This window comes from Dermacentor silvarum, chromosome 5, assembly GCF_013339745.2.
Source record: "Dermacentor silvarum isolate Dsil-2018 chromosome 5, BIME_Dsil_1.4, whole genome shotgun sequence".
Lineage (NCBI taxonomy): Eukaryota > Metazoa > Arthropoda > Arachnida > Ixodida > Ixodidae > Dermacentor > Dermacentor silvarum.
Window position 1 is genome coordinate 12,247,598 of NC_051158.1, and position 72,089 is coordinate 12,319,686.

Here is a 72,089-nt window from a genome sequence, read left to right on the forward strand (position 1 = left end):
ATTGTCGTTAATTGGCAAATGGATAGAATATTTCCCAAGGAGTCGAACTCGCGGTCTCGTGCGCAGCCCAGGAACACGATGACCGCTAAGACAGAAAGGAAGACAAGGAAAGTCGTTTGATTCGCAACGGATTTATTATTCACACGAACACAGTCTTGGCGGCGCAACGTAATTTGTGCCACGTGTAGTCTTCACAAAAAACAGCCGGTACTTTAATTAGTGCACTTCCAAGCCGCTTACTTTATTGGTTTTTTTTTCTCACCATCATAGCTTAAAACAAAACGTTCTTTCACGCTACCTTCAAATCAACCTTCCCGCAGGTTATGTTGTATCCGCACCATTAAGAGGAAGTTTTTACCTCGAAATTTTCGCAAAGTACATTAGAACGTAGAAATCGATTTGTCCTGCGACCATGCACTGAACCTATTTAGATGAGGTCTGATGAATTTAGGAGAAAGAATTTATGATATACCGACTGCGGGGAGCACTTATTACTTTAGGACATCATTATGTGTTTTTTTGTCTTTTCGCGAAAATTGCCGTAAATTGACAAATGAAAAAAAAAGGAGCTTGCAGCTTACAACTGTGAAAGTAAACAATAAAAAAAAGGTATTACAAATCTGAAAATTGCCATATATCAGGAAATCTGCAGCGAACATTATTAGTATAATATACACCACTCTGAAATATGCCAATCATTTGTGAACGTGACTATATTTCGAAGATTTCATAAATAGTGTAATAGTTTTATTTAAGCTGTATAATAATACATTATAATTACCTGCTTTAGACGATGCGAAGGCACGCGTTACACAATTCTAATACTTGCTCTTGGAGCAGAGTCACGCGTTCGCATATGCATTGTGCATTGATTAAATTTCTTTTTATTTCCTGCAATGTCGTTGAAAAATACTGATGCCTCATATAAAAAGTCTGCTTTCAACAGTCGACAGAACTTATTCATTTCTCTCCAATGCAACAATTTCAATCAACCTGGTTCAGCAGTTGTCTAACAAATTCATTGTACCCTTTCTTGTGTATTTTAACAGTGAAGCCCTAGTTGGCACCAAGCTATAACTTCCTTTTAAAGCACTCTACCGAGTTTTTCCCGAATGGTCATCGCAGACAAACCTTCGAACAAACTTGAAACATATTCCGTCGCACCTGTTAAGGAGAGTTGAGACCCATAAGGAGGGATGTTGCACAACTATTGAAACAACATTTAGATGGTGCACTACGACAAATGTGGTATGATCAATTTAAGGAGGAACTGCTTAACCATGTTATTTGCTTGGTTAATTGTTTTAAAGCCTATAGTCTGTATCCACTTTCCCAATCACCCAATATCATAGGATAGCCGTATATGTCGATATGTAATGTGAACTCGCTGTAGTGACACGTCTTCCTGAAACCCATTGATATGTAGCACACTCACAAAACAGTCGACTGACCAATTACAGTCATATTTGAACGTTTAGTATACGTTTCTGCCTGATATAGCCAGATTTTAATCGAAATACTGGTTCTCGTTGGTATTTTGGGGGACATAAGTTACGCCTGCAGTTGTATCGCGCTGTAAACACGTGGAGCTTTAGGTTTGTTGGCAAGATATGTTTGCTGAACGATCGTGTGTCCCCTTGAGAAAAGTAACAAAGAAAATAGAGATTATATGTTCGTATTTTCAGTCATCACCTCCCAAAAAATGGTGCAGACGGGCAAATACTTGGTAGACAGAGAGCATGGGTGCAGAGTTGAACAAGAACTGCCGCACAAACATTCAGAATGCAAGAAGCTTGCCCTTCTGAGTCTGGTTCGCGCCGTGACGTAAAAACAAGTACAAGCTCATAATTTTTCATCGAGAATTTGTCACAGGATGACATTTGAAAGTTTGCAAGATAGCATGAGTACAATACACATTAACACTTGTAATACTAGTAAGGAATAGGAAACAATACAAAAGCTGCAACGTTCGTCGAACAGAAGGCAAGGCATAACCTGCTTTATAAGATTTCAATGGACACTTGATTTCCACACCCTTGTGTTGTGTAATCCCTTACTCTGTCAAAGACAGGCAGTATTCAATAGAAAATGTATTTAGGTAGTAGAAGCCTTGTACAAGGTTTGCAAGGGAACAGCTGAAGGAAACGCCTTGGTATGGCAGCGGCGTTTAGACGAGACGCTTGTGTTTTGTAAAGGCATTAAGCAACGAGAAATTGCTATGATCAGAAGTCCGAGAGCAGACTGAGGTGTTTCATTCAGAATATATTCTTAATGCACGATTGAGATGCAGAAACGCTCACTGGAAACTCAACAGTAAGCGTGCACATGGTTCAATGCAATAGGTAAGAAATATCGTTTCGAAGTGGCGCAATCATTGCGAAAGAGATGTCTGAGTCGGCCACAGTTTAGAGAGAAAACAAATTCGTACATAAACAACAGCAAAAACAAATATAAAAATAAGGAGCGGTAATAATACACACTACGAACAACATAGTTATACACAACATATTTTTACCATGGGTGCAAATATCGCAAAAAAAATCTAATTTCAAGAGGCTTCTGATGATGTAGACAATTGAGACAAAACTTCTGTTCCTTAGTTTCACGTTCGGAAAGGAATACCGATTACGTCATCGTCTAACGTCAGTAATTTACCTGTAGTTTTACTAACATGTGCACTAATCGCGCTCAAAAAGAAATGTAGAAAAGTTAGAAATGTTAGTTTCGTTTATTTTTCCATTGAATGTGATTTTACTTGAGAAAGAAACATCTAGCTAGCCTACGATTGGTCGCACTGTTTCTGTTGTTGAGTTACCGAATGGTAACTTTTTGTAATTGTAAAAATGATAAATGTTTATTTCATTTTCCGTTATGGGTACTGTGCAACCTTTTAATGGTCTAAACTAAGTTTACCAATATTTACATTTTAATAGCAACAAATGTCAATGAAATTAGTTCAGCACTTGCGTATACTTGGAACATGTCCGTTCTTCAGATACTGTAGCATGAGATGGCCCCAGCCTAGACCTTCCTTTATTACTACCTTTCAGTGTTATTTTAGTGTTATGCCATGCTTTCAGTGTTATGCCATGCTAACCTCCCTGCCTTTCGCATCTCATTTATCTCTCTCTCTTATTGTTTTGCTAAGACGTAGGCAAACTGTGAGGCATGATATCATTTTGAAAGAAAATAAAACAAATAAATGCCTTATAATTGATTTTACAAAGGCCTCAATATTAATCAAATCTATGCGCATTTTCTTCTCAAAACTTTCTACTGCGATGAAAAAGTACTTGAGTAGGTGACTTCAGAACTGGTCGCATGCATTATTAGCTCCGGGAGAAACGCAGCGTCAACCGAAGTGACTACCTATCTTAAAATGTTTGGTCCCGCGTAGCGTCGGATTATGTCAGGTCTGACAAATGCTTCCTGTATGCCTCGGAAGAAAAGAGGAGCCTAATTTATGCATTTTCGCTTTAACAGTGTGTGCAGAAAATGTTGTGCATGGCAAAACAATTGAATTAGGCAATGGAAGGAAGAGCGCAGAGACAATACACCGCCTAGAATGGTGCGTCATTTCAGCTGAGTTATAACGGCGAGATGCTAAGATCCTAAGCCTCGGGTCACTGTACGTCAGTATAATTTATCAGGTTATGACGAAATGAATTCTACCTTGTCTATTTTCTTAAGCAAAACACCTTAGTCACGTCGCAATGTGAGAGTGTCTTAAGACCGTGACTGCCCCTTGGTTGACATTGCTTAAAGATGCCTGCATATTGCAGATTATCTATATAGGCGGTAAAAGTACAAGCAAGTGTTCTTTCCATGTTGACGCATTTATAGCAACCGAGATAGCCAGACACAATAGTGCTGGCTGGTGGAATGTGCTAAGTGCAGTTGAGTTTTGGTGAAATCGGGAACGAAACAATGATTAGAGTGCGCTAATGAGACTACTAGTGCCAGAAATTACTGGCTTAACGCCACTTGTAGAGTGCCGTCACAGCTATCAATAATTATGACTTATGAACCTGGTCACCGCATAACACTGATACTAGCCACGGCGCTGAAGTTGTGATAAAGCTAGTTAATTTAAAAGACGTTCCAAAGATAGGTCACGTTATAGAAAACACTCATTTCAAGTGACGTCACATTGATAAGTTACGTTCCAAACGATCACTATCTTGAAAGGACCTCATAGACGCCGAGACCTAACTGATAAGTGATAACGTTATGCACTGACCTCTGTGTACGCTCAATACTGATCACAAACGCAAAGCTCCTTTGTCAGCGGCCAGATGGCACAGCGTTGCACTAATCTTCGCTAAACCCTTTCCCTCGCTGCGGCTGCTTTTGTGGCACTGCGCTGCGTTTATTAAGAGCAGATTTCCATGTTAACCCAGACTACACGTTTCACGCAAAGCGTGTGTAGTCCGCAACAGGTACACGAGGCGCCATCCAGAACGACGAGACACAGAACGGTGTGACGAACCAGACACCCAGTAAAGTTGGAGATATGCATTGTGTGGGGGGTTCACAAGGACAACCATATGGGGAGTAAACACGAGCAGAAATCACAGTGAAGTAAGTATACGCCAGCCTTATTTGGGTACTGAACACTCTCCTAATTGTCCCGAAGCCATTCTGAAAGGTGAACATCTTTGAGTCCAATACAAGCGCAACACCGGTTGGCGGTGCCATGTACACAGTGAACATTTTAACGCTCTCAACGGCTGTGGTTAACACTCACTGGGTGTTGCTTTATTGCACGCGCGCTTTTTGCACCCTTCAAGCAACGTAATACAGGATAGTTATATGAAACCTATAAGGGTTCATATAACCCTAGAAGGATATGAACCCTCAATCACGTTCACCACCCTTGAGACCCGTCCTTGAAGCAATACGGATGTTCAGGGAACGTTTCAATCATAGCGAATGTATTTTCTTTGATGCTTGAAGCACTGGCATACTTACGCTGACTGATGCAAGATTTCTAACCAAATGAGACACCTTGATGATATAAAAGCTTTTACGAATAATCTATTTGTTTGAAAAATAACAATTTATTCCGCAATATTTTTTCTGACGGGTTCATTTCTATTTGCAGGGCACTTTTTTAAACAACTAGAATAATGTTCCCACACTGCTTTGCTAATGCATTATTACATTAATACCTCGGGTATTAATGAGCAATCTCCGTCCCGCTGCTCCCGCTGAATCTGTGTTGCGTTTCTGCAAATTTTACAACCTTAAGTGCGCTAAAATGCTTGATGCGTACACACGCCTTGAATGCAATGAAGCTACCCGAGACATGCGCGGTAAAAAAAGAAGACACGGCAACACACTACGCGTCGTGACTGCTTCATATCGCCATTTTGTAATGAGTCCACGGCCTAGTGACGCTTGCGTGCATTATACGTATAGTTGATTCACGCTTACTAGGGGGTGCTTTTCTTTGTGTTGACGTATTTATGCAACAGTTCATTCAGCGTCATGTTAGCCAGTTTCTCAAGTTTCCCGTGCCGTCCCTTTACAGTTCCCGAACACATCTTGTCAAAAATACACAAATAAACAGCACTTGAAACTCCGCTATGTCACCTTCGTATCCCGCAAGCACAATCGCAAAAGTACGAAGCGAAAATTGAGTTCGATGTCTTCGTAACAGCCACCAAAACGTTAACGTTCACCGATAGATAGCGCTGTAGCAGCGAACAAGTAGAACAACTTCTATACACACGCACACTACTAGAGAAAATGAGCCAAAGCTACACGACTCAGTGATACATTTTGCTCCTTCGGTATGGTATATATGAGTATTTTTGAAATGTACAAGATATGTTGAGTTGAACAACGTCCATAAAAATCCTGTACATATCGACTATATTACATGAACAAACACGGACATGTCGTACGTCCAGCCCTTCGCAATTTGTCAACACATCAAACCATCCTTTCACGGCGTCGCTTGAACATTCCGCTTGTCAAAAATAGACCTAGTACAGTCAGCAGTTCCCGCATGTGCCGCCTTGTAAGTAGCCCACTCTAGCTAGACGATAAAGCGCAACTCGCTTTGGCCACTGTGAAGCCTATGTAACTATGTTTTTAGGCTACGCTAGTGGTACCGAGCACTTGATATGCATCGGGTATGCTATAACTGTTGATTAATCCACTTTGCTCGTAGATATATTTTCGTTCGCTTGTTTTGTTTGTGTTGGAACAGCTCGCTTCTGAGGTTATTTCGAAATTTGTATTTTATTTAAGTGCGTTTTCATATTCCGTGCCTTCATTGAAGCCATTAGAAATGTAGCAAAATAACCAGTTTGAGGGTGCTGTCCCTGAATATGTTTAGCAGAAAAAATATAAAAACAAAGCCTTCACGTTCCGTTTGTTAGGACAGTATGGCTTTTAAGTTCCTTATAATGAAAACCAGAAGCCTGTAGTTTGTTATAGTGAACGACAGATGCGCCCAAGGCGTTGTGCAGTGTTATCGCTTTCTTTTTCGTGAAATGTAAATGTTGTATGGCTTTTGACGAAAGTTTAGAGGTCATACATCGAGGGATGGAAGCTTACTTAAAGACATGCATTGGTTCTGTCATGCTGAGTCATCGAATGACCAGAGGTTTCAAGGGCGAGAATTCTTGCCCCACTCTACAGCCACTGGTTTGGAGCGCTAGTGTTGCAATCGACCTGCTACACGGCTTGGAACAACACAGCGTCATTATTTGTTTACAAGCCATAGAAGGCTCTAAAAATTTAGCCAGGGGTCAAATCTGCAATGGGCCGAACACTAATAACTTGCAAGTCGTGCCAGAAACCGATAAAAAGTTTATTGGTTATGTTTATCGCCCGACACACGATAAACATAAGTGAGGCAGTTCTGCTTTGCTCACGTTACTCAAGCTATTCCAAACGCCGTGCCTTCGGGGGTGGAACAAGAGAGAGAAAGCAAGGATAATAAAGTCATGAAGGTCAACCAAACGAGCATCCGGTTTACTACCCTACACCGGGGTAAAGAAGAGGGTGAATAGAAAGAATAAAAGAGGGAGAATGGCTGAAAGTATTACTTCATGGAATAAAAAGTTAATGGTTGTGCTTCCCGCAGCATCCGTTTTTTTTTTTTTTGCGTCTCTATTAAGTATTTTTTTGCGACTAGCACATTGTATAAATGACATTGCCCAAAACGGCACCTTTCGTGCCTTTGTTATCTAAGCGTCGTACAATTCGAATAACAATAGCTGGGTGCCATCGATGCGAAGCACGCTATTCGCACGACATGTTTCAATATGGCAATTCCAGGGAAAAAAAACAATTATCGACTTGTTTAAAACGCGGGTTCTGATACTAGCTTTGTGGCAGTTCCAGAGCGGCACATGCGACAGACGCGTCCATTGCACACCTCGTCACGCCAGGACGGTACAACGCGACATTCTGTAGTAGCACGGCAATGCAGTGATCTTACTCTGCTTTAACAAACGTTTCACATTGAAATGACTATAGGAGTGACACCCTGTATCGACATTTTACAAACGCCATTCCGGTTAGACAGTCTCACACGTTTCAGTAGGAATGCACGCAAAAGCCGAACAATAGTTCGCTTCCGCATCTTCAGCTGCGAATGGTTCATTTTACACAACACTCGTCTCCTCCTTTTACCGTAGTAGAGCGCTGATACAGAACGTGATATGCTGGTAGAGTTGCCCCTATTTTCTTACTGCCTAAGCAGCTATGTTCTATGTGCACGCTGGCACCTGTAGGGGTGCCTAGAAAGCGTGAAATAAATTATCGCTTCACTTGGTCCATTTGAAATAACGGGCGCAGAATCCCAAGGTCCTGGTTATTAACACGTCCTCACAATAGAGAACAGAATGTACTCGCTTATCAGTGGAAGGCCAGTCGGTCTTCTGACGAATCGACTGAATTTTTTACGGAATGTGAGCTCAGCGGTTTCCGTCTATTTTCATTATCTGCGAATTTTCAAGCATTGCACGTTCAGTTGCCGTCACTAGAGGCGCCGCATTATAGGTGAGACTAGCGTAATTAACAATTACCAAACAGACATTTGTCATGTGATGTGGTTGGTTGCTTAGTTTCTACCCATGCAGTCTCGTGTTGGGAGATTCCTGGCAGGCATCTACTTCAAGTTCATATGTACTGCAAATTGAAATATTTTTCCAACTTTTAAACGTTACTTAGGCCAATATTCTGGCTATATTGACTTATCTTAGTATTTTAGTCGTATATACGTGTATTTATTTATAATTAGGACATACCAGTAGACTCTCCAGTAACAACACCACCAAGATGAGGTTAATGGGATATATCTTAGTCGTAGTAATGCGAGTTAGGAAAATATTCCTAAGCGGCCTTGCCTTTCCTTGAAGCACTGTCATGCGTATTGAGTCATTTTTAAAGTTAATTAACACTATACACGTGAATCGCGGCACGGGTAATAACAGCTAATTACATAAAAGCAGTGCTGTATACGTGAGACAGGTACGAAATTGACGAGTGGAAGTTTTCAAAACCTCTGTGTTTGAAAGTCGCAAGAAAAGCTATTAAATCAGTCCTGTTCCTTTTTACTGCATCTTTCTGGAACCACGCTCATTGGTACTCGTTTAATCGAAGACGACAGGACATTTCGCCGACGATGTCTTTTTGCTGAAAACATATTCAGCCACTGCTGACATACCATGCGCTCTTGAGGTGCCTCAAGGATTCGTGGATAGAGAAAGACTGGGCCTGACCAGCGATGAACCCTTTGATCTTTTTTTTGTGTGTGTCCGCTGTCTTATTATAAAAGCACAATGCACTCGATGCACTAAAAATGTTCGTAGCACTTAATAAGGAGGTTAGAAAAACCTGTCGCTTAACAGTCTCTTAGTAAATTGTTAGAGAACGCGACCAAATGCCTCGCAACGGAAACTAAGTTATAGAGAGGCCAGAGAGACCTCGTTCTTCTTCCTACTAACTACTCTGCTTACTACCACGAATACAATAAAATTGAGTCGTTTAAGTCAGTTTATCATAATTTTTTGTAATATAGGGCTGAGATATCAGCGTTCACCAAACGCAACAAGTATTTCTTGTTTTCCGTTTATTGTTGTTGAAAATAGTTGAAACCATTCCTTATTTCTCTGCAGGATCTGCCTCTAGATGAATCGATAATAATCAGAATCTCAAATAACTCGGTAAAATTAGTGACACTTTTTTACTATTTTTCTCAGTAAAAGCCACGAATATATTTATACAAGAGTGCACGCTTGATAACGAGCTGACCCCTTTTTTGATGTGTTAATTATCGCGTGAGCTTCCCCTGTCCCCACCGCTCCAGCTCTGTCGCTCTTCTATGCTCATCTACTTCCGGCAACAATCCAAGACCATTAGTGCCAAGTGAAGCCTCCGCTCCCAATTCTGTACACTTCTGCCTGCGTCTCCAACCCTATGGGGCCTATAGGGCCTATAGGCAAGCCTGTTCACCAACGGCGTGAGCAGAGAGAGGTCGGCCGTGGCTTTGGCTTTGTTCGTGGGCGGGACACGTCACGAGACGGTGCAGTCGTCCACGCCGTGTTCCTTCAGCTTGGACGCTTTCTTGCTCGTCCTACGGATAAGCGAGCGGCTTCTGGGCTTGGCTTTGGCTACGGCTTGCACCTCGGGAGACCTGTCCGGGACGGCAGACGAAGGCGACGCCTGCGACAAGAACCAAAGTGGTTTGAGTAAGATAGATAGATATATTTATTTACAGAAAGGCAGAGATCCCGGCCTCAGCTGTAACTTGCTCTGGCCTGCTACTCTACACTGGGGAAAAGGGACGGGGAGAAAAATGGCTCAAGAATGATGATGATATGAGGTGGAGGTGCGTATATACAAGTCCACAACGTTCTGGCATCTCTAAAGCCGTGCGTCCAGCCCAGTGGCTTGTAGAAAGGCTATAACGGCACTGGTTATGAGGGCTGCGCTGTTTGCATGAGGCCAAAGGACCTATCAGAAACTCGTCTGATAGCAGGCTCTTATCGAATTTTGCAATGGAAGAGACCAGTTTCTGTCGTTCTTGCGCGTGCGCGGGACAAACGCAAAATATGTGATCAAGTGTTTCTGGTACCTGGAAGTATTCACAATTGGGGCTAGTGTCACTGCAACCTATCATATGTCTATAACGCTTCGTGCATGAATGCGACACCAAGGCGAATCTGGTGAACCATGCTTGTTTGGCTTCTTTTGAGCTTGTGAGGCATGCGAGGGGGAATTTCATTTTTGGGTCCCATTTACGCGCTCGCGTGTGTCGTCCATCTGGTTGGGTTCAGTGCTCTAACGTACGGTTGCGTATTATGCAACGAAGTAGGGCGTTTGTGTCGGTTCATGAAAACGAGATGCGTATTAAGTAGCATTATTTAAAGCAGTTTTCGCTTCAGCGCCTGCCTGTTCGTTCCCTATCATGCCACAGTGTGAAGTTATCCACTGAGTTTCTTTGTTGACCAAGGAAATGAAGAAAATGACACCCGGAATTCTATACGATACGTAATGCTACGTGTGCGTTTCTTTCTCCCGAACAAACCTCTTAAAGGGCATGAGCTTTATATAGTGCTCGTCAGTTTCTTAAAGTGAATTACTTGAAAAGGTTTACACAATATCTCAATATTCAACCCGCTAATTAGTACACTTATACGAATTTTCTGTTCAATGAAGTGCGTTTGACATCACGTGGCAATAGTGAGATTGAAACAGGACAGTAATGGAGTGGTGTCTCATTAGTAGGAGTTCTGAGGGTAGCAATAGCTTTTTCTCTTGAGATAGCCGTCCCTGAACTGTGCTACGAAATGTGTTGACATTTCGCTTATTATTTTCCCAGAAGCCTCTTTCGTGCATTCTTGGACAAAGCTAACTGAGACACCGATGTACCAGTATAATTTGGCACATTTCGAGCATAGATATATGCTGAATATTCGTGAATTCATTACTTCTCTGCTTCAATTCCACACTAAAACACATGTCTTAAAGTGAACAGAATGCTAGTTTGTGAAACTTAAGTTATATAGCTGTAAATGCATTTCAGCATGCTAGTACATAATGTCCACATCAAGAGGGGTGTTCGTTTGGGACAGTTTTTGAAGCATATTTAATGGCGATGAAGGGCAACACACAGGACCAAAGGTCTCGTTTTCCTTTGGTCACGTGCTTTGCAGTTCATCGCCGTCAAATATAGTGCCCTTCTTCGAGCAATCCGCTTTTATCGCAATACCTCATTCTATCTTTAACTTGCTCCCGCAGTGATCCCTTCACTCTTTGTGATGCATTTTATTTTTTTTTATATATTTGCAGTACCCTAGGGGTGCATATACATTACAGGGGGGCAGGGCATATAGAGCAAAAGGGAACAGAAATAGAATCATATAAAGGAATAGGTTACATATTTCAAATAAAAAAGTTACACAGAAAAACAATAACTGTGGAGTATTCTTACAGCAGGCTCGATGGTATTTGTACGTTGTTTCCTTCATTTGTTATCCATGAGAGAGAGAGAGAGAGAGAGAGAAGGTTTAATGACATCCGAAGATTATATATTAGCGACCGGCTTGATATACAGGCGATATTGTGAGGGATGAAAGAAAGTGAGATAAAAATAAAGCAAGAACACCACACGCGTACACACTAACAGATGCACTAACAGAAATAGACTAACACAAATGTTATCTAGAGAGTCTCCTCGAGGCCTGCATATACATGAGAGAGAGAAAGGAAGGGAAAGAAAGACAAGGAGGTTAGCCAGTGTAAATACCGGCTGGCTACCTTGTACGGGGGAAAGGGTATATGCATGAGCCTGCACACATACCTTCTCTTATTGCGGCAGAAAGTGAAAAATTCACAGGGTCTCTTACGTTATTCCTAAGACGACTTGAAGCCGAAAGCCCAAGTGCCGATGCATTAAAGATGGACATATGACGTACACATCCCCCTTAATTCGCTTAGTCTACGTGGCTTAGTCATCCCTCTGTATTCGCTTACTCATACTCTTAATTCGCTTAGTTAGCGTACTTCGCTTAGTCATCCCTCTTTATTCCAAAGGTCGAGCGGTCGACTCCCACCAAAGGTCGTGGGTTCGGGTGCCTAACTCTATCTTAATTACCTGTGCCTGAATTAACATGGCCTTCATGAACACCAAAGGTCACGCGTTCAACTCCAACAAATGGCCGTGGTTCGACTCCCACCAAGGGTCGATGGCTCGTAGCCTCTTTGAACTTTGCCTGTTGCCGAAGCGTTTTCGCTAAAGGTCGACTGACTAATGAGACATATCAGGCTTTCGCCTCAATAACGCGCAATCGTATACTTTGTTCGGTTCAACGCCTGGCGACCCTGAAGCCCTCACCTGTAGCGACGAAGAGAACGACGCTAGACCCCTGGCGCGAGGACCCGAGACCCTGGCACTGCAGCGGCGCTGCAGGCCCCCCGCCGCCGTGGCCGCGACCGTGGCGTGCGTCAGGTGGTGGGGCGTGGCCTCGGAGCCCGGGTGTTGCGGTATGCGCGCAAGCTGCAGGTATCCCCGGAACAACTCTCGCACGTTGGTGTTCTCCTTGGCCGAGCACTCGACGAACTTTGCGCGCAGCCGGGGCAAGTCGCAGAAGAGCCACTCGGCCACGTCTTCCTTGCTCACTTGGCGACGGTCGGCCGGAAGGTCGATCTTGTTGCCCGCCACGATTATGGGCACCTCCTGGGGGACGAAAAAACACAAAAAGGATTCCGGCAGAAAGCATCTTAGGATGACTGTCGAGGTTAATGCGATTAGCACTCTAGCAATGAATGCATTGACACGCAGTATTACCCCTGTCGACACGTGTCATGCTTGCGGCGTGTGCTTCAGCCAGGCTCCTCTCCCCCACTTCCCTCTAGACACACTGCGCCATCTGGTGCCGCCGCCGTGAAGTTCGCGCTTGGTGCGTGTTTCTTAATATTAGTTTCGTTTTCGCGCTGTTCGCAGTTGTACGTGTCTGAATATTTATGGCGCGGGTTCGATTTTGCCCAGCACCAGGATAAATATTGAAGTACTTTTCTTGTCATAGAAGAGCGGCACATAAACAGTGGCACATACCCAGTGGAACAAGTTGGCGTCAAAAAGTTTAGCTCCAGATAAACATGCACACGGCAAGCTGGGTAAAGTTCCCGAAGAATGTTGTTGACCTTGAAGAGAGGTGCCGTGACGAATCCTCACCAACGCTGTCAGAAAGTACTACATATGATGAAATGGCGCGAGATACAAACACAGAGGGAAGAAATGACAAGATGGAGCGTTCGCTGCAATCTCCCGTCATCTGTCATCTCCAGAAGCGCAATGTAGAGAAATCGTTGCGGAATAACCGATTGATTGATTTGATGATATGGGGAATCTTGGCAACGTTCGATGCCGGCTTTTAAACATCTTATTGCCAAATGAATTACTAACTACAGAAATACTGCCCGAGATCATTGTAGTGGGGCGTGGAATTAAAAACACGTCCACAGCAGGCGCAATATTTTGCGTTCATATTTCCGTAAAGATCGACCAGTCGAGCTTTTGCGCAGCACAGCGCAGTGCGAATGAAATGAGTGAAGTAACATTTGTACACCATGAGAAGCACCGCCGTCCACACTTGAAGTCTACAGAGCGCTCGAGCGCTGCGCTTCTAGGTTTACGATTTTGGAAAAGACACGAAATCAAACCAACTATTACGAGGTTTCCTGCCCACATGCGTCGCATTTTATTTTGTGTTATGATGTGGTAATTTATTATTGTAGCTCAAGGTAATATTTATCTTTAGTGTCCATTAAGGTTACCGGGCTGAATACTATATGGTGCGCCCAACGCTGTGGCTTCCGATGTTCGCAAGCATTGGCTCTCAAATCAGCCAGCAACGCAGATATCGATTTCTTTGCATCGCAGCCCACCGATTATGTAGAAAGAAATAAGCTTGCGTATTGAATGTTCACAGCTCTTACTGTTGCTGAAAGCTAGCCGGGTGTGTTACCGACATTATGAAACATAAATCTAGATTCGGAACCAGTCCTGTGAATTCCGTGTTGGTGTTTCGTCTTGCTTAGCGCTTCAAGTATATGGCCACAATATTCGCAGCTCAAGTGATCGTCCGAGTGGTGATAGCAAGTTTCACAGCATTGCGTGGCTGCAATAAGGCGGAGTTTATAATACAGTGCGGCGTAGGGAAGCACGAAGCGATGAAAAATTCCTCGTTGCTTGGGACCACGCGTGCGGTGACGACGTCGTACCCGTCCCTTGGTGCGGCATCTCACTCCAATCGATATGCTGATTTCCGCTACCTCCCTGTCCTTTTCCCTTTGTCTTTCACGCCCCTCGACTCAGAAATCCTTCCAAAGTCAGCGCGCACTCCCCCCGTCGGAGTGAAGGGATTTCGCGCGTCTAAACTTCGTGCCTCTAAAACCGTGCACCAATGCGGCAGCTACAACTTGCTTCAGCCTGTCAGCAAAGTGCAGCACTGTGTGTTTACAACGCATGTTTTGACTTTGACGTTGTTTGGACGTGTATACAATGCAGTGCAACATTTCAGTGAGGCGTTGCAAAAGCATACATTCAAAGTGTGCATATCCTGACGAGGCCTATACATCGCGGGTCACAGAACAGAGCGCCGTTTGTTTAAAGCACTGTCTGTGTTCATCTTCAATGACGTCGCTGTCTGTTCTCCACTCGAGAACATGATGCAGACGACAGTGCAAGGCCTGCAGAGACGTAGGCTCAAGTGGTTTGATGAATGTTTTGGAGGATAGTGGCTTTAACGGTGGTATATTCCCTTGATAACACTAAGAACATGCAATAAAACCTACATAGGCCCCTGGAAAACTCCGGATTGTAGCTCGACCTCTGATCCTGCTTCTGCTATTTTACTTATACGATACCGGAAAAGTTTAAACAGCACAACTGTGGTAATAAGCACTTGGTGATGGCCCAGAAAAATGTGAGGAATGACATAGGGCAAATCGGAATGAAGTAAAGGAAAGAAAACGCATACATCACAAGAGGCCTAAAGCGATTTCATCAAAAACGTGAGCGGTATGATTCTGTCCTGAGCAATAGTTCGAACTTCAAAGTTTCTCTTGTAGGTGCCCTGATTTGTCATTCTTCAATTATCTAAACTTATTAGGTGCAATCAAAAAGTTTCCTACGTTAGACACGGCCTTATATAAGACAGATCACTCAGCAACAAATTTTGGCCAAAAGATTGTCCAACAGAAGGATGCATATGATCAAGCTGAATTTAGCCCAGTATAGTATTCTACATTGGTGAGGTGTTTATCCTTGCTACCATTTTAATGGTGTCCTATAAAGCTTGACCGTTGCCTGAGCAGCACAAGCCAAGAATGAATAAGAACCCTTGAGGCGCTCGTTATGTGTGTTTAGCGCTGCGCGAGGGGGAGAGATAGTCATTAGTTAGTTCATCTGTTTATGCTAACCACAAAATTCATTTGTGCCCTCCAATAAATGTAATGAAAGGAAAAGAACAAGAAATAACGGATACTGCTGCTCACCACATGCGCGCACTGCTGCATTAAGAACACTAAGCAACTCGTTGTAGGCTCTTCTACACTGCACCGTATTAGCGAGACAGCGCGTTGTTTTCCACACTCGAGGTGCCCACTCCGGGTGACCCCGATCGGACGAGGAAAGTTCGAACTCGGACTCGACGCGGTAGCGAGGACACTCACTCACGCGCTCGCTCAAACTTGGCAGTCCTGACGTCGAGGAGGCCACGCTGGACAGAGCGTATACGAACGGCAATTACGATCGAATTTGCGGAGAGCCTTCGCCTCTGAGACGCCCAATCTCGTTCGGCCTGAGGGTGAAATACGACGCATTAAATGTCGTCGTTCGGCGCAGGGCGCCCTTTCGGAGAATGAGATTATATTGTGGTCGGGTAAAGTTCATCTCTCCGGAGCGAAGTGTGAGACGGGGACGACAGCTGGTTGACGACGCCTGTCCTCGGGCTAGTTATACAGACTTTTAAAAAATAAAGAAAGAAAGAGAACGGTGCTGATATCTCGAAGCTGAGAACGTCCCTCGCTGAACTCGAATAACTTCCTATTTTCTCTTGTTGTGTTTCATAATTCTCGCTGCAATTAGTTTTTGTTTTTAAAGTAGAGCATGGCCGTGATTTCCGATTAGAGTGCCAGCCATCCTATTTTAATCAATATTTTCGTGCAGACTAGATAAGAGCTCCTATATATCTCTTATGCGAAACGTGACTTCCGGGCGCTCGGCATAACGAGGATGTCGCATATGTCTTCCTAGACGCTATCTGAATAATTCATTTTTGATGTCGTGCACTCTTAAAGCAGTTTACACCCTTTGGGGCGTATCTTTGTTCCGCAGCAATGATCATTATCTGTCTTGCTTGCGTTTCCTTTCTTTGACGCTGCGCACCCGATAGTTCCAAGTCAGAGACGGCGTGCGCGTTATCAGCGTGACATAGCATTCCTGACAGGAAACTGGCGAGCGCAGAGTTTTCAAAAAATAAAATGCAAGCAAGGCAGATGACTATTATTGTTTTGGGACAGTGATGCGCCCCAATAGAAGAAGAAGAACGTAAACCTTATTTTCAAATCAATCAGATTCGAGTCCGGTGTCTTTTTAATGGGTCTGCGCACCCGCCGCGGATCGCGGTTCCGAGACCTTGTATCGAAGCGGCTTCCTACTCGCTGGACGGCCCAGAGTTGTGCTGTCAGGTTCGAGCTGAGCAGCCCCAATAAGTGTACACTTTTTTTTAGAGCCTAGGCGCGTGAGTCTTGTACACACATAAGGATTCGTCGTTTGATTTCTCGCTGCAACATATGTGCCACACCTGATGAATGGAATCTGCAAACTGAGGCGACATGCTCGCGGCTCTGTCGGCAGAGCGCAAGGACCAGAATTGATTTGGTTCACGATTCGATTTCATCTGTTTTTTTTTTTCAGTTTAACGTTGTTAACACGAACCCGAAAAGGTCGACTCAAGTTTCCTCCTCGTCTGAGCAACCAGGTTTTCGGGTTCAGACAAAACGCTAGCGGACCCGATGAAACATGAAGAGAAATAGAAAGAAAGGAAAGACAGGGAGGTTAACCAGAGGCGACTTTCCAGGTTGCTACCCTGCACTGGGGTAGGTGATGTAGTGGCTGGAAAGAGGGCAGAGAGAGAGACATAAGTAGAGGCTGATTGGATCAGCATGCCTAGCAACTGTGTTGATTACTATGAGAGAGAGAGATGGTCTTTAATGAAAACTGCAGTGGTTTGCCTAGTGGCGTGCTTATATCATGCTACTCCAGGTAAATTCGATGCTATGTGAAATGATACGCAGGAGACAAACGATAGACACATAACTGACACAAAATGCAAGAGATACAACATACGGAAATAAATAATCTCGTGTTTTTTGGAGACAAGTGCCTCTTAGAAAATTAAAAAGACCGTTTTGGTCACGTCAGGAGCATAGGGGCTTTAGTCTATGGTCGAAGTACCTGCCGCCTCTCAAGGTGCGGTCCCTGAAGTACCTTCAGTGGAAGCATTAGGGTCGGCCATTGCTGTGTGAAAAAATACCATACCATGAGTCGTTCAACTGAATCCATGAAAACAGAGTCGAGTCAGGGAAGTGAGCTCACCAAAAGGGAAAGGGTTACCGGTTCTTCCGTACGCTCTACGGACTTCAAGCTTGGCGAAGCGTTTCGCGAAATCAAAGCCAGTCTCCTGTCACTGACCTGGCTGGGAACATAAAGTGGGATTTGTGGTAATGGTACGATGCAAGGATAGACAAACAAAAAGGTTAGACTGCAATATATGTATACTAAATATATATGATTGTTCTGTATTCTTCCTCGCGTTTAGTTTCTTTTTTTTTGCGCTCCCCAAGAATGGACAGGTGTGAACTCGCCCGCTTTTCAATGCTTCTACAGATATAGTAAAACCTGATTAAGCTTAGGCAGGCTCGTTGACTATTTCTCGCCAGCCCGTTTAAAGGGATGCCGATAAAAATCTACATTATCACAATCATCAAGAGGTAGAGGATGGGCTCACTTGTATTAACATACAACCAGTTACTTGTTTCTATACTGAGGACAAATTAAACAAAGGAGCCATCACCGTTAGCTGGCGAATGCCACACCTGTTAATTTGTCAATAAAGCTAAATAATGTAAAACAAAAAAATTAAAATATAAATTAATTCTTGCATTATATAATACTTAAATAAAACAGACGAAAATGTAACGACACTAAGAGTGGAATTCTGCTGCAAGAAAAGTTTCAGTTTAAACAAAGTCCGTTAGTATGCGTATCTGCAGTGCGCAAGCATATTTCACGACCACGCATGAACAAAACGCAATGACACATCAATATCTCATCAACACTACCATCAATATTTATCGCGTGTACCAGTGTCTGAAAAGAAGCATTGAAATACTCTTGATTGCTTTGTGATACATCGCTTTTGATGGCCACTGTTTCTTGCAAGTGACATTTTGATCCCCTGTGAATTATTTTCTAGTCGCCTGTTTAAAAAGGTCAGAGGCGCCGCGCGAGGCCATCGAAACCCTGCGAGAATCGCGGCGAGAGTACACACTGCTCGACGCGGTCTGCAGAGTCTGGATTCGTTCGGGAGTGCCAGTTGTGTAGCTTCCACAACAGTAAGGACTTTTGTTAGACAGAGTGACAGCTAATACGATGGCCCGGTATCGCCGACACCAAGGAAGGCCAGCAGCGAGTGACTGTGACAGCTAATACGATGGCCCGGTATCGCCGACACCAAGGAAGGCCAGCAGCGAGTGACTGTAAACTGGAACGGTCTTATTGACCGAACGTCACCCAACGAAACTCATTACGCGCTGCCTCGAACGAAGCCGGCAGCCCGCGACCGAAGAATAATCCGGGGGTTTTGCTTTGGACTCGATGCAGTTTTAAACCGGGGATCTGGAGTCTCCTCGTTCGCGGCTTTCTTCTTCCACAATCTCGCGATGGGGTCTATACTGACGTCAACTCATGTGTCGTACGGATGGCTGAAGTAGCGGGAACTTTAGGCTTACGCATGAAGTTTATTCTCAGCGTCAGATGGTAAGTATGAATGATTGGCCGGGGGCCACCGTGAAAACGAAGTGTGTAAGAAACAAACATTGACGAAACGTAAATGAACTACTTGAAATTTCACGTTGGGGAGGAAATCCTGAATTTTTTAATCTGGGAGATAATCCCTCAGAATTCTTGTGAACTATTCCTAATTTACCGGGATTACTGTGCTTCCTTTTTTTTTCTTTTTTTTTTGTCACGACTATCGTGTGTAGTGCTCATGCCCTGTGTGCCTTGCCCCTTCATTTTTCCTCTCTCTTTTTTTTCTTTTGGCTTCTTCGAGAGGGTGGGCATGATGTGTTTTTCCAGGAGATAATCCCTAGCCGGCTAGGTATGTTTGCATGATTCTTGGCTTCGACGAAACCTTTTGCTATTCCGATTTTATGCATTTGCTAGTCGTGTATGCTATTTAGGTCGATACAAGATCGCTCACTTTCTTTTATTGCGATAGCAATTATATGGACACTTCAAAGCGGATTTCTGCCGTCGTCGTCGCCGTCGCCGTGAGGTTCCGTATGACGTCAACGGCGATGAAATCTTCGCCGCGCTCCGGACGCTGTATGTGCGAGTGAAAGGGCGCGAGGGACGCGTGCTTTCACGGGGAGCGAACGCCCGTCGGAGAGCAAGCGCGCGTTCTGCGCCGTGCTCCTTGAAGGGCTGCAGAATTAAGCGTCTCTTTCCTCCTTTCCATACATAGAGAGCAAACGCTACTTTTTCCGTCGCGCGAAAGGATGTGGAGGGACGGGAGAGAGGTAGGGGAGGCGACGTTTAGCTGCGGCACTAAATGCGTATCTATATAAAAACGCCGCGCGCGTTCGGCGCGAACGCGTGCAAAACGCCGACGGCGTCAACAACAGTTCTGCGCGTTGCTGGTGCTGCTGCATGTCGCAAGTTTATACAGCTGATAAAACTACTACCCTTACTCCGGTTAACTGTGTACTAATTTGTTATCGCAATTGATGCTTCGCATTTCGGGTGAAACTGCGACATTTTTTTTATTGCGATAGCAATTATATGGACACTCAAAAGCAGATTTCTGCCGTCGGCGTCGCCGTCGCCGTCGCCGTCGCCGTGAGGTTCCGTATGACGTCATTTGGAGAAGAAATCGTCGCCGCGCGCCGAACGCTGTATGTGCGAGTGAAAGGGCGCGAGGGGCGCGTCTTTCACGGGGAGTGAACGCACGGCGGAGAACAAACGCGCGTTCCGCGCCGTGCTCGCTTAAGGGCTGCAGAAGTAGGCGTCTCTTTTCTCCTTTACAATCACCATATATGTAGAGCAAACGCACCTTCTTCCGACGCGCGAGAAGCCGTGGGGGAGGCGGAGGGAAGGGAGGCGACGTTTAGCTGCGGCACCAAGTGCCTATTTATATCACAGGCTCCGACAACAGTCACCAACGCCGCACGCATTTTGAGCGAACGCGGGCAAAACGCCGATGGCGTCGACAACAGTTCTGCGTGTTGCCGATGCTGCTGCATGTCCAAGTTTATACAGCTGATAAAGCTAATATCATTACTCCGTATAGCTCTCTACAAGTTTGCTATCGCAATTGATGCTTCGCCTTTCAGGTGAAACTGCGACAATTTTTTTCTATATCACATTCACTCTCGCATCTATATCCGGTTGCAAGCCTATGTAGTAATCTCTCTGCCTTTCTCCTTTGTCTTCGTGTATCGAAAAATAATTATGTTTCTTATACAGAAGAGAAGATCCTGGGAGCATGGCTTCGTGCGTTTACGATGTGCAAAGTCATAAAAGTGCTGCTGCGCTTCATGAAATACACCTGCCTATGTGACCGCTTGCGAGGAAATGAACGATGGAATGTCTCAATGCGTGTGTGCGATTATACTTTTAACTTCCCTCCTTCTCAATTTCAGCTCCCTTTCCGTCTTCTCCATCGCCGACTTGCCAAACGGGCTCGCCCTAGCTAACCCCCTGCCTTTCTTTAATAAGGTAGGTATAAATAGGCTTAAATGAGGTCAAACTGGCGAGGGTTGGAAGCAGTACGCCCCTGGCTATAGTTAATTTATTTTCTATGCAAAACAAATATTATATGTTTGCTTTAAAATGAACATAGAAATATTACAATAAAAAGAACGCCTTGGAAAAGCAAGCGCTCTCACCCATACAAGAGCGAAAGAAAGAAAATAACACACAAAACACAACGACGAAGACGAGTCACTGCACAAACTTCTCCCTGGTAGTTATAGCACATGTCGGTACTTCTAAAAAGTATTTCACGGCACTGACAGCTGTTCTTTGAAAGCGACTAATCCATTGACACAACAGTCAATGGATGAATAATCCATTGACCAGTGGCCCAATAATCCATTAACCCAATGGTCCATGGACTATTGCTCAGAGACCTAGGTTTGAAGCGCAGCTGTTGCCTTTGCTGAGCACAGCATTGCCTTTGCTGGGGGCAGTGCAGCTCCGGTTGTTTATCCTATACCAGGGACGGGAAAAATCGGCAAGAAACAATGAAAGCGTGAAAAACAAGACAGAAAGGATTAGGCAGATTCCCCACACACACTCTAAGAATCAATGTTATATGGAGCATTTTCTGGGTAGCTGACTATCCAGCCTTATCTCTCGGATTTGCATCAACATGTAACCGCGTGGCACAGCGCGTCCGTTTAAAGCGAGTATTTGTGTTGTGACGCGAGCGGTGGGTGTGTGTGGGATGACAACGCTAAGGCTACGGCACGACGCCGACGACGACGAATGCAATGGAGAGTGCGATGGCATGCCGACTGAATTACTGTACTCCGAAAAAGAAACGTTACAACTTGGGTTGACTGCAGAGGTATTGCACTGGGTAATGTGGGCCGAACCCGAAGCTAGTGTAATGTCCGAAATTGGCAAGAAGCCTGATATTTTCCACAGTGGCAGGCAGATTTTGTTTCGCATAAAGAGAACTAATGGCTCGCCACATAAAACTGCGTCTGAAAGATTTTGCTGTACCTAGTTTAGGTCCGCATTGCACACTACAACGCGGACATAGTGCGTACTCTTGCTCACCAACCGTCACTAAATGCGAACGTTAAAGAAATTGCGCTAAAAATGCGTGGATGCTGAGCATATTCGTGAACACTCAGTGTTTGCGGTAGCGCGGTATTGTGGCGCCATCTAGCCGGCTCTGGTCGAAGGACTATCATGGCCTCTGATATTTCGATGCACACCTCGTCTTTTCCCAGTTTTTTGGCATTTAAGTGATTAGACATATGGCATGCAAGACGCCTCAGACAAGAAGCTACGAACTGGTGCACATACGATGAAAACACTTTCTATCGCAAGCAAATATTTATTATGTGAGTACACGGCTGGGAGGCACATATGACGCGCAAGAGCCTTCACACAACTTGCTTCACGAACTAGAGCAAGAGGCATAGGTTGCTAAGGTTGCTGCTTTTGTATGTATAATGAGTGTTTTTATACTTTCTACACAAATATCGCAACGTATATGGTATATAGTATTGCAACGTATACAAGTAGAAGTTGTTAAGGCTGATGTCTTTGTTCTATTAACAGCGAAGCTGTTCTAGCTAACCGTAAAAAGTGCCGCCTGCCGCAAAACCTTGCCGAGCTATGACGTCACTGCGTTGCCTAGCAACCACCTCGCGGAGCGGCGTGCGCTTCACTTCCTCTCCGTGCCGTGCACATGTTGCCTTGACATGGGACGTTAAGAAGGAAGGAGAGCATGCGCACGTCGCGCGCTATGCTCGGGACAAAGAAAGAGAAAATGAGAGCGAGAGAGAGAGAGATAGAGAAAGAAATTGTAGCAGCACCAACGGGGCAACGCGCCGAGCTACTGCCGACGCCATCCGCGCTTCCCCGTTTCCCCGCATTAGCGCCGCACAGGCGCCTCTGGCGGTGGCTCGGCAGGTTTCGACCAGCCACGCGCCGGCAAGTGGGGAGGCGCAGCTTGGCCGGGACGTGACCGGGGAGATAAAGCTTGGAGCCGCCGCGACGGCGGCAGAACTCTTGTTAACTTTGTGGCGAGTACATGTAGCCACAACATGGGACGACCAAAGAAGATCCGGACACCCGAAGAAGAAGCGGCTCATCTTGAAGCGCGTCGCGCGGCCAAGCGAAAATCTGCGCGTCGGCGGCGAGCCGATTCGGAATACCGTGCCTAGCAGCACTTAACATTTCCTAGCAAAACTTAGCCAAGCCTAATAAAAGCTGGAAGAAGCTACGTCGATCACCAGCTCCGCTGTTTACTCCAGCCTCGCACCACTAGTGCAAGCTGCCCACGCTTTTCTATTGACTTTAAGCATGTTTTCAAAATGTGCTTTATTGCAGCAACTTCAATAAATTTCATCTACCTCAGACCTCACATGCCTCATACAATCATTGAACAATTTATTGTTTTTGGAGAAGGTGGCGATGAAATAGTTGCTAACGTTTGAAATTTCATCGGCGTCAGTCGGTCGGTCAGGTCGGTCAGGAAATCAATAAATGGAAATCAATCAATGGAATTCAATCAATCTAAATCAATCAAAGCATATAGCTTGCTATGGTAAGTACAAAAGGAGTACAGAAGGAACTGAGACGGTGTGTCTCAGCGCCGGCAAAACGTCCTAAACTGCTACTGCGGAAGCCTTAGCCATTCACCGGCATGCAGGCTACGTGCGTACCTGGTAGTCCGGCTTGTGCTCCCTGACCTCCTGGAAGCACTGCTTGACGAGCTCGAAGGAGGCGATCGAGTCGATGCTGTAGACAAGCAGGAAGGCGTGGCCGTTGGCGATCGACAGTCGACGCATGGCCGGAAACTGATGATCGCCAGCGGTGTCCAGGATGTCCACCTAAGCGAACCGCGTGCATTGGTGTTAATTTCCAGAACTCGGTCAGCGTGAAGCGAAATAAAAGTACGCGGCGTTGTTAAAGATACATAATACCTGCAGCGGTGGCTCAGCAAACACCGAATGGACTAGGCACAACCCTATAGGTTGATCGCTCAATTTCTTCGCATTGTTACGGCATTCAAATTAGCCGGAAACGCGAGAACACCCTTGAATGCCAGAACACACATTGCTGTGCAGTACAGTTGATTCGGCCGGCGACAATGATAGGAAAACAGCAGTTACAGGGACGCGTTAGGGTAGTAGATTTTGTGAGCAAGGTGGGTGAGGGGGAGAAGTTGGGTGCTGGATGAATATCTTAGTTGTCCTTATTTATATGTAAAGACAGCTTTCGCAGAATATTTTTCTATTTGATAGATGTTCCTTGAACTACACTTTAAGTCGTTTACTTTTAATTTCACAAAATGATAATTCCAAGATGTTCCATGCTCTTCTATTTGATGGGACAGCGGTGAAAATAGAAAGGAGGCCAAATGGCATATGGCGAAAAAGCGAGTGGTGTGTTCTTCCAATGTACGAAAATTAATGCATGCAGAAAGGCACATGAGTTCGCAAAGCGTTAAGCCGACCCGAACTTCTTCATGAAAGGAGATTGCTCGCGTGGACCTGCGAATGTTTACTCCAACCGATACTGCGAAAAAAATGGGCAAGTCTGATCAACGCATATCGTGCCAGCTATCGCATCACTCTGTGCATTAATGGCAAAGCTGCAATTTGTAAACTATTGTTAGAGTTTTAACGCGATAGCATTAAGGACCTCATGTCGCAGAAAATCCGGCGTCGGCAACCGGCGTGCGATGTCGGCGAGTGGCGGAGAAAATCATCCCCAACCATGCAGGCCCTCCGAATATATTTAGGTATTGTATATGCCACGCCTTCATTTATGACGTGTGGTATATGCGGGCTATATTGCCACACCATTCTAGCACTAAAGTTGCTCATACCTTGTCTTATATTGTTGACAAATTTATTCCTCGGAATTTTGAGAATGACAGCCCACAAACAAATGTCATGAAACAAAACACCAACCGCGCATGCCTTTTATGTTAAATCTTCTCAGGCTGAAATAGTAAAAGTGCGAAACAGTAACAAAAGCCTGAAAATAATGCAATGTGTTTGGCGCGGCTGTGCACTACCTCTGGATCGGCCCACGCAAGGGGCCGCGTTTCTACCAGAGAGCTCGCCTTCGCGCATAGCCTTCTCCGCCAGCGTTTTCCAGTGACCATTAGGGTTGCATAAGCTGCAGTCATCGGGAACCGTGAGAAGCAGTCAGGGATATTTGAATGCTATCGCGTTCCACTCTTAAAAGCGAAGCTTAAGCGTCCTCACATTTTTTACAACTGTTTTGGTCATCATAACAGACGCGCACCCTTAAAGCTATCTTTGGCTCCTCCCGCCATTTTGCATATACGGCTGTCTGGCTAAGTAAACTGGCCCTATTCCAGAGACAGTGTAATCAATGATGGTGAATCGGTGGGCCCCATTCTGATAACAGTGCACAATACGGACCCCTCGATAGTGTTTCAACGGGGTTTGTAACGCTGGCCCATTGTGGAGGGGATCAAGATTAATCTACAAATCCACACCACGACATCCCTCAGATTAACTGTGCAGTTTCTGGACGTTAAACCCGACAATGTATATATTTAAAAGTCTTGTCTCTTATCTGTAGGCCGCGGTGCCCCGAGAACTCCGGCTTTGTCATGTTAAAATAATTTTGCAAGATCGCATCGTCCGAGAAGGCCCAGTCTCACACCTTGAGCGTCATCGACTCGAGGTCGAACTCCTTGCAGAAGAGGTCCTCGACTGTCGGCTTGTAGCGTTCCGAGTACGTGTTGAACAGGAAGCGCTTGACGATGGAGCTCTTGCCGACGCCTCCGGCGCCCAGCGTCACAAGGCGAATGCGGTACTCGCTGTCTTCCGTCATCGCCCACGACAGCACCCGCGTCGGGACGCCAACCCTACACACTGCTGCCGGGACAGCCGGCTGGAGTCGACTTCCTTACTTGACCTGCGTGGCAGAGAGGAGGAGGAAACAACTTTATAAAAAAATTTTTCAGGGCGTTGTAGGTGGCCGCTTGTCTGCGGCGACCTCTTCCGCCCAGGCAACGATTCCTTTTTGTAGCTTTTCTTCAGGAGACCGTATTAGGGTCTCCCATGTCGTTTCAGAGGGAGCTGGCAGAAGCTCTCTGGGTGGGGGAAGACCCTCGCATTCCCAGAGGATGTGTCTTTGGTTTGCAGAGATATTTCGCTGTTTGGATCGAAGAAATTCTACCAACACGCGGTTTATGAGCTTCCGATGTAGGGGAAAGAAAACACCATCGAAGGGAAACCTGGCATCGTTGGAAACATGTTCCCTCCTTAAAGACTCTGAGCTTCCACATCGTAAGCAAAAGTTTCGAAAAAATTCTAATGCAGCCACACTTGATGCTACAGTTCTACAGTTCAGTATTCACATGCAGCTGACAGATCATGATGCGAAGAAAAACGCAGGTTGACACTGGTCATTAATTGAAATGGCGACGGATGTTCACCGCGATGGCCGCGACGGGCGCTGGCTAACGCACCCCTGGCCTAGACCAGTACCAGCGGCCGTGCCAGTACACATTTACAAATACCCAAGGAAATGGAAGGGAGTATAGCAGTCGTCGTAGCTCGATTGGTGGAGCATCACACGCGTATCCCAGGTGTGCGTTTGGCTCTCACCAGCGGCAATTGTCATGTTTTCCGGCACTTTTACTTCCATTTTCTTTATTATTTCTGCGTTTCAATTAGGTACTCCGGTTAATTTCCCCTATGCTTTCCTCGGCTTCATTGTCTGTGTAGAGAGAGAGACATTTTATTCAAGAAAAGGCAAAGAGGTCGGCCTCAACTAGTGTCATATATGTAGGCTGCTGTAGGCAGGGGGAGAAGGATCATTGTCTGTAGGCTTCAGATTATTCCGAAGAGGAAGCCCGATGCACAGACGTATATACATCTACTTACATTAGGAAAAGTTGGCGGTAATCGCCTAGCTTGTGTTCTAGTCACTCGGTTACCCTTATTTTCGTTTATTGCATTTTTTATTGCTACACTGTAAAGTAAAAAAAAAAAAACTTACAAGAAAAAAACTGATCGGCAGATTTTGCAATCGCCATTGCATCTTATCTTTTTTACAGTTTTTGATACTATAGCGTAATCTATAACAGACTGTAATATTTACAGTGTATATGGTTGTAATTTGCAGTGAGAGGTGAAGTTATGGCTGTCAGTTTGCTATGCTCTTTCTACGTGTGGGAGGTATACATGCATATGAATTTCTTAATGCTAGTGTGAATTTGTTGGTTTTGTCTGGCAACGAGTGCTGGCTTATTTGGCGATGCTCTTTACTAATTGTACCAAGGTTATTTGCATAGGCGGGTGTACTGAATGGCATATGTTTTAAGTAAACGTCAGTTGTCTATAGGCATGTGAGAACAGTGACTTTATTGAAATTGCACCGAATAACAATTATATTTGTCTAGTTCTAAACGAAAAAAAAGGAACACGCGGCTGAAAAAAAAAACATATTTACCTTAATACATGTACTGATTTTTTGCAGTTAGTGCTGCAGTGGACATAAAGATAGGCTGTTGATGATGATGATGGCTGCTGGGCAACGTGCATATGTTATCCCTAAGTGTAAGTTAATTATACTTGTTTCTGATTGTCTCATGGCGGTAGGTGTATGAAACGGTCCTTAAAAGGATTTACTAGGTGTTTTCTTTTTTCTTGTTTAACATTACTTTCTAAAATCTACTATGACAAATTGCACAATTCTAATCCATGAGCTGTATATCGCTCGAACAGGCAGACATTACCTGCGCAACAAATCGGTATTCATAATTCGTAAATTGACAAAATTTAATTTATCAACTACCAAGTAATGCGCTTCGCCTCTTGCACCAGCCGTAGGGCATAGTGGCTTTGGCATTGTGCTGCCAAGCTCGAAGGCACAGGATCAAATCCTGGCCGCGGTGGCCTCGATTTCTACGGGCGCGAAATGCAAAAAAATGCCCTTGTACGGCACATTGGGTGGTTGCTAAAGAACCCCAGGTTACCAAAATTAATCCGGAGTCCCTCATTACGGCGTGCCTCATAATCATATTGTGATTTTGGCACGTAAAACCACACCATTTAAAACATTTTTCTTCGCCTCTTAGAGTAATGCCGAACAAGGGGAAAAAAATCATGCTTTCTGTCCTAGGCGACATAAAAAATTGTCAACTCAGAAATGAAGCTCACTGCATACTTACGGTGTACTCTTCTTTCTCGGCACGCATTTTTCAATGACCATAGCATATTTCCTCATATTCGACCGTAATCAATGGCGTCAATAAATTGGACATCCAAATTCTAGAATAACTCTGGAATACAAACAGAAATATTGCATAGGCATTCAAAATTTGGAATTTATACCCTCGCTGGTGGCTTTCTCGTTGGCGATGGTGCTATATCCAACACGCGCATCATGCAATCCTTCTGCAAAAAGCTAGCATGCTCGTGCAATCATCAGAGAGTCTCTATGAATATTTCTGCCATTCGCTGATCGGCTGTGATACTGAGCGTCACGATATGCACTCAGGCGAATACAATGGCACGCAGATGCTCGTATTAATACCGTATATAGCGTGAGACAAGGCCAGGGAGACCGGGACACGCTTTCGGGATTAGACTGCCGTTATTGATCGCGCTTAGTCTATATGAAACACGGCGCAGGCAGTGCACACGTTCAGGTAAAAACGAAAAGAGGCGGGATACTGAGTCACGCGAGATCATTGCTTTCGTGCTTCGCTAAATTAGACGATGACTACGACGAAGAAGAAGAGGCGTGTGGCTTGTCTTGCTGAAACGAGGCAGTGTTGCGAAACTTCTAGCTGCCCCCAGCCAACAAAAGCCTGACTTAGCCCCGTATTTAGAAGTGCATCTTAAGTTGAAGCCCATGCTTTGCTTGATTTAACTGACGCTTGTCGTGAACGCGCCGGACGAAACGCAATGAGGGTCCTGGGCACGTTCAAGCCAGGCGTCATTTAGAAGATCAAGTCAAGCATGGGCTTCAACTACAGACACCTTTTTGAATACGGGGGCTAGGCATGTTCTTCGCGTCCCTCACAAAAAACTCACTTTGTCAATCTGAAAAAAAAAGAGCCGCTCTTTCGGCTGAAAGTCGAAGCGCTGAGAGCGATAGCAACCTGTACGCGTATTGAAAAATTACGCGAAGTAAGGTTCATAGTCTGATCGGCCGTATAAAATGCAATACGTAGTCCATTAGTAATTAAATTACCAAGCATGGCATCACGCGCGCACAGACAAGCGTGAACAGATGTCACTCGGTGACCGCGAGCAGCACTTGCGCTGCCAACGCTGGCGCGATCAAGAGCGCCGGCAGCGTGTCGCGTGTGCCGTGTCCAAAACTTAGATTACGTGACATTCAAACCTAGGGGCGCGGGGAGGCAGCTCACGCGATGCCACCAGCCATCTCGGCTCGCGCTCAGACTTTGCACCCGCCGCGAATTACCTCCAAGATATGGAGTGCGGGGCGCTTATGTGCTCAGCCGCGCAGACAACCATGCGCAGCCATGGCCGGCCTAGAGGAGGAGACGCGCGCTCTCCTCCTCCTCCTCGAGAAGGATGCTGGCTTGATCACGTGACCTCCAATATTGAGAGTGAGGGAAGACGGCGCTCCTCAAACCACTATCCTTCTCGGCTCACCCTCGCAAGCGATTTCTGTCACCGACAGCATACAGTGCGCGCGACGCAATATTATCGCATTTGGACCTTATACGGAAGCATAATAAGACGTGATTACTAGCGCAACAAGACAGGGATTAAAGAAGAACCATGTGACCACGCTATGGCTAGCGTGGTGCCTAAAGAAGGAACATGGAACCACGCTAGCCATAGCATGGCCCCATGTTCTTTCTTTAGACTCTGTCTTGTTACGCTAGTAATTATGTTTATTATGCTCGTTACCATAAAGCCGAACTTTCTGCCTTATTTATACGGAAGGTCAGGGCGTTGGAAACGGCGAAAATTCTCTGGGAGGATTCATATAACTGCAATAAAAATGTCAATATTTGTTTAAGCTTTGGAATCTTAAATTTAGGCAGACTTCTATAGACCATACATGATTGTCAGGCTCCTTATAGATCGGAATGCAGAAACGCTCGGGTACATTACTTTGGGCGCACGCTATGGAGCTCACGCACGCCAATTTAATCGCTGCGGCGTCCATTGATAGCCGAGTGTCCACCTTCGGTATACGTGAAGCCGCACAACTATTTTTTTATATGGAAGTCCATGCAGGCAAGCCGTTCTGTTAACAAGAGGTCACTGCGCGTCATTTGACTTTATAGTGAGCTTAGCGAGTTGTCAACGGCCGCCTCATTTCAGTGGATCCTAAGCTGCTTTCGCGATCGCCATCTTGCGGCATTGCTGCGCAGTTGTACAGCTCGAAGGAAATGACAAGAAAGATTGCCCGAGACTTTCTCGACTTCGTCGGCGTTACCGGACACCGGCAGCTCATTTGAGACAGGAAATTACGGTACCCGATGTCCCAGTTGGGGAACAGATGGCGCGACATGAGAATCAAGGGAACGCTTAACGATAACTGCAGCGTCTTATAAACGCATGTTCGCGCTCGGAGGACAGGAGAAGATTGATCAAAGCGCTCTGGGAGCATCAAAGGATTCGCCGCTGGCGAAATTAGCGCCACCGGCGTCAAAGCAAGCAAGCACCAAAGGCTTTAACCGTTCCACCCAGGCGGAGACGAACGGAATTAGAAGTAAAAGATTCCGTTCTTACATGGATCGTTTTTTTCACATTCGAACGGACATTGCCTGACCATAACATACCCTCGGAAATCGACCCACGCCTGTCATCGCCGGTTCTTCGCGCCTTGTTTCTCTTCTAAATAGCGGCGTTTAAATGAGAAACTGGGAGCTAGATCTAGCAGCGAAACGCTTACAATAGCGACACATCGTCGCTCGGTCCAATGCGTTCCTTTGGTATGGTATGGGAAAAAAACGAAGCTATGTTCTGTCCTGCTAAAAACGTGCACTGCTCGGGCGGCTAGAGCTGGTGTTCTGTTGCAATCAGGGATCGACCCTTATAAAATAGGGCGAAGTCTGTGAGAGATAGAGAGAGAAAAAGAGAGAGAGAGAGAAAAGGTAAATGAAATGCAGGGAGCTTACTAAGTCCGGTTGGGTACCTTGCACTGAGAGAGAGAGAGAGAATGGAGTAAAGATTAAGAGAAGAGAAAGTGTAGAGTCCACGCGGATACCAATGGAAGCATCAACTAGACCCTTCGGCATTCACATTTATGTATGTAAAGCCGATTGAATGTCGGCTGGCTTCAGTGTTTCTGTGATATACAGATCTCTTGAACGGTTGTGCGCAAAAAAAAATAATTTTTAGAGGCAGCCTGTAAATTACCATAGACGTGTATAAACCACCCTGCCTTGACATACATTTGCATTTTTATAAGTGTAAAGTCTATAGAATGGCTTCAGGCGAAAGTCGTTAGAAAGTCGGCTGGTTTCACGTGTCTGTGGTTCATAGATCTCCAGACTAATGTGAGCAAGAAAGTCTACAGAGAGTACTCGGCAAGTTCTGCAAGCCTCTTTGTGTACGGGCTGCCCATACGTAAAGTATACTTAATACAAGAAACTTCTGGGCTGATAGACTTTGTATAGACTTTCAAAATAAATTCTACAAGGATAATTTTCAGAGATCGTCAAAGATAAGAGGACTTTATGGCTCACCGTTGTGTTGTATAGTTGGGCACGTGACATTTCTCTGCGCAAATTAGCGGTTTAGGAGATTTGTGCGTTCAGCCCCTGACTCCAGGTTGTAATGCATGGGCCGTAGCGTCCTCGTGTGCTGCACGGTAATTTGCAAAAAAAGAATATAATATGCTTTTTCCTGTGTTTTATATTTTAGGTTATGACTATATCCTCTTTCTCCATTAATGTTCGGCAGCTCAGAAATTCGAGAACCGCGCGAAAAGAGGCTACGCCAAAACGAAATAAAAAACTACAGAAAGCAAGAGACCGCTACCGTTGAAGCAGCTACGTGAGGTCCCATACGAATTGCCTCTGGGATATTTGGCTCAGTGAAAGTATTCCAGACATGCCGATATTGCTGTTCAACCCACGCCAAAATATAACAAAAAAAGAAAGAAAGAAAAGGAAACGGCCCTCTTTTGCGTTCCTCTTCTGAATGCTTAGCTCTTGTCTGTGAGTATTGAGCGTGCTTCAATTTCCTCTTTTTTCCACATTTACCTGGCATGCTTTATAGTCAACCTTCTCTTTTTTTTCCTCAGACTGGCCCTAACTCAATGGTTTCTTCTTTAGTCGAGGAGTCGCGATAATGTTACGAAACCGAATGTTTCGCCACTATGCAGTAGAGACTGCTAGACGCGCTCATGTATGGAAACATTTCCGAGCAGAAACTTTGGCACTTTATTTGTATGTATGGCATGATGGCATGATGGTAGTATGTATGTTTCGTTTGTAGGATGCATTTCGTTTTTGCACAGTTGCATTTACAGTCTTCTTTTTTTAAATGTTGTGCTGTTTATAATTGCATACCGAAGACTGCATGATACGCACATGTATAGTATTTTAGCATGCTGCTTATGTATACTACATGCGTTTGATGTATGTTTATGTCGTATCTGCAGCACGTCCTGACATGTTACATGGGCGAGCATATCAGAGGGTATGACGCCTTATCTATGAAACACTAACTCTTCATGAGTCATTGAATAGCCGGCGCCGCATTCATGCGCCAACATCTAAATAAATAAATAAATAAATAAATAAATAAATAAATAAATAAATAAATAAATAAATAAATAAAAATGTTTGGCACAGGATCTTCATCATGCAATTAAACCTCATTTAAATAATTTATTGATTAGCTTATTCACATTTCAAAGCACCAAGAATGCACAGTTTCTGGTTGAATCAGGGATATCAAGAGTTGCTACACCTGATTATGATTATTCTCAGCTGCTTTTTGGCGCTGTAACTTGTTACGATTTTCCCGGCACATCAGACATTGACAAGAAGAATGGACTCTCACAGCGCTGAACCAAAAATCCCTAAGCGTTTTATTTTTTGTTGTGTCCTTGTTTGATGTGCTAGGTTTTGGTAATGTAGCGCCAGCTAGCACAACGTTCAATTTTGACAACTCTTGTTCCTTTGAAATCGCACGTGTTCTTGTTTCCGTGGTTACTGGCGTTTTCGTGTTTCCGTGACTCTTGTGCCTTCATCTGATCACGTGTGTTGGGCTTGGAAAGTGGCACTCAAGATGGATCTTCTTACCAGCTGCACAAGAACAGTTACGCTTTGTATAAACGGTCAGGAACATTTGTATTGTACGCGAACTTTAGAACTGGTGTTACTGTGTTCTTACTAATCTCAGTTTCCGTGGTGGCGCTCCTACGTCGAAGAAGACCAAGCCTCTCAAGCAAGAACAGCGACACGCATGCCATGCTAATTCTTGCTATTCCTATATATATATATATATATATATATATATATATATATATAGGTGTTCATTTTGAAAGTATGGTATAATTACTTATTTTATTTCCTATAAGCTGAACCGTTAACTCAATCGGTCTCACTTTTCAATTCGACAACACTATTTTATTCACAGTTTTACCTTTTCAAGTTTACTTTTCTATAAGGTATTAACTATGCGTACAACCACCCGATTCTTGGCCCATCGCCTATTGTGGATACCTGCCATGTTTTAAAGGTGCATTATCATCTTCAGAAGAAACAGCAAGAGCAGTAAAGCTACAGTGTACTAGTGTAAAGAGTACAGTATACTATTGTACCACTACACTGTAATAAAGCAAACTGGCTTTTGTCCAGGCAAGGGTAGACGCAAATGTAGAGCCCTAGTAGTTAGTGACACATATTCACTGTGAGGTATTGGGCAAGAATCGAGTAGGTCAAAATAAAACGACGAAGAAAAAATGGAAAATAACTCAGACAATATACGGGAATAGGTATATTAGATGAAAGGTATATATTATGATTTTTTGAAAACCAAGTATTCAATGAACGCGAAAATACCACTTCGTTCTCATAGCCTCGTCTCTGAACTTCCATCGATTACATTGTTTAGAGCACATAGAAGGATAAGGTGATGAGGAGGGGACTACATGCTTCCTACACCTCCATATTTCTTTCTATGGGCTCAGAAATTATGAACGATGAAAATTAGCCAAAATAAAAATGCCAGTTATATGCAAAAAATATGAAAAAAAGAGAACAAATAGTGGATGAGGAAGTCTCGTTTTTAAGTGCGAAGTTTAAAAAGCAATATGAAGCTTAAACATGTGCACATGGCCTATCTTGGTGCTAGAATTGCACAAAGCAATAATCAATTGCACAATTACCGGTCCCGTAATAGGAGTATCCGGTGACACCTGCAAGCACCAGCATGTCATTATATACAGGAAACAAAATAAAATGGTGAGACCGTAAAAAAGAAAGAGAAAAGGAAGAAAGAAACGTCAACTCTAAGAGTCGGAATTGCCGCGCAATTGAGAAAACCAAAAGTGCTTCGTGTATGTTGCTGCCAGGTACAGACTGCATTCCCTGATTTTGCCTCGATTGATTTACCTATAACAGGAAAAGCTGATTACTAGTAGTTGTATTTTTTTATAGAGTACAGGCTCCCGGAAAGCATAAATTTCGACCTCTTACTGCGCTCCAGACATCTGTAACTGATGTTGAATAGAGTTGATTGGCGTTCAAAGACGCTGTCTAGGTTCGGCGGCGGGTCCCTAGAAAGGTTGCCATGCTGGGCACATGTTGTCCGTCCCTTGCCGAATATGTGCTTTGAATTCAGTGCCTTCGCGCCATTCTGTCGGCTGCAGCCCAAGAAATGGTTCTCAAATTCTAGTTCCATAAAACTCGCTCGATTTAGTAGATCTACAGAGATGTGGTTAAAGAAATAGTCAAGCGTACTTTCCGAAGTTTTAGAAACTCTACCACATGATTTTCGCAAGGTAAGCAACAACATATATCAAGTCAAAATGTTGAGAAACACTTATAAAACGTCCTAATCTTGTGCTAAGGTTGATGTAGAAATTCCAAACCTAGCGTCATATCACCGTTATCGTGACGTCATCACACACACACAAAAAAAATGCTTACGTTGCGCAGGTATGTTGGTAGACCAAAGATCTGCGTGCGTTTTTTATTCGTTTCTTTTTTCTTTTCCGGCTGGCCTTAGTATAGCTGCGGTAGCAATTACAGGAACGGAATTGACACAACCAAGCCACTATTTTATGATGGAGGGTTAAATGAAAAAGGGTTATGGTAATGAAAAGGGAGGGTTATGATGCATGGTTAAATGAAAAAGAAGTACTAAATAATGGCGCTGTGACAATCCCAGTATGTTTTCTAGGGTTTGCAAGGTTTTTACCTGAATTTAGCAAAACAAAATTTGCCTGCAGGCACCCATGTAATAATGAACTGGGCCCTTTCTTTTCTCCTTTGGTGCAAAGATTCGAACAAGGCCATCTGCTTCAAGGCAGCAGTTTTACAACGCCAAAGCCAGATTACGGCTTATTTCAGACGCGATATTATTGCGGTCACACTTCATTCTCCGTCTTCGGCAGCGCAAGATTGCACTGACTGTGACAGCGACCCTTCAAGTGATGATGTGTGTCACTGAATAATCTTCGGTCAGGTACAGCCTTTGTCAAACGTATGAAAGCTCTTACGTGCTTTCACTTATATATGCCGATCGGCTGTATGTTGCGGTTCCCGTAGTGCTACTGACAGTATACAGACTTCTCCATGGCGAGTACTAGAGCTCTTTGCATTCTCCAGGGCATTGGACGTACAGCATACCACCGTAACTCCCTCATACATCCTGTAGTCAGCCTGGTGGTAGCAGGAAACGCAGCCCATATACCTTTTCCAAAAAATAGTGAGTGTATCCGCAAACCATTTACGGATTAGCAGGCTACTGGAGCCGTGAACTGCAGTAGCATAGAGTCACTGTATAGGCTCCCTTTAGAGAGCTTCCCTAAAGGGAGCCTATACAGTTACTCTATACAGTAGCAAAGATGGCCGCGACATCTAGTGACTCTTTGTCCAACTACAATGTTTTTAAAACAATTTCGTATTGAACGAGTGTTCTCGCAGGAAGAAACACATGAGAGTACGACATGTTAATGATTACGCCACCACCGACGCTTTACGCCATCATTTAGGCAGCGTATAGTAAATGGCTTCAGCATTCACTTTCAGTGCTTTCAAGTTAACGTCTGCGCCACAAGATGCTGCTACCAGCGTTCTTGCTGGCGTAGATCTATCCGGTAACTCGGTATTCCGTAAACCGTAATGCCGTTTACGGCTAAGCTGAAACCCTCTAAAGACTATACATAGGATAGTTCTTACATATAGTAGCGAGTTACCGATTACGCGATTACGCGATATCCAATAATTAACTATGTTCAAGTTCATTTGGGCATATGCACAGGTTTCCGCTCCTGATTGGCAGGCGTCAGCTATAGCCTCTACAACACTACCCGGTTCGAGCGAATTAGAAGAACCCTCGGTCCATTCTCGCGACGGCAGCGAATCGAGGCTCTAACATACAGGGTATTTTACTTAACTTGGGCCAAACTTTGAAATATGCGAACGTTATGTAGCTGTACAGAACCGAGGTTATGTTGTTTGCCGTCGCTTCGAGATACTAAGATTATTTTTAGCATTCCGCCTAATTAGATAATTAGTCTTTATTAACTAATCAACTTATCCAAATATTTTAATTAGATGAAAATTGCCAATGAGATAACTGTAGAGCGACATGATAAACTCCCTATACAGCTTTCTGTTGCTCAATACGTGCTACGTAAAAGTTTTTCTGAGCGTGAAACACGCAAAGTGCCTCGAGCGGCTATAGTTCGCGGGGCAATTTTGTAAGTATTCGCGGGCTTCTTTCACGCTTGGAAAAACACTTTTACGTAGCACGTATTGAGCAACAGAAAGCTGTATAGGGAGTTTCTCATGTAGCTCTACGGTTATCTCATTGGCAATTTTCATCTAATTAAAATATTTGGAGAAGTTGATTAGTTAATAAAGACTAATTATCTAATTAGGCGGGATGCTAAAAATAATATGAGTGTCTCAAAGCGACGGCAAACACCGTAACCTCGGTTCTGTACAGCTACATAACCATTCGCATGGTTATGTAACTGTAGTTAGGCTCAAGTTAACTGAAACACCCTGCATACTGTGGGACTCTCGGCTCAATAGAGAAACTGCCCGCCGGCGCACAGGAAACTGCTCCCGCATCGCAGCCAATTCGCGTGCTATACCTCGAGCTGCGGAATAAGAAGCCGGATATATCGAGCAACGCACGCCTCCCTCTTTATCGAAGAGTCCATCGGCTCTCGTGTTTACGAACCCGCACAGCGCGGGCTTACCTCTACACCGAGCAGCCTCTATATAGGCTTACAAGCGGCCGCTCTCCAAGAGACCACCGTGGCGGGATGTTTTTCCATAGCCGGGCGAATGTCTCTCTGGGGAGCAAACAGCCTCTGCCGCTTTTGAAGTAGGCATCTTATTGTCTAGCTTTTCTTGCTCCGTTCATTTACATTATACGGGCCTCTTTCGAGTATACTACGAAGTGCGATGTGCGAATATACGGCAAATTCAGGAGCGCGCGCGAATGCTGATATGAAATACTGGAAGTCCCAGTGCGCCTCGCTGGGCCTTCACCTTCAGGTCCTTATAGAGGTTAGGTAGAACTCCTAAGACGTTTCTGCATGATGAGGAATCTATGCCATCGTTTCTTGTTGTATCTCTTACTCGATGTATGTGCAAAGGTGGCGACTTGTTTTCTGGCGCCTTATTTTCCCTGAAGCCGTTCGAGCTATGATAAAGCGGTGTGGGATGTTTTAAATAATGCACTTGCAAGTGCGGTGGGGTTGTGGCTCGATAAGTAACAAACTGGTCATGACATTGTTAGCTGTGTCACGCGTTAAGTTAGGCCACGTCTTGTTTTGACGCCGAGCTGCGATTGCACACGCCCTAAACAACGATGGAATGTTAGCAACTGCTTTAAAACGGCGGAAAGTGTGGATCATCCCTCCATCCCCCTCTCAATACTGCATACTGAGCTCCATTTATTTATGAGTGACAGAGAAGAAAGGAAAGACAGGGAGGTCAACCATAGGCGGGTCAGGTTTGCTACCCTGCACCGTAGAGGAAGATGATGAAGTGAAAAGACAGAAAGACGTGGAGAAAAAGAGGACTATAGTGGCGTGCATGGTTCGTTCTCTCCGGATTCTGCTGAAATTAAATAAAATGGATCAAAGCTAATTGACCTTATGGGACATGGCTCGCCTCCTCATGCGTATGTGTAGTTTGCCCGTACCCACCAGACGACGTCAACGACAACAACAACAACAACAACAACAACAACAACAACAACAACAAAGATAGTTCCTTGAAGCAATAATAAGGAAGATTTTTTCCCTTTTTTTATTTAGATGTAGAAGCAAGGGAAGGTAGGTTACGTCAGAGCCGGCTATTCAAGATCCCCACATTCGATACTCAAGGAAAAATCAACCAAGTGTAGAAGATAAGGAAGATAGGATCGCCGTATACATGGTGATTTAAGTGATAATACGTCGAAATGTTTACTATATGCTGCGATCTGTTCTAATGGGAGCAAATTTTGAAAAGATAGGATTTAACGGATGCGATGATGCTTTTTTGAGTATTCGCTCTTTCAGCATGGCAGATGGACGGCAGAGAGAGAAAGAAATCACTTGATTGAGGCAAAATAGGGTTATAGGGGCCCAGTAGTCGTCGCAGTCCATTCGATAATTAACTTGGATCGATTAATTATCCTTTTTAATTACTGGTTCTAACCCCAACGTGGTATTGGCCGTGTTGGAGGAGGACGCCGCAAGAGACAAAAGCAATAGACGCGGTGGTAAAAAAAAAAAGTCTTTGCTGCTTTATTCATCGACAAACATTTGCCTTTTGTCGCTCTGATACCGAAAGTGGACGCAAGAAGAGCGCCCGAAGAAATGCCCACGTGAAGCTTCCCACCTCGTTTCGTTTTTTTTCAGGTTAATGGGTTGACTAACTGTGCGCTCTCTCGTCCTCGTAGAACTACAGAAAGTTGAGCTAGTTGGTATGAATTCATTATGAATGAAGGTAAGGCGTGTAGACAACGGACACAAGAGCAGAGAACCAGACAACACAAAGGCCGTTTGTGTTTTCTTTTTAGTGTTAAACACGTTTTTTTTTTTTTTGCCTAGTCTACGACTAATTCTCGCTTTTTGTCTCGTCGAGACCTAAATCTTGAAACCATTTGCGATTTTCTGCGACGTTCTCTAAGCGCGAAAGCGCCGTCCGTTTCGCTGAAAGTTGTTACAAGATACCCCCGATATTCCAAACCTGTGTGAAGTAAGCTAACTAAACCCGCGACGAATGTTTGGCTAAATATTGAGTCCTGTTCATCGAGTGGTGCGCAAGTCCAGAATTACTGCCGTTTGAAATTTGCAATAAAAGCTTTTTTTTTCTTTTTTTATTCTAGCAGACTCTTCATCAAAGTGATGCGAAATTATACATTAAACACCCCAAACAATCAAGTGCCGCTAACAACTCTTCTTTAAAAGAAAACGGGAAATGCATGCACAGTACTCACACAACACAGTGATCGTTTGCATTTCTTTGCTACACGTATGTATCAAATAAAGCTATCTGTCAGGAGAGCATCGCCGAGGTGAAACATGAAATAAAATTTGAAGCACTGTCCTACAGAAGAAGAAAATCGAGATGGACGTTACTTTCTCAAGTAGCCAATGAAAAAAATTGAAATATTAAGAAAGCATACATTTAGGAGCCATTCTACATTTCCAAAGAAAGCGACAATGTCTTAAATATACAAAATTACCGGCCTAGCACGCGTCTGTGTTGCCAACTTTTTCTTCGTTGCCAAATCCTTGTTCGCACAGTATAACAAGCTGCCAAGAGTGTTCTCAAGATGTAATCTTGTTTGCATGTATGCTGTGACATCATTAAAGACCGAACATTTCGTTGACATCTTCGTACATGTAAAATTAGAGCGAACAGAAAAGTAAGCCGACGTTAACTCTTCCATACACAACATTTCAGCATTGCCCTATAAGCCACCGTAGTTCTTTTATGAGCGATTCGTCACAAGTATGCATTGCCTCACATTTCACCCTTCGTCTCCGCGTCCAAACCTTTTCTTTTTCTTTGCGCGATTCATGCGGTCATTGCCACAATCCTTTCGTCTGCTCGCGATTCCCGGCTTCACGACAGCAGACGACTGCGTGAGCGCGTAGGCCTAAGACGGGCACGAACACGCAGTGCATCGATATGTGAGCTAGTGTGCATTCAATATTCTGAGAGAACCGTATACAGACTCTACTCGTACAGCGCTGCGCATGCCCTGCTCGCCGTCAAAACACTTTCGACCGCGAATCCTGCTTCGTCTCACCACTGTTTCTACCGGTTTTCTGGTTTTTTTTTTGTTTTTTTTTTCTTGCCGGGCCGGTGCGGTGTGGTCATTTCTCGTATGGCGCATCTCTCTGACTCCGGCAGCGCACATCGGCTCACCGCATTCATCACACGCGATCGCGCTTTAGAGACAGGAAAGCCAAAAAAATGTTAAATAAGGCGAGCCGACGCGCGCGCCTGCGTTTCCCAGATTAGAGCGTCCTCGGGCATTTTTCTTTTTTCGACTATTATTAGCTTTATTGATTCAGATTCTGCTTGGATGCCCGCGCAGCAACCCGCCAGCCTCGACAGAGAGCGAGTGCTGGCTCGGAATTCGTTTATAGAAGCACGAAATGTTTTCCATAAGCCGAGCACACACCGGCTGCCACACGTATAGAGAGAACGTCTAGGAGGACACGCGTTTTGTAAGGCAGGGCTATATCCGGACCTACGAGGCGGGCCACATAGATGAACTCTACAACAAGCGCAAGCAAATGCAGGCCTGTGCGGAGGCAGAGGTGTTGAAACCGTGCATGCGATGTCTGCAGAACACAGGATGCCAGACAGTTAATATGAGATCGTTAGATCAGAAAAGTCCATTTAGGATGCAGCATATAATTTGGTCTGTGTAATGTAGGCCTTACTATATCGCAATACATACCAGACATATTGTTTTTTGTTTGTTTTATTGAAGATGCCCCAAATGAGGCCAGACAGATCGCAGTAGCCAATTGGCTGGAAAGTGCAATGAATGCTTTGCATTAATGAAACACTGAAAAAAAATAATTTGAGATTTGCTAGTAAATTATCCGTCTATAATACCGAAAGCGTCCCTCTTACTGTGAGAAAAGGCTCAATAAGCCAGAAAAGACACTGTAACGATAGACCAGTGGTGGCGTCATCTTGCATTTTTCACGCCAACTCACCGTGACGTCATCGCTTTTGATGGCACTTTTGATGGCGATCTATTCTAAAAGAGACAAATACTGAACTTAGGAAGTGTCGGAAAGCTTTACTAAGCCACAAAGGACTAAAAAAAGAAAATATAGATTTAAAATAGTGACGTCACAGTGACCTACCGGCTTGGGCGTTCAAGCGTGAAATGAAAGAAAAAAAAATAACTTTGAAATTCATTTTCGGTTCTAATAATCAACTCGTTACGCCAAATTAAGGGAAATAGAATTTTGAAAGAATACTGAATCAGGCTAAACCGATTAAGTATTCCTCTTTAGCGGCCTTTGAGCATTCTGGCGCCGTGGATCTCTGGGGCTGTAGATTCGCCTCGGTGCGAGAACCCTTGCGCAGAGGGTGCGGGGAAGTGTCAAATAAAGATATCCCTTTAAAAGGTGCAACATCGAAGCCAATCAGGCCTGGCTTATTTTGCCGGGGGAACATTCCTGTCCTGAAAACATCGGTCATTGATTTTTTGGATTAGCGAATTAATGAAAAAGCCGGCGGATTCCACGCCCTGTGCGAATCGATCTTGTGCGAAGCAGTGTGCGGGCAGCGTACGGGTTGACGAAACGACCACGAGAGCACCAAGACATAGGCGGCTGTTTCATGACCTACATGACACGCCTGTCAAAACATTTATGTCATGACCTATCATTTATGTTCGTCATACACTCTTGTTGTTGTAGGCCAAAATTGGTACATAATAAGTTAACAGAACGACCATGAGAGCACCAAGACGTGGGCGGCTAGATAGATAGATAGATAGATAGATAGATAGATAGATAGATAGATAGATAGATAGATAGATAGATAGATAGATAGATAGATAGATAGATAGATAGATAGATAGATAGATAGATAGATAGATAGATAGATAGATAGATAGATAGATAGATAGATAGATAGATAGATAGATAGTGACAAATGTTCGCCAAGAAATGCTTCGCATTAAAAAAATCCACTCAATCATTCACTCATTCATAACTAAGTGATTCCATGGCCTGCTGCTGCCGAGCGCGAAGTCACGTGTTCGAATTCAGGCTGTGGCGGTCGCAATCATCTGGGAACTAAACGCACATAAAAGAAGAAAAAAAAAAAAGAAACTCACTCGTCTTTCTTCATTCGAGTGACGGCGATGTGGCAGCATTATTAAAACCATTGATTCGATGACTGTCTGTCAGTATCCGCATGGCTTCTCTACACTTCATGAACACCTGAGAGTTATTTTGACGATACGTATGAAGTACTGCTGCTGTCTATATAGCTGCTGCTTCATACGGGTCTACTCGTATGTCAGCGTCACCTATGGTTTTCTGACAGGGCGAGCTATGCTGTGCGAGTACACTGGCGGCGTTTACCTCCGAGATAAGTGCGCAGGCGCCACCATTCTGGCAGTCAGCTTTGCGCGCGCTATGAATCCCGCTGAAAGCGCCGGATTCACTAAACGCAAAGGGCAACCGACGCACGCGTCCAGTAGGGGCTCTATTCTGGACACGCATGGCGGCTGCACGGCCACCATTATCCGCCATCTTGGCTGTCTCATTGGCTGTCCAGAGGTCACGTGTTTTGAAATTTGTGCCGGGAAACGGAAATTTTGCAAAATGCAATTTTGCGTTCTCGTCAGAATGATGAAACGTGACGTGGAGCTGCAAGTTTTATCGACTAATACTTTTGTGTGGTCCTTGGCACCTATATTGCGACTTTAGCGCTTTAAAAAGAAAGTGTACGGTAGCGTGCAGAAGCCCGTGGAATGCATCTGCAATTTCGCGAATATGTGGTGGCATTCCAAGATAGCCGGCATGTCAGTTGTTGATTGGCTGAAAGAATATCCCGTGAAGAGCGTCACAGGAAGGGCCGTTTCGTAAACGTCAATTTGACGTTGCGTGACGTTGCGCTGGGCCGCCATTGCACAGATTTTCCGCCATAATTTGTGGTGCGACGAGCCTCGCGAATTATGGTAATGAGCGGCCATATGCAGTGTCAGTCGAGAGGCATGCGTATCGCCGCATTTTCCCTGTCATTTGGGGCCATGAAAATCTTTTGTTCACAACGCGTGCTCATAGCATTTGCATCGCTCTCGGGTGTTGGCATTTGTGTTTTGAACCATCATTTCTATTAAAAACACGTTTATTTGAAATAATATTGGTGGAAACTAGCAAACTTTCTGCGACATTTCGCACTTTTCACTATTGTGTTTGTATTGTAATCAATATTAATGACTTTTCGCGTCATCAAAGGCTATGACAACGGTGACTTTTTAATTTACAAAAAGAAATGTACGCAAGACGCGCCGTCTTGAAGTTTCCTCTCGCGGTGCGAGTAAGCAGCGAAGTGCACAAGAGATGGCAGTGCCAGCGTTTGCGTCACTCAAGCGGATACCTGTGGCGCGCGCAACGCTATCGATGATATTCGGTCGCTTCTCAGCCAGACGAGTCGGGCTGAGTCACTTGCGGATCACGAGATAGCGATAACGCGGCCTAGAGCGTGCGCTGATCATCACTGGCAGGTCGCGTATATTGTCTCAAGGTAGAAAGCAAGCGCGTGGGCGCCAATATACGATGACTCATTCCGTTTCCCGAGGACACGCATCCTAGCTAATGAAGCAGACGACAGCCTGCGCACATGCAGACGACGGAAGCGAGAAACGATTTTGATCGAATATTCGTACGCTTTGAGCTAGCTGCTTTATTTTCACTGGGGAGGAAAACTGTTTTGCTTTATCAACCACGCTATGTTCAGTGCCTACGTTACAGTTTCTTAGGCGAAACGTCAAATTTGCGTCACGTTACGAAAGCAAATCGGGGCTATCGGCGCCATTTTGTAAGCGTCGCGCGTACGTCACGCTTCGAAGAAAATGGCGGAATGTCCAGAATAGCGGCTCTTATTTGGAGTTCTATGCCGGACCGGAAACAGTTTCTGTAGTTAACGGGTGGCACATAGTCCGAGCGGCGCTTACCCTCTGGCTTTTCCAGATTGACGTCGAACGACGCGCTTACGTGGCATAATTAGTACGCCCGTCTAGTTTCAGGCGCCCTGTAAACACGGTAACGTTTATAAATGCGTACACTGTCAAACTTAAAAGTCGCAGAGTTATATTCTTACGTTTAGATAATCGTAACAGTGGTGCGGCTGATTTTTGTGTGGTGTTGACAGGTAACCCCAACGGAGCTAAAAGTAACAGCAAACATAAGTTTAACTCAGGTGCCATGTGAAGTTTTACTTTTATGCGGTTACTTCTGAAGCGGCGCTGCGCGTCCTGTTACGTTACAGTGATAGCGTATAAACTGCTGTGTAACTTATAGAGTGTATGCATGCATGAAAAGAAGCCGCAATTGGGCCGCGTCATCTATCTGTCCCTCTCTTATCTTTCGCTCGAGATGCACGACGGATAAAGACTTGCTTAGCCGAACGCCGCCAGTTTGCGGCTGTGCACGAGTCACCGTGGGTGTATGCTTTTCGCACCAACGAGTTTACCGCTGTCTTCGCAGTTATAACTGCGCCGTTCGTTCCGTGAAACCATGGCGTTAGGCAACAGAGCGTAAGTCGCGTGATTCGCGGCCACCGTAATTAGCCATACTGTGATTGAATTCAGTGCACAGTCTGCCGGATGACTCGGAACCGAAGATAACGATGCGAGTACTGCAACCATTGTCCAAGAGCCCGCGGCCGGCAATCCGAGCTTGGTAAGTAGCTCTGATACGTGATATCCTAGCTTTATTCATGCATTAAGAATTCCTAAGGGTTCCCTTTGTTGGCTTATTAAAGCTTGCTCACTTTTGTATAGCTGGATTGGTAATGGGTGTCGATTGATGGGGGGGGATGCGGTTTGCTGTTGTTGCTGCTTAAGTGCTTATGCTGTGTCACTGGTGTGTAGTACTTACATTAGCAGAATGGATAGCGCGGTTAGTGCAGACTCATCGTGGTTAACTTTTGGGGCCCTGCATGCGTGTAATAATGAAGCCGTTCGCGTCTGATATGCATGCAGCAGGACTTGCTACTGACACTCTTTATAAAGGGTGTTGGACCTACATTTTTTTTTCTAGTTGAATTCGAGCTCACGCACTTTGGTTCGGTTCAGCTTCAACTCCGGAGCGAAAATTATAAAGGTTTGAACCAGTTCAGAAAGGTCTGTGGTGGTTCATTTGAAATCAGTAGTTCGATAGAGAGAGGTAAACTTTTATTTTCAGCAAGCGTGGTCTTAAAAAAAAAAAACAAAAGAAAAAAAAAACATTCGCGTGCATCTGGCTTCTATAAAAAACGTTCGGTGCATTTCGAGAAACAAGTTCGGTTGAGTATTGTGTTCAACTATCGCGGATCCTTTTCTGATGCGTATTATCAGCACTTGGGGGGGATGTTGGTTTCTGGAAGTGAACAATATATTCCACAAATATTGAGTTGACTTTGTTCCATTCTATTCCTGGCTTCATGTGCCTTCGTGCCAACGTATTTTGTGTTGTCTTATGTGCCCTTTTCTACAATTATGCGACTGGACTATATGACGAATTTAGTACAGTTATGTGACTGGTCCTTGTGTTTGTTTTCTTATGTCTTTTTCTTAATGTAAGATAGTTTGACTCAGTACTTGAATTATTTATAGGAGTTGACCTAAAGTTCAAGTGAGATTTCACGTGACATTTCATATCTGTGGCCTTCATTATGTGGATTTCTACGTGAAAAGAAGTAGCCGGCTCCCATAAAGGCGTGAAAATCTCATTTTAGGCATCACATATTAAAAAAAGTGTTAGGAGCGAAACATAGTGTTTTATAAAGCTCAAGGTATCTGCTGTGATATCTATAACATTGCTAGAAGATATGCATTACATAACTTCGTTCCTGACATCAGAGCACTAGCAAGGGTAGCACGCCTTTTAGTACTTGAGCAAGACGAGTGTAGATTTCTCAGGAACCAAAAGAAGACAATAACACTAGAATATTTTTTTTGAAGTCTAGTCTATATATACAGAATTCCTTCATTTTTTTGTATGCGATCTGACTGCCTCATTGCACGCAGCATAGTTCTGTGTTTGTGCATGCTTACATCTTCTTATCTAGTTAGCTCCTGTAATCATAGCTTCTTAAAGCTAAAACAGTTTCTTGGAAGATTTTGACTTGTATTTCTGTGTCGTTATGTTGCATACCAGTCATTGTTTCTGTAACTTTTCCTTTTAATTTGAATAAGTTTGTTTTTGTACTGCGGCAAACTCATCTATTCGTGTTCGCATCAAAATTAAATGCTGGAAAGCATTATGCAAGAAGTTATTTAGGAATAGCAAGTGCATAATTTGGATAGTTGGCGTACAGGTTGTAATGCATGTTTGCGATACATATGAAGCACAAGACTCAAGTCATGAGATAGAAAAAGACAGCCCTGAAATGCGCGTTGTTATGTGCATTAGGGACCACCTTCATTTGCACATGCGATTCGTGCTTGGACATGCGACTACATTAGAAAACTCTATGTGATGTCCTTTCAGCTATATATGGCGAACCAAGGTGCAAAAAAAAAATCACCTTTTCAAATGTTTACTGTAGCGACTCAAAGCCTACTGTTGGAGCTTGTTTCCCCACTTTTGTTGTTTTTCATACATGACGTGCACAATGTGGACGTATTTTATTAAAGTACAATGAGCTGGTTTAAACGAACACCGGCAAGCTGTTTTTTTTTTTCTTTTGCTGTACGCATGTTCCTTGATAAAGTTGACGTAAGACATCATACAATATGTGATTGTGTATAAAGTATCAGCAGAACACAAAGTGCACAATTTGGCTTTCAGTAATATTTGATTGGAGCAGTGTGTGTTGTGCAATATATAGAACAAATTGTTTGTGATTTAAAGGGGAGAGAAATTGGTTGTGCATTATGCCACATACAGCACATATATTATTCCTGTATTGCTCAGTGTTCAGTGAATGCTGCGTAATTGAGAACTAAACCGTTCAAGTTCCGTAATTAAACATCCTGATTATTTGAGAATGTAGCCTACATGTCTGGGTTTGTTTGTATTGATTGTTAAGGCTACGTTTCCATTTAATATGTCGAAACGTTTAAATTAGACTGCACTGAATCTTATAGTGACGTTGTGATGATGATAATTACACAGTTGGGCAGAAAAATGTAATCTACTGCAGAAACAGAAGCGAAGCTTTTTCTGCAGCTAAGAGCCCAATTTTTATAGGAAGCTGCTTACGATTATTTCAGAATGACCAGTGCGTATGTCTTAAGGGGCTACTACACTTGTAACCGTATCCTTCAACAACAACATTACCAGAACTGAAATATATACTTCTAGTAAACGGCACACTTCTAAAGAATGTAACTTCAATTTATATTATACGAAAGTGGCAGAATTACTGCATAAACGACACCATTCCTTTAAAATATACCTTCTATGTATATGTACAAAATTTTGTAAAATGTAACTTCTGTTAAAAGTACGCAAAATTATGCAAATACGCACTTATGTTACAAGTTACCCTTTTTAGAGTGTAGCGCAGGCGTCCACACTTCTGTCTAGAGCACTTGAGCAATGCGCTGAAGAGCTAAGGAAGAGATACATTCACAGCAGCTGCTATAGGTTCAAGGTAACCAGATGAATACTGCCTGGTACCTGCGTCTTGTGGCTTCGGCTGTTCCCAAGTAATATCACTACAACCAGCGCGAAATTAACCCTTCTTTATTTCAATTTCTTTTCATCGCAGCGCGCCGATTCAGCGCTTTAGACAGAAGTGTAAACGACTGTTCAGTAGCAATGTTTACAAGATTACCTTGGAATCGCCCTTCGGTGCCCGTTAGGGATCCCCGTTTTCCTACAACGATATAATACCTCTTATACAAAAGCGAACATAAAACCCAGCTTTGCGGTTACGGGAACATTAGGTTGAAAGACAAGCGCTCGTGCTCAAATTCTTGGTTGTTACTCGGTGCTTTACGACGCTGTTACGAGCGTTGAATGAAAAATTACACAACGTCCACGCGGATACCCGAAGCAGCTACTGGCGTTGAACAAGGTAGTAAGCTTTACGGCGTGACCTACGAATGAACTTATGGAGCCATTGAAAGTATTGAGGATGGTTCCGAGAGGGAAAGGCCAATACAAGCAACCGCTGTGAAACATATTATACTTATACGAGCGTGGGGGGATACGAAGTAAATGAGTGTGGCCACTTGACGTCACAGAAATCGTTAGAAAGGAGGCACCCTGCGCCGAGCACCGATCGTTGTGCTGTTTTCTAGCGCAAAAACGAGACAACCACTTATTTTATTTTATTCTGTCCTGCTTTTCTGTGGCAAGACCTACTAAGTCGAACTGGCAGGTGCCTTAGTGAGTGGCTTAAAGGGCATAACTATACTGTCCCGAAAGCTTCCTCGAGGCATCTTGCACTACAGGGAGTGCGGAAGCAATCTGAGTTTTGATAAAGAAGCGAGAGAACTGCTAGAGGTCGCCACACGCTTACTAGAGAGATTCTTAACAGAGGCCAGAGAGGTTACCGGACTTGGTGATACGTGCGTCAGGGCTACGCCCATCTCGCACTGTCACAAAAGTAAATTGAATCTATATCTTAGGCGCACGATATTCCTATTGAAAAAAAAACGATAAGTCCCATATTTATCATCATCTGCCTATATTTATGTCCACTGCGGGACCGAAGGCCTCTCCCCATATTGAGTAATCCCATATTAACGAATGGACGCCCAATATAAAACCACGCATTATGTCATATTGGGGCATGCCCCCTATGCTATATGGGAGCACGTTCATTTCTGTTTACCTTATTATCTCTAGACTTCATTTGAAAACAACAAACAATTTCCCCTACCCTTTCCTTGGTTTCATCAACTCTTGTCTTCATACATGGTTGTCACCCGCAAAAAATAGGGCCCTTCGGTTCCCCTGCTTCTCATTCATAGAAACATCCGGGTTTTTATAGGGGATCCCCATAGGTGGCGTGGAATCACTGTATATGGGGCTTGTCGGTATTTTCGATTGGAATGTATGCTGTAAAGCTTGGTGCGGAAAATATTTTCTCTCTCTGAGAGAGAAGAGGTTTTCCAGAGAGGGGGGGATCTGCCTCTCTGATTACAGCTTATATATTCTTCACAGTGTTCTGTCTTGTCTTGTCTTGCCTTGTCTTGTCTTGTCTATGGGGTTTTCCCATTTTTACACTGAAAAATGGCGCTATGTCAAACCAACTATAAGCCAACAGCACATTCAGGCTTTCATCAGGATGGCGCTGCCGAGAAAAAAAAATATGGTGAGCACAGCCAGAAAACGTCCGTGTCGAGGAAAGTATAGGTAGGATGCAGAGATACAAGGAACCTGTCGAGCCCGAATAAGTACGAAGGGCATGGTGAGGCATGCTGTCGTACAACGAGCTGCGGCCAGCAGAAGTTAAGAGACGCTTATGGTACCGCAGTTTTGGTAATAAATGATGTTACACTCGCCTTTTCTCTCGTGGACTTTCATTGTACAGCTACTATACTCAAAGAGAAGGACCGCAAAAGATCGCATGCAAGTTGCGCAAGAACACTAAGGATTTCGGAAAGATTAAAAAAAAATTGGAGGACGCTTAAGCTTGCCTTTAAGAGGGGAACGCGATAGCATTCAAAGATCCCTGGCTGCTTATCAGGCTTGTTTCTCATGCATTCTAATTACAATCCGGCGCTATCATGTCTGTAGGTTGTGGACAAGTCGTACTTTACGATTTTTCGGACGGATTTTACTTTGAGGGATTCAGTTTTGTTCACTAACGCCTTGCGCCACGTAAAGGGCCTGCCCGGTTGCGTATTTCTATTTGCGCCCCCGTACAGCGCTCGACCGCTAGCGTCACGCTGCGCCGCTCGCGCGTACCGCGTTTCTAGGTGGTTGCTTTCGCCGAGGGCGCTCGAACGAAATCATATGGTTCGAATGCTTGAAAGCCAGGCAAGTATGGATGCATGGCTCAGTGGTTAAGGCGCTCGCTTCGGGAATATGCGTATGCGGGTTCGAATCCCGCTCGGCTCAATTTTCTGTCTTTTTTTTTCAGATCACGCTTTTTTTTTTCTTTTGTTTTCCTGTCTGTTTGCTAGCGCGGTCGTTTGAACCCCGGCGCCACGGCGGAAGCCGTGGTGCCGGGCGCCGACGCGAAGCGGCGGTCGTTGGGGTGTTGCGGAGCGCAGCGTAGCAACACCCCAAATAAAAAAATACTGCTCCAGTCAGGTAGACTGCTCCCTCCCTGATAGTGAGATTATATTTGGATCATCAAAACAGTGATGCGTTTGTGAATACCACCGATCCCCTAACAGCAGGCTAGTCACCTCCAACCCAGCGTGTTCTCCGTCAACGCCTCCTCCGTTCCAACGGCGGCGGCTAGAAACATGGTACGCGCGAGCGGCGCAGCGCGGCGCCAGCGGTCGAGCGCTGTACGGGGGCTGAAATAGAAATACGCTGCCCGGTTGCAACACTCCAATTGCTAGTAGGTACAGCGTTTGACCGGTGGCGCCACGCTGCGCCGCTCGCGCGTACCGCGTTTCTAGGTGGTTTCTTTCGCCGAGGGCGCTCGAACGCAATCATATGGTTCGCATGAATGCAACCCTTGGAAGCGTGGCTGTATGGCTGAGGCATAACTCCTGGGCCTGATGGCTTGAGTGCGGAATTTTATCAATGTTTCTGCTCTATATTGGCTCCCTTTCTGCTTAAACTGTATGAAGAAGCTTACAGGATTGGGTACCTACCTGCCACGCTCTATCAAGGGCACACAGTACTTATTCCAAAAAGCAGTGATGTAACAAAATTGCAGAAAGTTGAGGGGTATCGCCCCATATCACTTTGCAACGTGGATTACAAAATATTTGCTAAGATATTAGCTAGTCGTCTTCAAGAAGTAATTCGATCATTGGTGGGAGACCATCAAACATGTGGCATTAGAGAAAGATCAATTCAGACAAATATCCACGTTGCACGGTCTGTGCTAGAGTGTGTGACAGAAAGTGCGGGTCAAGTTGCAATAGTTCAGGTTGATTTGGCAAAAGCATTTGATAAAGTTAATCACTGCTTCTTGTTTAGTGTTTTAGAGCACATAAACATTGGATCTCTTCTCTTTAAAGGCATCTCCATGTGTTATGCTAATGGCACAACAAGGCTAATAGTTAATGGTTGTCTATCTGAATCTATCCACCTCAGGGCATCAGTAAGACAAGGTTGTCCCTTGTCACCTCTGTTATTCGCTTTGTACTTGGAACCGCTTTGTGCACGAATTTTGAAGGATCCTACCTTTCATGGGTTCAGATTGTTATCCAATGAGATCCGGGTACTTGCCTATGCAGATGACATAGCCTTCTTCTGTGCTGACAAGAAAAGTGTGGAGACTGCCCTTGCCTAACGCAGCAGTTTTGCTCAGCTTCTGGAGCAACTGTGAACTTTGAGAAGAGTTCCGGATTTTGGTTCGGTCAATGGTGTACAATGCCAACTCGCTTCGCAGGTATTCAGTGGAGGCAAGACTTTAGGTACTTAGGTGTACCCCTCTCTCAATATCGCAATAGTAATCCTCACTGGTCAGCGGAAGTTGCAGAAGTACAACGTAAGGTTAACAACTGGCAGGGGCGGCAGTTGTCCATATTTAGCCGAGCTGAAGCTTGCAATCTGTTTCTAGCAGCTCGACTTATGTATATCCTGCAGGTATTACACTGCTCGCGACTTAGGTTGCAAGCTTTCCATCGTGTGTTTGCTACCTATGTATGGAGCTCACGTGTTGAGGCCATGCGGCGTGATAACCTTTTTCTTCCTCTTGAGAGTGGTGGTCTTGGCCTAGTTCACCTTTTTGTTAGGCAACTTGTCTCCCGGTTATTCTTCTTACGTGATGTAAACAGTCCTTTTCTAAGAGAGATGTTACAACTTCGATTAATGAATTACCTTCCAGAAATAGTTGTGTCGTCATCGGTCAATGATGCACCACCTGCTCCTTGGGGCTTCTTGAAAGAGGTTGTTGAAGGCTTTCACTTTCTTAAAGCTCGCTTTAGCTTGGATTATATTTTCACTGCATCCCGTAAAGAAATTTCTGCTGCCTTGATAGACACATTGTTTCCTGTTCCCCATTATCGTGCGCCTTATTTGGAATGTTGCTACTTAGATGTACTCAAGCGTGTCCGTCAAATGATCATTCCTCCAGGGATCAAAACTTTTTTCTTTAACTTACATTCGGCAACCCTTCCTGTCAAAACCTGGTTAGAAAAAAGGGGCTGTTTCGTGCCGTGGTCTACAAACTGCCGTTTGTGTCCGCATGCTGAAACGATTGATCACTGTTTTGTCGATTGTAGGGATGCCGTGTTCTTCTGGGACATTCTCCAAAGAACACTTAAAAAAGATTTAGACATCACACCATACACAATTCGTTTCTTACCTTTTAAAGATTCCTGTGACCCACCATATGACATGTTCATAGTACTTGGTCTACATAGTCTTTGGCGCAGTAGAATGTGTGACAGGCACGCTGAACGACCGCGAAGCACTCGGTCGTTTTTTTCGGGAATCTGCTGCCTACGTCCGTAGTGTGTACGCTGCTCAAGAAACAGCGCCGGACTGGATGCCTTTATTGGACGCGTGCACATGCTTGCCTGACTTTTGAATATGTACCTGCAGCGACTTGTTTCTTGTGTTGCTGAAGAGTCTGCTCCCATGTAATAAAGAAAAAAAAGTGGCTGTATGGCTGAGTGGCTACGGCGCTCGCTTTGGGATCATGCGTACGCTGGTTCAAATCCCGCTTGCGCTACAATTTTTGTTTCTTAATATCACGCTTTTCTTTTTTTTTCCTCTCTGGTTGCCAGCGTGGTCGTTTGAACCCCGGTGCCACGGCGGCAGCCGTGGTACCGGGCGCCGACGCGAAGCGGCGGTCGTTGGGGTGTTGCGGAGCGCAGCGTAGCAACACCCCAAATAAAAGAATACTGCTCCAGTCAGGTAGACTGCTCCCTCCCTGATAGTGAGATTATATTTGGATCATCAAAACAGTGATGCGTTTATAATACCACCGATCCCAACAGCACGCTAGTCACCACTAGCCCAGCGTTTTATCCGTCAACGGCGGCGACTAGAAACATGGTACGCGCGAGCGGCGCAGCGTGGCGCCAGCGGTCAAACGCTGTACCTACTAGCAATTGGAAATATGCTGCCCGGTTGGGGTGGTTCGGGATGATTCGGGACGCCGACGCCGATGCCGGATTTTCTCGGACACGGGGCCCTTAACGCTATCGCGTTAAAAAGCTGAGAGACACTTCAAATACTTAGACGAGTATAGGTCACGTAATGGCTCTAATGATGTGTAATATATTGTATATGACCTACCATACCATAATATTTGCGGAGTTATCACGTCTGCTTTTCTCTCCCCCCCTTTTTTTTTCTGTCCAGTCGGGATCAATTTCGGTGCCTGGTGGCGCTGTCGGCAAAGCGCCAGTGGCGCCACGCAACGGGCGTGACCAAGCAATACAAAGCTTTGAGCAATGGGTGCTAGTACGTGATGCGGGCGGCAACGCCGTCAGACAACAAAAGCGTGGCAGGCGTCTGTTTCTCAGAAGGGAGGTTGAAAGGAACGCGCGCAAAGGTCTCGCTATTAACTTTTACGAGCCTCACGGCCTCTGCTCAGTGCCAGTCCACGGGCTGTCGGGTAGTTTTACGGCGCCCGTTGGCTTGTTTCTTTTTATTTTCCCCGCCGTGACCTTATTAACTCGGGGTTCGTATACCAAGTTGCCGAATGGCGCCCTGGTACGCCGCTCGGTAGTCAAAAGCGCCCGATGCTAAAGGTAGAAGCACATATACAGGAATAGAATAAACGAAATGCCATGGATTTCAACAACAAATTCACAGCGGGTGGCTTAAATCCTGCGTATTTGTTGTACCTTGTCCATTTAGCGTTGTTAATATGTCCCACCGTTGCTGTCACGAACACGCCCAGATTTGAGCAACAGCTGCAAGATAGGTTCAAGGAAGGGTAAGCTGGAACCTTCTTGATGAAGCCAGTATGGTCCAAATGAAAAATTTAAAGTTAGAACTAAACAAAAGAAAGGAGGGCTGACTGAAGGAAGAAGGAATGAAGGAAAGAATAACTGAATGAAAGAAGGAATGAATGAACGAAGGAGAGAATGATTGTGGTGAAGCAATGAAGAAATGAAGGACGGAAAAAAGGAATGGATGAACGAAGGAATAAAAAAGAAGTACTTAATAAAGGAAGGAAGGAAGGAAAAGAGGAATGGATCAAGCAAAGAAGGAATCTTCGTGGCGTCTTTAGGTACCAAGCAGAAGATAAATAGAACAGGATGGTTAACGACATGTCCTCTTCCTGTAAGTGTTCTGGTTAGTGCCTAGGACGCCATGATGAACCTGCGCAGACTAAACCAAATTCTAGTTGATCGTAAGGAAGTAGTGAACAAAAGGAACAATGAATGAAAAATAAGAAAGCAGGTACGGAAAACAACTTTCGGGGCGGGCGTTAGAAAATGTACAGAGGCAACACGAAGAAAGCAAAAATACAGTGAGAAACTGCGATGTCTCTATTTGTTATAACGCCTTGAACACTTTTCAAGAAGTATAAAGTAACGTGAAAGAAATGAACACTAGAAGGAGTACGTAAGGACACATCTGACTCGCCTAGTTTGCATAGCACAGATGGGACATATATTCCTAACTTTCCGGGATTGTTTTTTTTTATTTGCTGTCTTTTGCTCCGTGAGATCATATTGCAAGTGAATTCCTTTTCTTGTCATGTTTCTTCATTTTGTTTCTTGTTCACACGTCGCTGCTTCACGTTCGGAGAAAAAGTCACGCATCCACATTTTGTCCCCTGTGTGCTTCTCTTGCAGGCCCTTATCACGTGACCAGTTGAGAGACTCGGAGGAATAATGGGGGAGAGATCTCGGGACATTGGAGCGGAAACGTGGCTCCGTGTAAGCAGGAACGAATCGGGTAAACGAAGCCACTAGGACGTACATAACACGCAAAGATGGGAAGTGAGGAGGATCTTGGAAGAGAGAGAGAGAGAGAGAAACCAAGTGACTCAAATAAACGAAGGAGGAAAAAGAAAAGATATAGTTCCCGAACGCCAGTGGCTTGGAGATGATTCTGACCATGGAGAAGTGATGTCCGTGACGAGCGCGGCAGATGTCAGTGCAGCTGCATGGCTGACCGGTTCGGCCGGATCGAGAAGATGCGAAGGAAGCGAGGAGGATTAGGAGGCGCTTCCGGCCGAGCGGGACACCCGTATGGAGCACGAGAAAGCAGCTCGACGAGACCGGCTTATCCGCCCTGGTATATACCGTATTACGGCGCACGTTAACCTCGTCCAGAGTTTAAAGCTCTGCATTATCCCCTTCGGTCACGAATTGGGATCGACTGTCGATAAATGTATGAAATTTACATAATTTTAAACCCAGGTGCTGCATACCCCATTTAGAGCAAGTCAAGGCGGTAGAATGACTATTTCTGCATCTTATGATAAGTCACTTTAGTTACAGAGTGATTAAGTATCCAATTATGGTGCGCTCAGTAATGATATCTTTCTTCATAAAAAGAACTGAACCACTAGCGCGAATAACTTGCACAAGTTAATTATTGGTTGCAAGCATTCATCATCATCATCCCCTTTTATCAGCCTATATTTATGCCAACTGCAGGACGAAGGCCTCTCCCTGTGATCTCCAATTAACACTGTCTTGCGCTAGCTGATTCCAACTTGCGCTTGCAAATTTCCTAACTTCATCAGGCCACCTAGTTTTATGCCATCCTCGACTGCGTTTCCATTCTCTTGGTATCCGTTCTCTAACTCTAATGGTCCACCGGTTATCCATCCTACGCATCACATGGCCCGCCCAGCTACATTTTTTTTTTCTTAATGTCAACTAGAATATCGGCTGTCCCCGTTTGCTCTCTGTTCAACACCACTCTCTTCCTGTCTCTTAACGTTAGGCCCAACATTTTTCGTTCCATCGCTCTTTGTGCGGTCCTTAACTTGCTCTCGAGCTTCCTTGTTAACCTCCAAGTTTCTGCCCCATATGTTAGCCCCGGTAGGATGCAATGATTGTACACAGTTGCTAGCATATAGAAAGAAAAAAATTCGCAATTGTTAGAGAAACTTCGCATGTCGCACCTCCCGTCAAACACTGTAGTGCCTTCTCCAAAGCGATTTTCGCTAGCGACAGATTTCCCTCGGAAGTAATATGAAGGTACTTCAGGTATGCAGCATGTTCAGTTTACCCTAAGCTTAATTTTTGTGGTCTATTCCTTGTCGCAACTGCACAGATACGATGTTTTCGTAAAGTTTTCGGAGAAAAATAGAGAGAAAGTGAAAAAGCAAGAAAAAAAAAGAAAGAGTAGAGTTCAGGACTAGAAATATCTAATTTGATTTAGCGAATTCTATAGGTGCGAAATATGAAGTTTTATGTGAACACTGTGCTGGATATAGAAATAAAGGCTATAATGCGGTCAAGCAAATCAAATATTGTTGTATGCGAATGTAGTCATCTCCGTCTAAAAAAATTCTGAGATCTTACATGGCGATTTGATTATGAGGTACATCGTACTGGAAGACTCCAGAATAATTTTGAACACCTGGGGTTCTTTAACGTGAACTTAATGCACGGTACACGGGCGTTTGTGCATTTCGCCCTCATCATAATGCAGTCGTCGCGGCCGGGATTTGATCCCGCGACCTCGTGCTTAACAGCTCAACGCCATAGCCGTTACCCTACCACGGTGGTTCGTAATCTTTTCTGTGTCGATAACAACGGTGTACTTTTGGAGTCAGTGTTTGCTCCATCGTGAGTGGTTGCAAAAACAAAACTAACTATCCCGCGTCTAGTGCATCAAATGCTTAATTAAGGTTTGCGACATCAATTGGAGATTTATTGGGCGAATACCTATACCAGGGGGTTTCTAACGAGCTCGTCCTTGCGTAGTTTGTTGGTAGTTTTCCTTTGCCGCAATTCCCTAATCTAAAAAAAGAAGCGAGGAAAAAGAAAAGAGTACCTAAGGTAATTACGTCACGCCGCATCCATCTTGCTTTAATGCTCTCAATCAACACAGATAGCAATAGTTCGCTCGTCAAAAAGAAAAAAAAAAGAAAAGTTGTCTATGATTCACTTAGTCTACTCTACAGCTTCCCAATTAATGTTTAGGAAAATATCAGCCTAGTTAAGTCACCTAAACAGTTGGTATGCCAAAAATTAACGAAGAACTGGACATTAGAACGAATAACTGGAAGCCGCAAATGCCTGTATGTATTTGCGTCAATAACTTCTTTTTTTTTTCTCACACCCTTTGGGTACCTCCTTAAGACAACCTGTATGTGGCGCTGAACTTATGTGTTTGCATTGAAGGGGCTTGCATTGCATGAATATGCGGTACATTTGCTTCTGCCTTCCGTAGAGGTTGCCTTTGAAGGATCGGAAGTACAAAGCCGAGGTGTAGAGGCAATTACACGGAATGCACTTGGGAATATAAGACCATTATAACACGCTTAAAGTGCCTCAGACAACTTTTCCCCGATACGGTTATACGAGCGCAATCACGGCACACCGCAAATGGCTGGCAAAATGCCTCGAGCAATTCGGAACGGCTTCTACGCCGAGTTATTTTACTCTAGTGCTGATGCAAATAAAGCTTGCAAGATCGTTCTAAGCATCACCTGGCTTAGCTTTAGTTCATTCCAAGTTCCAATTTTCTCGTCGGAGTACGCGGGCAGCGCTCATTCGATGTGATTGGGCGACCACCTAAGCGGTATTGGGAAAATTTATCGCACTGTATCCTTGAAGAAAATAAGAATAATATGATCAGTTAAGAATAGTGTGCGAAGATCGTTTTTTTTTCATTTGTTGGCTTTTCTGTTTTTTTTTTAATTCTTTCTTATTTTTATTTTTTGTGTTATTGAAGAAATACCAAACCGAGTTTGCAGAATTTCAAAGTAAACTAAGGAAAATATGGAAAATCAGTAATTATTTCGTGATTTAGAAGATTGATATTTCTCAACGTCGTTCGTTCAGTATGACTGGCGGTACTTTTTGTCGAGAAACATCGATTCTGTTGATAAAGAAACAAAAGGGTTGGGTCGTTTGTTTCTGTAGTAAAAACGTTCAGCTGAATGATCGACTCTTAGATAAAGAAGGACTGGTTACGTCACATACGTGCTTCGATTCACGCTAGGCGTATATAATTAAGCACACTGTTCAAACCCTGTTTTTCTTTCTTTCCTTTTTTTTTTTCAGTAGTCCGTCGATGTACTTCAGAGCATGCTCGGTAGTGCAACAGTGTTTTTGTTAGCATCAGGTGATGGAAGACGTAGTTGCGGTCGGTCTTACGCTCGCATTCGGAAAATGAATAACTGCTATCTTTATTGCATAAGGCTCTCATAATGAAAGATGCATATCGTAATGACAACTGATAGTGGTGTACACTACACTTTTTTGATGATGATTATGATGCTGATTTCCTTCTAAAATGGCAGACTCGTGATCCGGATTAGAGTGGTCCACTGGCAACCTAAATTTTACTTTCCTGAACACCATCTTTTATTTATTTATTTATTTATTTATTTATTTATTTATTTATTTATTTATTTATTCATTTACAGATACTGTCGGTCCACATCAGGACCAAGACAGGAGTGGTAACAATACATCAACGTACAGCAAGCAGTGAACGGAACAATAGAATACAGCGATAGAGCGCTATATTTGAGAGATGCATGTGTAGAACTCGCGTTTCAAAAAATTAACCGACGATTACGGTACTCCCTAAAGCGAGATTTGAGCGCAGCTGTATACGTGTTTTAATTTCACGATATATTTGGCTGGCGGGGACAATCTGTCTCGTGCGACACGTTGCGAACGGAGCGAAGTGTCCCGCGACTGCCTCGCTAATCTGGAGATCGCGAGAGCCAGCGCGCGGATGACGCGCAGCCTCGATTCACAGCAGCCGCCGCCCACAAATCTAACAGACGACGCGCGCTACTCTGGCGCCATCTCGTGGCCATCGTCACCGCACCACCCTTTTCTTCTCACGCTTTCGCCACGCCCTCCTCCGCTTTCCGCCTCGTGGTTCCACTGCATCATCCTCTCCACTTTCCTCCCCGCTGCAGTCTGCGTTCGCTTTCATCTTTCGCTACGCTCGTTCACTCTGTTCGCCCGGAATGGGTGCCTAAGAGCTACGCTCTAAAATAAATGTGCCAGATACGGCATGCAGCGCTGGAAAGCGCCAGTGCTAGTTGCATTAAAAGCTACAGTATGAGCATTCTTCCAGTATTATCGGATACGCCGGTCTTCTTCCTCCTTCTTCTTCTTCTACTGCTTATTATTATTACTGAATTATCTACAGGCTGGGAACTTTCTGAAGTAGGTGAGGCAGGACAACGTAACAAAGAAAATACCTCTCGGCGACTGACAATGCCAGTAACGTTAAATATAAGCCCGTCGTTTGAAACTTCCTGTGATTCGCTATTCTGGAATCTCCCCCCCATCCCTGTGTTTTTGAAACAACGAAAGTTGCGCTTATTTCCACAGTTTTATGTGAGTTGATGACGGATGCACCTTACCTAACCATAGCACAATTTCAGCGCAACTTACGCGCAGTTTTCTTGCTCTCCTTCGTGAACTAACGTATTTGCGAAGGGAAAAACGAAAGCGATAAGGAAGCATCTGAGGTACGACCGCGGAAAAGGTTTTCGACACGATATTTCGACACGATATTTTCTTTCCTCTGCTTCAAGTGCTATACGCAGCGCTTTATGGTCAACTAAGGAGAGGTCTTGCTCGCGGACCCTTCTCATGCGACGCTAGCATTCATTTCCTCCCTTCCCTAGAGCTGCGTATACTTGAAGAGAATATGCAAATGAGACAGGTTTGCGCAAAGTTTACAGGGCGTAGGAATCGTGACCTGGAGCTCGCATTACGATTTTGCCGGTGGCCGGTTGCGTGACTGGCTTGCGAACTTGCGGTCAGAACTTCTGAAAAGTCGCTCGTATATAAATTCCCCCTGCCGAAATGTTTTCGCGTGTGACCTCAAGCTCACAGGACCGTTGCGTCGAGTTGTGGGCTTGGGAACCTCGAGGACGGCGCCAAGGATAGTGGCGCCACCTAGAGCGCTTCCGGTTTATTTCAACTTCTAGGAGGATGTCCGCCATCATAAGTTCGTACGCATAGCAAAGCGTTGGCTCGGGCTAGTTGGTAGTCCGTACTTATTACTGTTTTAGCGCATAAGCCACAATAGAGCACAAAGGGACACGAACGGTACAGGCGCGAAAGTAGAAGATTGATTTTGCTACTGCCTGGTTCGTTCGCTCAGAAACTGGTGTCTGTGTGAAACCCTGCAGCTCTGATGCAGCAGAATATTTCGGAACAGTCCCCGCATCCGTCGCTATGCCTCCCTCGAGGCTCAGTTAACTGTTGTTATTCCTTATACTGCTTACGGAATTACGAGTATTCAACAATTTCAAGTAGTGAATTCACGAATCATGTGCATACGAATGGTAGGGAATGTACGACTCGTTTTCGAAATTTTGATTATTCGCATGACCCTAGTTATTAATACTGATAAGCTTCCCAAACACACTTAAAGAGAGAAAACGCTTCCGACAAATGCATCAGTAACATATACGATAAGATTTTAACAACCTCAAAAATGTAGGTCAATGACAAGAGAAAGGGAGGGAGGAGAATAGCGGGGCTCGTTGTGCTGTTTTACGTATGAAGGCAACAAACAATAAAGCCTAGGAGGGTATGAATACAAAGTAAGGGGAATTACCAGTGGTTCTAATAATCCCAGTGTATAACCGATAAGATAAATGTGAAATGTGTGGACGAAAACATTTGGCAATTTCGAGCTGAGGCGAATCATTGAAAGTTATAGGAACGTTAATTTAGCGTTGCGCTGAAGGCGTCTCTCAAAGCTGGTGATATAAGGAGCGCCGCAAGGGGCACTCCAAGCGCCGCACCTCGGTGCTGCACGTGATCATATCGAAAGGAAACCATTGGCCTTCGTCAGCCCCCCCCCCCCCCCCCCCCCCAAAAAAAAAAAGAGGAATAAAAAAAAATGTGGTTGATCCCTCTTATATAGGAATCGGTATAGAACACGAAAGTGAAACGTGTCTTCACAGAAGTAGTGTAATGTTTATTGCACATTGATATATAATGTCTATTGGTGTTTTGTGGCTAAAGCGCCCTTAGGCGTTGATGCACCCACGCTGACGCCTGGTGGCACGTCTCCTCCATCACGACTACCAACGTCGATGACCATGAGCAACCGTCGTGCATATGGAAGCTGCACTACGCTGCACACGCTAGCACAACGCGAAAGACGAAGCACGTAACTGACACACTAATACAACGCGCAAGACAAAGCACGTAACTGAATCGTCACCGAGTCAAATCAGCGCGTACAGCGCGTCGTAATTGCAGCCTCCGCGATCAACTTCAGAAACATTTTCAGAGCTAATTGCGGAGGCCACGCTCCGCTGTGCTGAGTACGGTGAACGCCACCTAGGTGGCGTTGGTAGTGCTTCTTGATGCCAGCGTCCCTTCGAATGCTGGCATCGAGGCGTCGTAGTGCTGAGACCACCGAAGCGTTCACTGTCGGTATAGTGCCTAGAATATACTTACTAGTGTGCCGACCGCGGGCTTTCCGGTGGCACGGAGAATGATGCCTTCCGCCGGCGGCCACCAGACGGCGATAGCCGTACGGACCGTGCTATGCCGAGCGGCGTCTCTAGCCAACGCGCGCGTGTGCGACAGACGCCAATGGACTGTCCCAGCCCGTTTCGTTCTGCGGAACGTTGGTTGAGGTGCAAAGCGTAATCGAAAGAATATGATTTTGTTGCACTTACAAACGATCGTATGCACGGTTATCATTATAACGCTACACAATACGGGGTGTTTCTGCGAAAAATACCAATAAATAAATACGTGGTTTCCGAAGAAGTGTAACTTTTTTCCACAGTAAACTATTATATGCGAGACATGTCCACAAATGCTAAATTCACACCAAGTTGTATCTAATTACCATAAATTAAATTAATTACCATAAATGAAGGTAATTAAACAGGGCACATTTTCATAGGCGACACACCGTCAACTAATTTTGAACGAGCGCTCAATGTAGCAATTATTAAAGTGTTTCTCACAAGCGACAGCCGCCAGAGTTAGCCTTCGATCTGCACTCTTATATTCTTCTCCCACTCGGCAAAACGTTCTGGCCAGTCAGCAGGCGCGCTGAATAATGAGACTTGCTCGTTATTTGAGCGGTATCCAGTTGTACAATATGGGACAAAACAGGTGCTGTGTTTACGCCTCGTTTTCTGCGACGACATGTCGGTTCCGTCCGTGAACAAACACAAGTACGAACCATGCGCACAGAAAAGAACCCCAGCAATGACGTGCGGAGGCACCACACGCTACTTGCTCGAAAGCAACAACGCGCCGCAACCGACTGCGCTTACGAACGCGCATCCGAAGTGCACCCGAAGCGCAAGCGACGCGTGATGCGCAAGCGACGCGTGATGCGCCGCTCGGTTAGCACGGTCCCAAACAGTGTCGCCGTCTGGGGGCCTCCGGCGGAAGGCATCACCGGCAGTGCCAGCGTCTCCCATTGGAAACTCCCGGCGGTCGGCACACTAGTAAGCATATTCTAGGCACTATGGGCGTCTTGCGCTGGAGCTTGAGGTATAGTAGCGGCGCCTGGTGGCGGCGAAAAACGTCATCTGGGTAGTACCAGCTTGGATACTATTGAGCCCTGGCTGTGGCGAAGCACGTTTCTAGCCCGCGTTTTGCGTCGATTCGCACTTTTTTCTGCCTTGTTTCGAGTGCGAAAAGGCTCGTCACTTCTCACAGACCATGGCGACCAGGCTGCGAGCTGGCCGCAGCCTATAGTTATACGAAAACGGACCCTCCGTGTGCCGTGGGACGTAATGCTGGAAGCAGAAGACATCGGCGACGCCGATCGGGAGAGACCTAGCTTGCCTCGAAAAAGCGTCACCGTCGTTACTGCTGCGTCGTGGGCTGCCATGAACAAGAAGGCCTGAATCCCATCATCTGATTCTACCGTTTTCCTTCAAGGCCTCACGAAGTGGAGTGTCGGGCGCGCTGGATAACTGCAGTTCGTCGCGCTGGGTAAGCGAAATGGAAGAACGACATAGCAGCAGGCATGGCTGGTGATTCACGATTCGAGACCCGGCCACAGCGACAATTAACAATTCGACCGGTGCGATGTGGTGAAGTGACCAGGTGTGTGCAAATGACCACAAATGGTCGGGCTGATTTGGTGACAATTCACTACCCCACTACGAGCAGCACAGGTTAGAGAGTTGAATATGCTCATTCTTGACCTCAAGCCAGCACGTTGAGGCAGCACAGCAAGGTAGTATTGATTACAGCATATCGATGTTCGAGCGCTGTCATTAAAAGCTACATCAAGCGAGCAGCGCATGAGCTCGCGCTGCAGCGCGATTCGCACGTAGGTACGTTAGTGCGAGCTTATATGCACTGCATCAGTTATTTATCAATTGCTAAAGGGACAGATGGCCGCTACTACAGCGCAGGCATAATTACTTGTATAGCGGCATGCAGTCAACAAAGATTGCAGGAGACCCGCCGTTTCGCGGCATGTCGAAAGACCGCTGCCGTCGCGGCGCGTACCGTCGTGCGCTCGAGCAGTTCCGTACACGTCTGCTTATCGCTGCTGTGAATTCATTTACAGAAAGCATTTCCTCGCGTTTGTGCGCCTGTATCTAGCAGTGTGCAAACCTTACCTGAATTTCAATTTCGCACGTGCGTGACTCGCTTCACTTGCGATTGACACCGCGCTAAAACTTCGCCGCTTATTTTTTGAACGGCGTACACATATTCGGCGTTGCATAATTTCTTGCCTTTACGCAGCATGCCACCCATGGAAAAATCTTCGGCGCCCGATATTCGCTGCAAGCCCTGGTACAACACAACCGAAAGTGGCGGGTTCATATTGTAAACGTGCTTCCCGAAGCAGACGACCGAGCTTGGTACTACCCAGTTTCGGATTGAGGGCGCTTTTTAGCAACATTTTTGCAGCGCCCCCTGGGCAACGCAAGAGCCCCATACTGTCGGTGCGCGTTAGTGTCATAATGCAGTACTTCTCTTTTCTGCTCGTAGGCGGCGGCACCGCCCCGAGCAAGAGCGCGGGTACACGGAGGAGTATTAGATATATAAGGCGCGTCTGTGTAGCTCTCTGCAAATGCGTTTGTGGCGCAATGGGTTAAACGCTCGGCGATCTATCGACGCGGACCGAGAGGTCGTGGGTTCGATTTCCAAATTTTGCATGTTTGTGGAACTTTTTCTTCTGGTTTCTTTCTTTGTATTATGTTCGTGTATGTTCGTGTGACGTATTTCCGTGACGGAAATACGTCAGTGAAGTCTTGGTGGACCCCGGCATAAAACACTTTCGTGTTAAAAATTCGGCACAGACACCTAAGACGTACTGCTTACGTGTGGAAATGCGAAAGCATTGTAGTCCCTTTGGTTATGCAATGACGCACGCACTAGGCACACCTTTAGCAACAGCTTTAGGCATAGCTTCATCACAAGCCAGGACCATGGAGCCGCTCATCTTATTGTAAATAGTTACTGTACATAGATCATTTCATTCATCGTAATAAATACCATGTAAAAAAAAAACAAGAGCCGCAGTGGCGTCAGGGAAGCGTTCACCCCGACCGAAATTTACCAATTTTTTTCCCGATGTCAATTATTTACTGTGTTTACAGGAACCTCTCTGAGAAATGTGACGTAAATCCCAGCATTTAATGAGGTGTTCTTACTTTTTGCGCCGTCAGCCATTTTTGGTACCATCGCTCGGCCACGCCGCCGCCGCCGGACTTTCAGAGTAATCGGGCATGCAATGCTTTAGCATTACAAGAATTTTATCGCGACGTTTGCTATCGGTTCCGCTCATACCAGTGTATGCACCACGGTGTGGTACGCACACAGCTGTTCAGCAGGAACACCAACGTGCGCGCGCACAATGCTCAAGCTAGCAGCTGAAACCAGAGAGCCGCCCTCGGTGCATGAAGGTGCATCTAACTCGGTTTGTCATTTTTTGAACTCAAACGCACTGCGCATGACGGGAGACTTTGTTAACCTCCCGTGCGTCAGCCATCCATGCGTGTGGATACTGTGAGAGCCATAAAGTTTCTCTCTATATTACCTAGAGGGAAATCTGGCGCTGCTGCGCTGTGGTATGCATGGGAATGCCGGTATATTGTGACTTCGGATTGGCATCGCTCTCGGAGAGCCATAACGACGCCTTGAAGACGCGCCTGGCTAGCACCGTTACATCTGCCACAAAATGATTCGTTTCCTACTAAAACAGCACGTAAAGAGCTGTTTTAACTTTAATATTATACAGAAACATGTTTTGTTCAATTATGAGGACTTGTGATCGCATTTACAGTTATATCAAACGTAAAAAGTATCAGCAGGCCGTTAGAGTTGGAGGACAAACGACAAGAATCGCACGCGCTTTGGAACAGTTTGACGTCTGTTCTTGCTTTTCGTCGCTTGATTATGCACTGTAGGTGAGTATAAACTTCATTGAAAGATGTAATATTAGTGAATGAAAAACTTTTATGAAGAGTTTACTTGAAGAACGCCTTATTTATGTAGCCATATTTACGTTTTAGGCAAAGCCTCGTACAATACTAGCGATCACAAGCCTCGCTGGCACATATAGGCCTACTGTCATTTCCGTGACGGCACAGCACTCATGAGAAAACTCCCATGGATGGTGGCGCCAGATTTCCCTCTAGGTAATGTAGCGAGAAACTCTATGGTGAGAGCGTGACAGAGGCGGTTTCGACGGCAACGGCAAATGCACCTCGAGCATTACGTGCCAAAACAATGATTCGATCAAAAGGCAAGCAAGCCGTATAGTAGGGGAATCCGGATTAATTTTGACCACCTGGGGATCTTCACCATGACCCCGTTTCACGGGACAGGGGCGTTTTTGCATTTCGTCTCCATCGAAATGTGGCCGCCGTGGCCGGGATTTGATTCCCCGCGACCTTGTGCTTAGCAGCGCAATTGACACCACAGCCTCTAAGCCACCATGGAGCATTGCCGCAATAAAACCACTTCCCTGCAGTGGGAATATTTGTTGCTTACAAAGACGGGAGGACAAGGTTACCTGGTTACGACACTGTTGTCCCAACCATTTTGCTCGAAGGCTTCGGCTCGGGCAGAAAGTTGGACTTTCTCAACAACGGAGTGGTGGCGACGTCCATTACCGAAATAATGATTGACGGCACGAATGTTCCTCCATCTGATACCGCTCCTCTCGTGGATCTCGCATCGCCCCATTGATGACGTCAGACTCACGTACGGGGGTTCTCTCGGAGAGCAATTCAAAAAAAAAAAAAAAAAAGCAAGTGCGATCTTGATTTTCTCCTGAACTAATGAAAGTTTCTATGTCGAATAGACGAAAGTTGAATTTCGAAAGAATACTTTGGGAGTTTAAGCTGATTAATAGTGCGTTTTTAATGCCTCTCTTATGTCACCGTGGATCAGCCTGCAACCATCCGTTACAAAAAAAAAAAAAGCACTGCACTAAGCTTGTAATTAGGGCCTTGGATTTCAGAGATCTTCTTGAGCCAACCTTGCTTGCTTCCCGCAAAGAGAGCGCTACTACAACTGTTAAAAAAATAAAGCTAGGAAAGAAAAGAAGGCGTTGATCTACTGGCCCACTCGTTTTGCGTCGTGTTTCATATTACTCTGTAATGCACTCCGCCATCCCAAGGGTTCCTCATTCACTTCGAAGCAATAACGAAAAAAAAAAAGGGGCGGGGGGGGGGGAGCGGGTTGGGGGGGGGGGCAGCAAAGAAGAAAACCAAGCAGGCCCGTTTTAATGACTCCGCTTAAGCACGCATGCTGGTTTAGTTTTCTTGTTACCGCGTCATGTACCGTGCATTCAGGGTTGTTAATCTTAAGTGGCTTTTCCTGTTAGCAGACGTTGTGTAACCGCTTGCTAAAGGCTAGCTGAATGTGCGGGGAATAGGGGGAGGTGGTAGGTTGTTGTAAAGAGAGTGTGTCTCATCTGCATATCTGCCGCAATGCGGTGTCGGCTGGCAGTTATAAAATTAAACTCTGAGATGCGATGCAGAAAAAAAGAATGGATAATATTAAAATACCCACCTCAACGTTAAGAAGGCCGCTCGCTTATATCATCCTTTGAAAGCCGTTTCGAAAAGCATGAAAGCCCCCGTTTCCGTGGCTGCTTGTTTGCGTTCGTGGCCTGCCGAGTGTCGTTATAGTAGTCGCCTCCGCACTGGAAAGCTAGACAGCGTACGCTGGGTCGGCACGCGGCGGTTACACAACGTGGTCGGCGACGAAGACGACGGCGACGCAGCTTATGGAAAAAGCGGCACCGCTCGTCAAAGTTATGGTGGCGGAACGGCGTAGACACTCGATTAGCGGGGCGAAATGCCTTCAAAGGAAGCCGATGCGGACTCTCTCAGCATCGCTAATTGCGTGCAGCGGGACCGAAGCTGCGAGGCGCGCTGAAAACGCGCTACTCGAGTGGCGACGCGTGAATGTAGTTTTCACGGCTTCGTGAATGTTGAGAACAGCGGTTTTACGAGGCAGGGAGTGGGCCGATCGTGATCGCTCGTTCCTTCGTTCAGCGCTCGTTCCTTCGTGTCAATTTTTGGGTAAAAAACGTCACGACGTAACGCAAAAAGAGAGGGAACGAGATTTAGTGACAGACATGTGACAGAGAAATGATCATCATCATCAACACATAGGCTGCTGCTGCTGATGATTTCGGTTTCACGTCTCCGTCACTCAGAAATAGAGAGTGTGTATATCAGAGGGAGAGAGAGAGTGAAAGCAGGCATACCTTGAATCAAACTGTGGCCTCAAAGATCGCATCGATGTAACCTTGAAATTGCGTCGTGCCAATCTCGGAGGCGAAGATCAAACCGTCGAGTTTCCTGCGAAACTTACTAAAGGGAACTCTGGCGTTAGTGTCTACGAGAGCTGGAAGCATAGTGGTTCAGCCAGCATCGGAATTATGGTTGGAACGCGGATTTATGTAAACATTGTTCTTCTGACTTCGAACGCCTTTGTGACTGTGTTTTAATGTGAAAATTTGCTCTACTACTGTGTTTTAAGTGTGGCAATTTGCTCTAATTATACAAGTACGCAATAACTAATTTTAATTGCCTTGCTGAGCTCAGAAAACTACAGTTGCTTGGAAGTTGACAAAGATGAAGAGTATTTGAATAACGAGACAACAACATCTGAAGCCCCAAATTCAATGAATAGACAAATTCATGCGCTATCCATCAATCCCATGGAAGCTGAACGATTGCGGCACCATCGTTAATTGCCTCCAGTAAATTTTGTTGGAAGCTCTATGGATCGAAACAACGCTTTTGCGAACGCACGCCACGGCATCCTTGTCTCAAATGGCACCGGAAAAGCACCACCAGGGCTGGGTAGCAAATATATCTACACGAATTTTCAAAAAAAAAAAAAACTGGACGGAGGGGTCCTCCGTTGCCTTAGAGCACTCGGTAGAGCACCACACGCGTCATGAGGAGGTTGCGGGTTCGATGAAACCGAGCTTAAAGACATTCTTAAGAGCAGAGAGAAAAACTGCGCAACAACAGAGCCAGTTCAATGGCAAATCAACACAGCGCCAGTGTTGTTTAGTCTTCCATGGATTCCGTTGCTGCGGGATCAACTCTACCAACTAGCGCAACTTCAGTCTCCTGTAGAGTTTTAGGGAAGTTTAACCGCAGCGGCAGACGGGAAAGAGCAAGCGGAGAAACGGCTGCTACACACTTGCTTGGAGGGGACTCCTGTTTAATTTTGACCACTTCGGATTCTTTGACGTTCTCTCAAATCCATGTAGGCACGATCATTTTTTTTTCACTGCGCCCCCATAGAAATGCTGTCGTGCCACTTCCGAAACTGAACACACTACCTCCAGCTCAGCAGCGCAGCGACATAGCCACTCAACTACCGCGGCCGGTGTGCCGCTGGGTTTAAACGTTCCTAGCCCTTACCAACAACGCCGAAAAAATATCCCACGTCTGCCCTCACTTTAGGTCGCTTTGAGTTCCGCCACAGGCATCCTTCGTAACCAACCGATTTTGCAAGAGGGCGCATCGTTCATCTTGAAAGAAGGTAAGGTGTGCAGACACAAAATAAGAGAACAAGACAACACAAACACCAGCATTTGTGTTCACCTGGCTCTCTTCTCTTGTGTCTGCATGCCTTACCTTCTTTCACGATCAATCCCTATCAACTAGCTCAATGTTCTGTAGTTGTAAGGTGCATCGTTTCTATTCCTCGACGAAGGAGAGGATCCGATTATACGCAAGCGCGTTCTTTTTTTTTTTAGATGGAGCGTGCTGAGTCTCCGAACAGTACTTCGTGCGAGGAGACAGGATGCATCGAGCACTTTCTGCGATCCTGCCCAAAACGCCACGATGAAAGGGGCACTCTTCTTGAAAACCTACAGAATAAGGAACTTCCGTATGCGTGCTCGCAACTTCTTGCGTTTCCCGTTGTAGCCCGCAAGGAAACTTAGCGTCGTCTTCTTGCGTTTCGAAGAGACACTGGTTGGCCGGAAGTGTGGGGGCACACTCCGGTGACACTGCAAGTGACGCGATGAAATTGCCGGCCTCGATAGCCAGGCTTAACTCACTTGTTGCTACAGTTTAGCACCACCATGGCGACTACCGCCACCGCCACCTCTACCCTCGTCGACACAGATTCCTTGCCACCTGGCGCTCTTTTTGTTGTAACACCTGAGTGTTTTTCCGGCTAATAGGCGTTTACGTTTCTTGCATTACTTTGTCGCAGAGTGAAATGAAACTTTAAAGAAGGTACCCTTCTCATTGTCCTACATTTAAAAAATGTGTTTAAAAAGTTTGTAGGACTTTTTTATGCAAAGCCTGCGGTTTCAAATTTAATTATACCCACTGCCAGAATATTTCAAGCATAAAAACGCCTATACCAGAATAACGGTTTCAAATCAGAATATTCAAGGCAGAATAACGGTCCCGAGAAACTCACCTGGGAGTTAGCTAAGTATGCGCAAGCAGTGGGACACTTGCTTATCTCCACGCAGCCCGGTGTCAGTATCAATGTTATGAAACTTGATCCGAGCAGCGTAAACCCTTATCAGCGCTTATGGATCGTTATAAACCTTATCTAACATAATCCGACCCTTATCAACTCTTATCGGTCCTTAGCAACCTGGATTTCCATCGAAGCTGTTGCAAAACTACCACTACAATTGCTGAGGGGGGTATGCAATGCTTTATTGATGGTTCGGATGCTTATTTTGAGCTGCTACTTTATTGAAACGTATGTTGTTCTGTGTGTTTTATGGGTGATATCAATGAATGTATGCCCTGTTCGCCTCACTTTGCTGAGCACTTGCAGCCTTTGCCTTAGGAGGGTATGAGCCATTGTTAGGGGGTATGAGCCATTGCATTCATCTTACGTGACAGACAAATTTCTCGTTGGGTAGGCATAGAAATGCTTACGAATTTAATAAAGGGGTGAAAAGTAGCGTTGTGGTTATAAAGTTGCATATGAGACACCATTTCGGTTAGCTCTGTTACTTTGTTTTGATTACCGTTTCTTCTCAAGGCTCAGTTTGTTTGCGAATCAGGTGGTATGTGTTTACGTGTTACGTGGGATACTGGGGGAAAGGATAGCGTTGATTTCTTACGTGTGTCTTGGTACAGCAGGCTCAAATGCCACCTGACTTGCAATTTATTCACAGGTAATAGACAACAACAAGAAATGAACTTCGGAAATTTTTGCACACCTCGTAGGCTTCACAATGCTGTAGGAATATATGAAGCGAACGAAATTGGAAAGCAGTCAACTGTTAACCTATAAGCGCCATGCTGATCTCAGAAGGTGCAAGCCTGGGCGTGTCTGTTTTTCTTTTCTCTCTCCACTTGCTATCTTTAATAGATGCTTCAAGACGTAAATTTAATCTTGTAAGCATGACTGCCGGCTTACACAAGCTGCTAAAGAAGGAGAGAGGATAAACGCCTGTGAGCGTTTCTTTTAAAGGGAATCTCCGCAACCCACTTGCACCAGAGTGGAATGGAAAGTAAACACATCACCACTCATTACCGCGCCCTCCAAACTCCATTAGCGTCGGTAAACTTTAATCTCTGATCCTCAAATGCCCAGGCCTGGTTTTATATTTTGTTTATGAGCATATTTTAGTAGCGGGGTGGTTTTATACAAAGTATAGTTCAAGGAAGTTCAGGAAGCTCTGAACTGAGAGTGCATGCAATTAAGGCTTCGCTTATTTCAGAATGTGTATTTTGGCGACATCGAGCAGCCAACCCTTGTACACTAATTTGCGTTGTCTGCTTCGAACCGCTCGGGTCGTCTGGAAGTGTAAACATCGACTTCCTGTTTTACAACGCACCGATATCACCCAGAAAGCATTGCTCACGAGAAAAAAAAATCATGAGCCATTCCACTCTGTGAGGCTGGATGACCAGCGAAGCTGTTTAGCACATGACACAGAGGTGACGTAAATTTTGAGCCAAGGTATAGGAACACATTTATTGTCTTAATCCGTGGTCATTCCCGTGGACGACGGGACCGCCGCCCCGTAGAGCCGGAGAAAACTGGACAGG

At 45.0% G+C, this 72,089-nt stretch overlaps 1 protein-coding gene across 1 annotated transcript; it reads right to left on the reverse strand.

Moving 5' to 3' along the window:
- Positions 1-9,332: 9,332 nt before the first annotated feature.
- Positions 9,333-25,962, reverse strand: LOC119452298 (GTP-binding protein Di-Ras2). The gene is made up of 4 exons (XM_037714530.2): positions 25,700-25,962; positions 23,719-23,886; positions 12,359-12,700; positions 9,333-9,684 (listed from the first exon to the last, which is right to left on the reverse strand). Exons 1-4 carry the CDS (start codon positions 25,868-25,870, stop codon positions 9,535-9,537), a joined length of 831 nt encoding a protein of 276 aa, XP_037570458.1. The 5' UTR covers positions 25,871-25,962; the 3' UTR covers positions 9,333-9,534.
- Between the last annotated feature and the right edge of the window lie 46,127 nt (positions 25,963-72,089).

Excerpts from the sequence above, each read along its gene's own strand:
- LOC119452298 (XM_037714530.2), bottom strand. The coding sequence starts at position 25,870 with ATGACGGAAGACAGCGAGTACCGCATTCGCCTTGTGACGCTGGGCGCC. Across the intron at positions 12,701-23,718 it reads AGCACAAGCCGGACTACCAG|GAGGTGCCCATAATCGTGGC; the intron begins GTACGCACGTAG and ends TTCGTCCCCCAG. Across the intron at positions 9,685-12,358 it reads CGTTCTCTTCGTCGCTACAG|GCGTCGCCTTCGTCTGCCGT; the intron begins GTGAGGGCTTCA and ends TTCTTGTCGCAG.